Raw genomic sequence first — 72,089 nt, forward strand, 5'->3', positions numbered from 1 at the left:
TTTCTTTCGCGATCATAAGAAAAACTTTATGATTCCAAACTTTAAGTGTTGGCCCTTTTTCGTTACAATTTGTGGTAACCATTATAATCTGTATATGAGAACAATATGTGCAATAGGTAAAACAGATGTATTTGAGGTCTGTTGACCCAAACACGCTATTACACAGAGTAGTTACTAAGATTCAATGTAATGATGACTTGATGAAATCTGAAATTGTCAAAGTGTAGAAATGAAATGAAAGCACCCTTTTCACAACTATAATTTTTTTCACAAAGCTAAAGAAAAGATTAATTGATTTTGACCTGCAGTAATTACGTACAGACTTTGCTGTAGATTTTGGATAAACTTCTACAGATTCAAGAGATAAATTTGGCACCGTACAAAAAACATTAAAGCTACAACAATAGAAGTCTTATTAAACCTGCCAAAACAATAGAGACAGTCAACAACATCAGCATTTGCTATCACATCCTCCTTCAAGTCCAGATCTTGCATCATCTGACATCTATCAGTTTGGGTCGATTAGGAAGTTTCTGAGAGAAACAGACTTCAATATGGATGACGAGGTTAAGATAGCAACCTTTTAAAAAGTCGATCTAAATTTTTCTTTCCTGAAGATATTCAAAGAATCTTTAAGCTTGACCAGGAGTCAAACCTGGAGCCTCTAGCACTCAAACAAGTATCACAACCCTAGGCCATCAACCTACAAATTATGTACAAAATAGCTATCTTCTTGAGGGTGCTTATAATAAAAAAACACTTTCCATCAGTTCTTGAAATGTTATTGGGCTTGACCAAGATTTGAACCCAGGGACCTCTCGCATCCCAAGTGAGAATCATACCCCTAGACCTTCAAGCACCGAATTATGTAACAAAATAATTCAAGTTCAGGTTATGTGCAAGTACTACTGTACATGAACTTGACAAAGCTTGACAAGCTTGTCAAGTTTGTTTACAATTTTTGTAAACGAGCTTTACAAAAATTGAATTAACTAAAAAGCTATCCGTAGTAAAAAACCGAAAGAGTAAACAACTCCGATTCATACATTTTAGCCTACGTATCTTACTAAAAGTGACAACTATTAATCATTATTTGTACAGACCAAAATATTAGTTAACTTTTTACTGCTCTATGTGTGTTTAGGCAAAATTTAAGATCGACTGCTACGGAAGCATGTTTGAAAAATTTGCTGTTGTTGCGTAGTAACTGAATATTATGAATTTGTGACAACATTACCAATGATCATCAGCATTTTCAAACTGTTGAAAGTGTTATCGAATAATTCTTTAACAAATTAGCCTTCATGAGCCAAGCAAATTATAATCTTTGATCAATAAACTTCCAGTGAAAAATTTTTTTTTTCGAATCATCCAACTATTCAGTGGTAATATGGTTTCCACAAGCACCTCCAGCGTTAAAAACAGAATAGCCTTTGTTGACAACATTATAGCTGATTAAGATTTAATTAAATCTTTTGATAATGAAAGTGGCAGCACTAACTCTGATGTTCGGTGAAAGTAATAGTTTTGTAAGAACAAGGAAAATTGCAAAGAATCACAATAGCTTTGTAGCAGTCGTAGCTTCAAAGAGCTTTAACAAAGCATATAATATACAAACAAGAAGTTTTTTGGCAAATCTCTATTAAATTTTGTTAACACGGCGACATCATAAAATATTTACCAAAATGTTCCACATAGGTTTTCAAATGGAAAAAAATGTATACAACATGCAACAAAATGGGAGTTTCAGTAAAATGGCTGGCAGTAGGCCAAAAGCTAAATATGTCCATAGATGGCATTGGAATGGGTAATATATACTTGGATTCCGACTATAGAGCTGAGAGCAGAGCACTAACCTGCAGATGATAATAGCTGCCTATCATCACAGGTTTATCATGCAAGCGGTCATTCAGTCATAGCGCGTGAAACAGGAAAGTATACTGTGGCATCTATAGGATAACTGTTGAAATTCATCGTAGGCTTATGCAGGTGTGTTTATTGGCAAGGAGATATAGACACACTGGCTGGTTCAGTTCTCATTGCCTATTGAGCAGTTGAAAAGTCATAATTGCGTATGATTTTAAAGAGTCTATAACAATTGTTTCAAAACGGTAGTAACAAGGTATAATTGGTGTAATATCTGCCCGAATCGAGTTCCAGTTTACAATGAGAACATGTATAAGTTAATGTAAAAGGTTATAGTTTTAACTCAGAAGCAAAACAGTGACATCAGACAGTGGGCAAAATCAAAATAAACACGTTACATCTAACTTACATTTGAAATTTTTGAGACGCTTTTTTCGAAGGAAGTGGGTTGCGGGTTTCCTTTAAAAGTATGTGATACTGAGAAACTTGTTGACAGAGTATTTTTCACTCTGACTGGCTTCAATTCAAATCAGAAATTCAATGTGTAAATATTTTGTTTTATTAATAGAATGTTTAGTAGCTAAATAAAGATGGTTATATTGAAATGATTAACTGTTTAATGTATTGCAGCAACGAATCTTAATAAAACATAGCTAGACTGACTAGGATTTGAACCCAGGACTTTTAGCACCAAAACCGGGAATAATACCAAAGACTATCATGCCATGAATGATGTAATGAAAGTCTAGCTGACAAGGTAACAACAAAGCTCATATTAATACACCCTTTCATGTCTACCTAAAAAGGGTTTCTACTGTATCCTTGATGAGACTGACCATAGTAGTGTTTTCTGTACCATTGGAGAGATCAACCATATTAGTGCATACTGTACCATTGGTGAGACCAACTATAGGGGTGTTTACTGTATCATTGATGGAAAAACCATAAAGTCATCTACTGTATCATCGATTAGACTGGCCATGAAGGTATTTACTGTATCATTGATAAGACAAACCATTGATGCATCCGTTGTATCATTGATCAGACAAACCATAAGGTCGACTACTGTATATTTGATCGGACCAGCCATAGGAGTGTCCAGTGTATAATTGATGAGACAAAACATAGGGGTGTCTGCTAGATCATTGATGAGACCGACCATTAGGGCATCTACTGTACCATTAACCAGAATAACCATAAGGGTGTCAACTGTATTACCGAGGAAACTGATTGGAATTTGAAAATTTCCTCAGCAATTATTATTCAATAGATTTATGCTGAATAGTTTTCTTTAGCTTTTTTATACAGTTTTTCTCTTTACAGACGGTTCCCAACCTACGAACGAGTTACGTTCCGAACGATTGTTCGTAAGGTGAATTTGTTCGTAAGTTGCTTCAGTGCTATATTAGTAGGGTAACCAATAAAGTAAAGGCCGGCAAATTCCTTTACAATACGTACAGTAAAAATAAAAAAGTTCTTTGCGCACTGGTGATACGTTCACGCACTTATGCGCTGCAACGAACTGGGCAGAGAAAGGTGGTTGCTGGATTGGGCTTCTGAGTAGTGCCTATTTCCGCCGCTAATACGTCGGTAATACCGTCGGTATTAGCGGCGGACATACGCGCAGACCTGTTCGTATGTACGGGTTGTTCGTAACTCGAATGTTCGTAAGTAGGGAACCGTCTGTACTTTGTTAAACCAATATTGATTATTTCACAAATTGCGGATATTTCACAATTTAAAGAATTTGAATTTTTATATTCACACACAAAGATTAGGCTCTGAAATCAAAAGTAAACAAGACATTATGTTAGTTTATTTGAATAAAGTAATTAGGTTACACAAGCAGCAAATGTCACACAGGCAGCATATCTAGATAAATAACAATAATGGTCAAACCTTGAAAAACTCTTGGTTATAATATAATGTGCAACAAAGTTATAAAAGTGTCAAAACAGGCCCTCGTCGGCTAACAATGTCTTTCAACTCTAATACTAGCCTTGAGCAAAAGTCTAGACTAGTTTAACAACAATTGCCTAATAATGGATTAATTACTGCCAATAAATACTAGTTACTCTAGGACACTTATGTATTCACGTCATCTAACTTTCGCATTTTTGCGGTGCCATCATCTCGCGAAAACTTCATGAGCAAGACTAAACTATCATAACGAACGAGCGAAAACGCGAAGTTAACTGGCTTTGTTCATTGATATCCACAATAAAATCTTCATATTAGAAATTCTGGTAATTTTTGCCTGTGACAATGCTCAATGGGAAATTTCTGGTAAACCCATGATAGCTAATACACCGACTGAGCAGCAAGGCAAAGCAAATTAAGATGATAATATCAGTTTATTGACCGAATTTGTAACTGATGAGAATGAAAGTCTGATAGGTGAAGTCATAAAATTGAATAATAATTATTGTAGTGATGAATCTTATTACCAACCAAAATACAATATCAACCCTCATTAGGTCCAACCACATTATCTCTTTCACTGCCAATCAAATTACCGAAATTGCCGATATTGCTTGATGATATGTAAGCCCCCTATACAGTATTTGTTCAAGTGCAATCTCCATATAGAACATTTTCGTTATGTATTTTATTTTGCCAACATTTTAGCCAATATTGCTATTCAAAAACTTAAGGTATCTCTACTTGTGCGCGATGATAAAGCTATGTGAAGCTAAGATCGATCTGAAGCTAAAGCGATCTTCCGCAATGTTCCTTACTCTTACCAAACTATTACTTTCACCACTGTCAGAGACAGTGCTGCTACTTTAATTATCTGTATAATTACGAAAATCCTAATTGGCTATAATCTCATCAACAACTAATTACCTGTTTTATGACTCGCGCGCGGTAGTTAATGAACTCACAGAAAAATTTTATTTTTATATTAAAAATTCTCAAACAAAAGTTGAAAATTGCTTCGTTGTTTAGGCTGATTTTATAAAGAAATCTTCGGACAACACTGTCAATTTCAAAACTCTGAAAGATCGTGGGTTATGTGGTTAACGAATAATAAAATCAGGTTACCACGAAATTGCTGAGAAAGTTTAAAAATGCGTTTATGGCAGTGGACCCTAAAAAACGCATAAATGCGTTTATGGCAGCGAAAGGGTTATACTATTTTGGTGGTGAAGTTGGTTGTTACCTATGTATTTTCTTTTTCTTGAGACTCGAGTGTGAAAGTCACGGCGGGAGGGTTCTAGACGTCATTGATAGTCCAAGAAACAGATGGCAGCAAGTGATCAAATTGAATTATCGATCTCACCCACACAATTCAACCTGCGGTTTACAAATACGAACTAGTCCCAAATTGAATTTTTTTCTTATTAGCAAACTGGACCTGAGGAATGTAATCTGTTTTTTCCACTGCACTTATTTTCACATCACTATATTTTCGCACTCCTCAGAGCCGTAAAATTAAGTTGCAGAGAAATTTTACTCTGTGTGCTACTCACGAAATTAAATACTAACAAAATAAAAGTGTCCTAGGGTAGTGCATAAATATATATTGTAAGTAAAACCTATTTACAGTAAATTTCCTTGTCTCTTTGCCGGCCCGCTGTTCTAAATACACATCAATAAGCTCATTTTTGGCAGCCGTGAAGTTATTTCTCCAGTCACCAATTTTACCTGCAAAAATTTACTTTATTTGTATAAGCAAATTCATACACTATATCGATAATTACAAAACAATCTATGACAACCATGTTGAGATGAGAAAAAATACTGCAAAAGAAAGTAACTTCTCTAGCAAAGAGACTTTGTCTAAGCTATTTTTTAAACTTGAAGGAATCCTTGTCAGTTGTACGATAGGCTATCAAACCATCTCAGTTTTTTGTACAAAGTGAGGATACAAAATCGCCTTGAATACAGGTTATCCGAGGTGTTTTTGTATCTGATTTAAAACAATTCCTGAAAAATCTTGCTCTCATTATATTCTGCACCAAACCATCTTTTGCAGATGCAGTCGCTTCAGCTCCAACCTCTAGCCAAAGCTAATGGCTAGAGGTCGGAGCCCTGCCTCAAGTTAGGAAAACATATAATTGTGCTGGATACAAATGAGCAACATTTATCATAGAAGATTGACACTAACAATTGAACCAATCGTCGACTTCCTAGCATTCCAGAATAACTGTGTAATTATTTATTACACCTGCAGATCACACACGGCTCACTAGACTCTACGGGTACTAGTAATTATAAAACTATGGTACGAGAATGATTGGAGCAGGAAGGAGTATGATAGGTGGATATGCAAAATATTGCTGGTTTCATTTAGGGGACTGGACAAAGCAATCTGCTGCGCAACCTGTGACTTCAAAGTATGTACACAGTTCTTATTATAGTAAAGGCTAATACCCTGGCCGTCCAGTGTGCCATGAAAGATCATCAGGTGTGCTGATGAAGTCAAAAGAATAAGTATGTTATAAGTATTCCAAGACTCTGAAAAGTGAATGTTTAATCTAGATGATTGTGTGTAAACTAAATGTTGGAAGTTAAAATCTCGTGTAGTACAATCTTTTTCGCACTCTCTTTCTGTGGCTTCACACAAACAGACAGATGAAGATCTTGCTATAGTAAAAAACAGCTAAATTATGTAATATGATGATGCTAAACTTTATAACATCTGAACTGGTTAATTCAAGTAACAAGACTGGTACTTAAATATGAACTCGCACAAAATTTTAGTAAGTTTTATCACAAACTATAATTGATATTTCCATGTTAGGAGTTGTCTTCACGCTTGCACAAAGTACAGTATAGCAAGCCAAGAGCAGACAGCTGCTATTATTACCAAATGCACTTTATTTTACTGCTAACCAATTACCAACTCTGGTAAAATATTTTTGTTATAATAAGTTCATTTCAAGTTCTCTCTTCAAAACTTCTTCAAGAAATTGATTAAAATTCCTAACAAACCTTCTATAAGCTCCTCTCTGTATTCCTAATGCACCATTCCATTCAGTTTTCATCCAAGGCAGGTAATATATCACAAGTTTCCACGACAATGACATCCACAACACAGCTTGCTATTTACAATGGAAACACCCTAAAAACAAAAGAGAGCTGCTATAGGCAGGCTAGACTATGTAAAATTTCTATATGAAATAAATGCAGTTGTCTTTAATTTGCACGCTATTATTATAATTACACAAAAAAGTTACTAAAAAATTAAAGTATAAGAATTGCAAGCTTACTAATTACACGGTGATCAGGATACCTGATCACACAGTGAAAGGTTTTAGATGTCCTGGCATACCCCTGTGTACCTTAGAGAGATATATAACAGCTTACCTTATAGTACCCTATACAAAAACATTGACCACAGATCCCAGAGTTAACAGATACTATCAAAGGTTTGCCACTATAAATTTACGATATCAGGCTATCATTTTGCATGAATCACCAGCTAGTAAATTTTCTTTTCACTCATAATTCGCAAAGCAGAATCACTGTTTTATTTTCCTTTTAAGATAAATAAAAGGAAAAATTGAAAATACTGATTTAAGTATCACTGTAGGTAACAAACTAGAGATTACTGACATGGAGAAAGAGATAACCATTTGCTGTCATGACAGCGGCAAGCAAGTACTTGGGCTTTTAAGAACATGCTAGTCAGTATCATGTTTGTATTGCCAGGTACAATTAGGTACTTTAACTGGCTGCCCGTATATGAACACGTTGTTATCAGACATAGGAACTGTAACAAGGATTAAATGCAGTTTAGTGCTCAGCAGGAGAATATTTGTGATCTCATGGTCATCCGACAGAAGAATATTTTTGATCTCTTAGTCATCTAAGGACTTGCTTCTGCTTAAAAGTTTTAACGATTTTGTTTAGTTTTTTACAACCAGACCTTACTGGAAGCCTAAATACACCTACATAGATTACTCTGGAAATGTATTCTCGATATGAAGGCCTTTAGTGCTATAACCTCTTTATATGAACCACCTCAGGGTGAAAACAAGTATTTTTCTGTTGTGCTCTAAGAGGGTGCGGCCAGTAGGAAGACCCAAAGCCTACCTCTACACGAGACAAGAAAAAAGAAATACGATAGTGATCTGAAAGGTTGACTTGCAACGAAACTCACATCACCGTTATTTGATACGAAAAGATTTACCGTGTCTTACTCTGTTGTGTTGTAGGTGCAAAACATGGGAAAGGTGATTACAAGCTCTTAAAAGCTCAAAAACGAACAGAAAATCGCAGCCACATGAGACCGCCGTTGTTTGGATTCCTTTTCCAAAACGGCTCAAATGTGATGTAGTGGTGGTAGATGGTTTCCATTTACACTTTCTTGCAACCTTATTCATTGAAATATTTTCAAAAATATACTTCACGCGTTCAATAAAACTACGTCTATTGTTCTTATCATCATCGTAATGCTGTCTTTAGCAGTGATATCTTATAACTTACCGTAAAAATTTGTTTAAGCTTTTAGCCTTAGCTTGAAGGAGTACATATCATTGTCTAATAAACATGACGAGCCTGTTGGTCACTTGTGATAATAGAAAAATGCTGCAGAAATTATTTGTGAAGTATTGGGTCACATGATCAGATTACAACTTGACGATTAGACCAAACCAAAACAAAACTGTAAAGTAGCGAGCATCTTTAATTGATACGGGGTCTTCGGTGAAACCCAAAGTGTTTGTCATAAACTAGTACTACGATAAGTTTTATATTGAGCTCTGTATTGGCCTTTCAATTCACGTGAGAATATACGTGACAAGAAGATAACCAAATTTTGTTGCTACGTCAGAGAAATAAATATATTCCAATCTACGGCGGCTTTTCGTTTTTGAGCTTTTAAGAGCTTGTAACCACTTTTCCACACATTTGGCACCTACAACACAACAGAGTAAGACATGATGAATCTTTTGATAACAAATAACTGTAATGTGAATTTTGTTGCAAGTCATCCTTTAAGTTTACAAGGCGGCATTTTATTATAAGCCCAGAGTTGAAGAGCTCCTCTTTCTAATGTAATCTCTTAGTCCACTACAAATACAACACACACTAAGCTAAGGGAAATGTTCAACACCTAAATTTGGTGAAAAATCATCATGCCTGCTACAGGGTTCGCGATATCTTAGCTGACAAAATATAATTAAGTAACTCGGCACAACTCTAATCACAAAACTTAAAAACTTGTTTTCCTACCTAGAATACTTAAGCAACACTTGACAGAAATTGTGCTGTTGACTTAAACAAAATGTGAAAACCTTTAGACATTACGTAGGGCGAGTAAGGCAAAATTTCTTTAAAATTTTTCAGTTTATTCTATGAATAGTTACTCAATACTCGCATGTACATTTAAAAATCAGACTCAGTACAAACTTTGACCAATTTAATAGATTTGTATTAGAATCTATTTACCTCTCTCTGTTACCGCCCAAGGCAAAGGAAGCTGCAAAAATGACAAAGGATTTTAACATTAGATGACAACAGTTAATGTTAAAATCAGTTTAAAGTGTATCAACCAGCATTCTACATATTTGGGATGTGTGTAGTTTTGTTACGAATAATTAGTAATAAAACTACACACATCCCAAATATGTAGATTGCTGGTGTAGACTCCTTGTGAATGACTAGGGTTCTTTATGCAATTATTGTATGAAGAACCCTAGTCATTCACAAGGAGTGCCTTATGAAAGAATTCGCTAATTTTGTGAACAGTCAGAGATCTAGTGTTTGAAATGCCTTTAAAGCCTGGTTCCTATATCGATTGCAATACTATGACAGTAACTTGCCCGGCAAAACGTCCGGTACGTTAGACTCGGCGGCATATGTTCACATATAAATTATGATTACGCGATAATGTTTAGCTTCGAAACATAATCACGTAATCCAATAAAATGTTCGCGAGCCATGCCATTTCTATAATGGAGATCTTCACCCGTACTTTGCATTTCGGGAATGTTTTGCCGGCGGCCTTTTGCAAAATTTGAACAGCGCTAAACTATTGCAATGCCACTGGCAACTACCGACCACACCCTGGCGCGTAGGTTCCCATTTCACTGCTAATAGCCTGCGATGAGGTCGCCGGTGCTTTGCGACGTATATGGGAATCAGGCTTAATCTGTCCATCCAAACACAGGATGAAAGCTGAAAGCTATGCTTAATAATTTATATCCAACCAAACTTTTTATTTTGTGTAAAACCTAATTACATATCGATTGTGAGACGCTGGCAATTATGTCGCGCAGCAAAATATTTGCGACGGAAAATGTTTGGCTCGGCAGCTCCTGTTCACTTAAAGCTGCATCGCTAGTAATCGTATAAAAAGTGTTTGTTTGCCATGCCGCTTCAATAATGCTGACCTTCACCAGTACAGTGCACTTTGGGAAGGCTTTGCCTGCGGTTCTTTGCCAAACTCTGGCATTAAGCTGCTGGCTAAACTACCGACGGTACTCGGAGGGCACTCGGCGTTCACATTTCACATTCGATAGCCTGGGACGCTCTCGCCGATGCTGGCGGTGTATATCAGAACCAGGCGTTTATGAGACAAAGATTAAATGTTAATTTAATTAGTTTAATTAAAAATGGCTCTAGCACAAAATGAAAATGTAGGTAAACTTTTAGCATCACTTGCAATCATCGTGTTGTAAATGTTGATTTCCTGTTACTAACACGTGTCAGTGCATCATGCTGGGCATGAATGCTGGACATGACTGCTTTTACTGATTTAATGTCCTCAAGCAACTGTAGGGAGCGTTCACATTTTATTTATCTTTACTATCAAAAGATTTGATGAAAATAAACTGGAGACACACTTTTTTGACATACTCAGAGTCCTGCCCTCGGGCCATGTTTCACATGCCTGGTCTAGCATATGCTAAAACTGAAAGAGAAACTGCTATTCATTCAGTGATTCACCTTTGTCCTACCAGCAGTAAAACCATCTGTATTAGTAGATAAATGAGCTGATTTGAACAGATCACATCGGAGTTGTGCACTCAATGGTACCAATTAATGCCTTCAAATAAAGCAGCTGTTAACACTTGGGTGGTCATTTTTGTACAGTAATAGCTTTATAACAATCAGTTTACACTCATCACTAGGTGAGAGTGGAAATGGCTGGAGTTGGTTGGCCCTAAACCTTCACATTGAAGAAATAATGCAGGTTGTACATCGAGATTTTTTTTTCCTTTGCCATATAGATTGTACACTATGTAACCGTAGTAACGAAGATTTACAGATGTCTTTGACTTTTGCTACTGCTTAAAATCTTTGCTAAATGACTTACAATCGTGATCTGGAAATACTTTTTTGGTTTTTTAGATTTGTAGACAAGATTTAATATAGTTTTTCCATGTTTAGACTTTTGGTAACTTGTCTTAACAACAGGCTTGTGTCCATTTTAAAAATTGCACTGCACATTGCTAAGTACTGTACTTGCTGATGTTTATATGTGAAATGCATTACAGTTAGAGTAAATTGTTGCTTGGCTATCTATATAGTTACATTAGCAGTGCAGAGCAGTAGTAAGTGACTCACTTCTTTTTTGACATACTCAGAATTTTACCTCAAGCGAGATTGAATCATCACACAAGACAGGTCCTGCTTACAGGCCAAATTTCACATTTCTGGTCTAGCATATGCTGAAACGGATAGAGGAACTGTTATCCGTGCAGTGATTTACCTCTGTTCTACAAGCAGTGCAGCCATTCAATATTTTTAGATAAATGAGTTACTCCCAGTAAATCACATGGGAGTTGTGTACTCATTGTTACTTCCTGTAGCCTTCAAGTACTGTAGCTTGTTATACCTGGGTGGCTTTTTGGTCTGGTATTTGTCTGGTCCACCGGGGTGGTCTGGGCTTCTTGTGTGGCAATAGCTTTATAACTGTCAGCTTACATTCATCACTAGAGGATAGCGAAGAACAATAACATTTTTGTTATGGTGAGAATCTATGTACAAAATTTCATATGAAAAATTCATAAATGCTAAATTATTTGGTCCACTTTTTCACTGACATCTGTACAAGGCTCAGCATAGTAGTGTTTTCTATGAACACCTTTGTACTCTAACATGCTCTTTTTAAACTCATTGAACACTCTATGATTTTTTAAAATATGGCAGGAAGCTATATGACTGCAATAACTTCAAAATTATTGTTCAAAAATTATATTTAACAACAAGGATATTACTATAAAAACCTTTTTGAGCCCATGATAAAGATGAGAGATAGTTCAAAACTTCCTTGTCCAGGATTTCGCTAGTGCAGTTAGAATGAAAAATATAGATCGCATGTAAAATATTTACTTGTTGCTTAGGCATATTCAAACTTCTGGAATGTTGGAAAATGGAGAATAATATGCTATTTTATGAGTTGTGAAGCTGCAATAATAATAAATTTGATAGTAATATAAACAGTTCAACTAGTCAATAGTTCAAATATATTGAACATTGTGGATGTTTGAACTACTGAAGTAGGGATATGATATTACTGTGTTCTTAGACACCAGCATGTAAATCTTAGTTCCCATATTGACAGTGAGACCCAGTGGTAATCTAATGCAGCAAAACACTAGTGACGCTAGGCTCACACATATAACTAGCATTAGTCCTGGATTTGTTATAAAGGTTGACTTGCAACAAAATTCACATTACAGTTATTTGATACCAGAATATTCACCGTATCTTACTCTGTTGTGTTGTAGGTGCCAAATATGTAGGAATGTGATTACAAGCTCTTAAAAGCTAAAAAAAAACGAACAATTAATCGCAGCCACGCGAGACCGCCGTAGTTTGGATTCCCTTTCCAAAACGGCTCAAATGTGATGTTGTTGTTACAGGATAGTTTCTGTTTACACTTTCATACAACCCTATTCGTCGAATTATTTTCACAAATATACTTCACGCATTCAATAAAACTATGTCTATTGTTCTTACGCGTCTGTTTTATCGTCATCGTAATGCTGTCCCTTTTAGCTGTGATATCTTATAACTTTAAACTTTTTAACCTTACCTCGAAGGAGTACATATCATTGTCCGATAATCATGACGAGCCTGTTAGTTACCTGTGATAATCGAAAGTGCTGCAAAAATTATTTGCGAAGTATTGTGTCACGCGATCAGATAACGACTTGACAATTGAATAATGCCGAAACTAAACTGTAAAGTAGCGAGTATCTATATTTGATACGGGGTCTTCGGTAAAACCTGAAGTGTTTGTCATAAAGAAGTACTACGATAGGTTTTATATTGAGCTTTGTATTAGCCTTTCAATTCGCGTAAGAACATACGTGACAAGACGATAAACAAATTACGTGGTTACGTCAGAGAAATAAATAGATTCCAGTCTATGACGGCTTTTCGTTTTTGAACTTTTAAGAGCTTGTAATCACATTTCCACATATTTTGCACCTACAACACAACAGAGTAAGACATGGTGAATCTTTGATACCAAATAACTGTAATGTGAATTTTGTTGCAAGTCAACATTTAAACATTCATCAAATGTCTTTTTCATATAATAGACTCACATGATGAATTATTTAAATATTGTTTCCTGTGTACATTATTCAATATTATTACAAGGTTAACTGTTCATTGTCATTACTGGCCTGCGAACTATTCTGTAATTGGACAAGTTGCATTTGCTTCAGCCAATCAAGAGGCAGATTGTTGAATAAGGGGCGGACACATTTTCAAGCTATAAAACACATGGAGCGTCCAGCAAGCATATCACCTACAGAATACCTACAGGTAAGTATAAATTTTCTGTTATATTAGCTTCTGTTGATATTATACTTACTAGGAATAATAGAGTAAATGAGGAGAGACACTGAGTTAGTGTGATTATAATGTAACTCTGACCTCCTGAGACTAGACTATCAATCTCTACCCTGAGGAGACTCATAGAGTCTATCCTTTAGTGAAGTTAAGTTAAGGTCAGGAGGCTCTGGTCTCATTCCTCAGTCATTTTTTGTACTTGCAAACATTTCCTACTGTAAATATGTCATATTCTTCTTATGAATAGAATGAGGAGCTCTGAAACTAGGGTTTATAGCTGCTTCTCTTGTCTTTGTTCTGGTCAGAATCAGCTGCAGGCCACTGATTGTATTTACTCACCAGTTTTATAGGAAATCAGTGTTTAAAGTAGGAGACTGTATGAATCTTATTGCAGTCTCCTGCTTTGTCATTGTTAAAATTTTACTGAGTTTATTCCCATTAGTTTAACACATTGGAGAGCAAATAGCAGGAGTGTTGATGTTTGATTTCCCAGCTCTGAGTATCATATTCCTAGTCTCCTTTTTTTACTCTGTGAATATCCAGGGTTCACCTGCAGCAACTCTGTTATGGTTGGCAGCTTAATAAGTCATCAGCTCACCCAGAGTCAGCAGTTGAGTCACAATTTGTCTTCTTTTTTCTCTATCATATTTTACTGTTTGGAGTATTTTACAGGAAACAATGGAGCGGTGGATTAGAGAATATATTAGAGTTAGTGGAGCTCCTGACATTACCTCTCTTAGGGCTGCTCTAACAACCACCCCTCCTGATCAGCTACTTCAGCTTATAACAACAATCAGAGGAAGTAAGTCGAATACAGCTCTGCTAATGGCTATCTCCCGAGGCCATCCTGTAGTAGCTCATCTGTTGTTCACTCCATTGAGAGGAATAGCAAATGAGTTGCTGTTTGAGAAGGATGAGGATGGACATACAGCTCTGCACTGGGCTGTACACAAGGGAGATAGAGAGTTAGTAGAGCTTATACTTCACACTGTATCCTCTGGTAAGAAGTATGAGCTGATAGTTGTGAAGGATGGATATGGTTGGACAGCTCTAACAGAGGCTGCACGAAATGGATGTACAGAGATAGTAGATACTCTACTGATCAGCCTCTCAGTAGAGCAACGAGTCTCCCTGCTCAACATACAGGATATCATCAGCTTAGACACAGCACTGCACAGGGCAGCCTACATGGGACACACAGCAGCTCTACACACAATGCTGACCTCCATCCCTCCTGATAAAGTCCCTGCTCTCCTCAGTATTAAGAACAGAGACAGTAGAACTCCTCTTGAGGAGGCAGAGTCTAAGGTAGAGAAAGAGACAGTAGAGCTGCTTAAGAGCTGGAAGCAGCCAGTATTAGCAGGTAGGATTATTATACAGTGTGATACCAGCTACTCACTTGTACTACTCTATTGCCTAACCCTCTGCTTGTCCCCAGGGTATCTTTATAAACATACCCTGGGGAATTCCATCTACATTTTCCTTGCATAGAGACTGCAGTGGGCTGTAGCAGCAGTTCAGCTCTGTATCTGTATTAAATGCTCTCAGTTCAGCCTCTTCTCTTCAGCCAACACTCAGTCCTTGCTAATCACTCATCACCTCTGCTCGCTCTCTTGGATAATTATAGTCTGAGTAATTTAATTTCTTATTCAAAACTGATAGGATTAAAGTGATGTTAGCAGCTCAACACGTTGTGGCAGCTATTAGTCAGCACTTAGCTGAACTCTCCTGATTCATGTATATTCTTATTACTCACTACAGTTTTGAATAGAAACATGAGCTATTTACTAGAATTATAGTAGTAGTAATTCTTACAGACAGACATGTATCTTATTATAATAAAGATTTTTCCTTTTGAGCAGCTCTTGCTTTTGCTAAAGATAGAACCAAAATGTTTGAGGAAGCAAAATATGGTATAGTTTTACACAAATTTTTTTAGCAGTTCAAATGCAGGTTCTCAGTCTATTGTTACTCACTGAGGCTGCACACCTGGTTATATTGCCTTAGAGAAGATAAGTACAACATTCACTAGGAACTTATTGAGTATTTACTTCTAGTAGCAACACTAGTTGATTCTCATTCATGAGTAACTCCTACCATGAACTCTAAGCAGTATATTCTAAGGCTATATTTCAACATTTTTACCAATTGCTCTAATAATAATTATTAATTTAATCACACCGTCAGTATTACTATTGTATTCTTTTAATTTTATTAATTTTTGGTCTCGTTTCGGCTCACAATATGATAAGAATTTAAAATTAAATTTGTTTGTACATCATTCATCCTGTTGTCATAGCAACACTAGCATTTTCTCTAAGTGTACCTGAGGCTATACTGAGTGTGGTGGAGGTCTTTATATTTATAAGATATCTGCCTGTTGATTGGATTGAAGTATTTTTTTTTTTACTTTATTGTAGCCCATGCTGCTGCCAATTTCTGGAGATTTTCTGCCCTTCATGAGGCTGACAGACGCAAAACAAAAGGTAAAAATGAGATAAAATTACTTTAAAGACTAAAGTCTACGGGTCTTGAAACTTAGACTTTCTCCAACACACTGGATTGGATCAAAGTACTTTTTAATTTTGTTTTTTATTTTTTAATGTAAGACGGCAGGTGAGTTTTTAATTTCAGTAGACCTGGATTGTCATCTAGTCATGAAATATGGATGACATCTTTACACCTCATTTGTATGTAGTGCCTGATATGTATGCACTACGACTAGAGTCCAGTGTTGTTCCTGTCCAGACATGTGCAGCTAGTGCTCTATAAATTGCTTAGGATGACTCATCCCCCTATCTTTTGTGTTACTTACCAGCTGGTCAGCTGACCTTGTTCAGTGTTGAGTTGGTTAGTGTTAACTCTGGTTCAGTTGCTAATAAAACTGTCCAATTGTAATGTTACATTTGCTAATTGCTTCTTATTGTAAGATGTAACAGTACCAGTACATGAGCCCTGATTCTATTATTGTTTAGAGTTGGCCAATCAGAGGGAGGAGTTAATAGCACTAAAGGAAGCAGATAGTCAAAAGGCGGAAGGTGAGTGTCTCACTTTCAGTAAAACTGGACTCTCCCCTTGTGATTAAAACACTTATGTATCTACACCTCCTCCTCATAGGGTAACAGTACATGAGCCATGATTCTATTGTTGTTTTAGACTTGGCCAATCAGAGAGAAGAAATAGTCCAATCTCAGCGTGAAATTATAGCCATCCATGAATCAAACAATCAAATGGCGGCAGGTAAATCTTTTACACACAGTTTAACTCGTGGTTGAATTTTAACATTCACATCTTTACTGTTCATCAGTAACAACTTGTACTCATTTACCTTCATGTGTAATTTGTCTCGCTAGTTACTAACTTATAAGGTATGGATATGATGAGTCTTGTTTCATCATTGCTATTGGCTGGTCAGTAACAAATTCTATTGTTTAATGTTCAAAGGGAGACAATCACTCCAAATTGGCTGCTGTGAATACGCGAATCACAGGCTAAATTGTATTGTTGTACTCAGCAGATTAGACTACAGTAGTTACAACTCCAAACCATCTCTTGTAAACATTCCCTTAGTCTGACGGATGGTTTACACAAGGTGGTTGTGAGACGGTACAATTCTCATAATAATAATAAACACTAACAAATATCTGTTTATGTAGATATGACTGCCATGATGGAGAGACTTAACAGACTAGATGTTTATCTGCGTACTCCTACTGATACAGACGAGACAGGAGACCAGCTTCATGAGCCTCTGAGCTGATACCTTTCTCTTTGTTTAATTGAAATCACTTGTAATTCTTGTTTAATATTTATAATTAAATATAATTTTATATTTATACTTGATATATTTTCTCTTCTCTACTCATCTAGCAGTGATTTTTATGAACTCATATGTCCATCATTGAACTGCACCCATGCTATATAATGCCACCTGCATAGCTTGGCAAAACTCCAAATCTGTAGCCTGGCATAGATTAACAGATGGTATCCCTGATCAATGTGGACCCTTCAATGCTTTAGAGCTGGACTCACTGCTGCAGCTGACCACCTTTCTAATATTACATATGAACAGTTCCTTAGCAGTGATAAGGAAGGGGCTAACTGTAACAGCAATGATTATATAATGTTAAGGTAGAGCATCTAGATTGCAGTAATATTCATCTCTAATAGCCAAAGATAGTTGGCATTATTGAAGAAACCAGTTGCACCAAAGGATTTCTTATCAAGCCGAGCTTTTGGCTCCTATGTAATCATGCATTACAAAAAAATTGTCTCGTTAAAAGAAAGAGAAAATGTCTAACACGCACCAACAAATAGCATGCTTGTCTGCTGCTGCCAGGAGATGTGATACTTTAGGCCCATACTAAGGCATATGACAGATGGCTTTAGCAATCATGACAGATAGCCTTGGTATCCATGTCAAATATATGACAGAAAGCCTTTCTATTCATGCCAGATCAATCAGACTGACACATAGCCTTAATATTCATGTCTGGTATGAACATAAAGTTTTGCAACAATAGATACAGTTGTTGTGAGAAGACGACTCCGATTCTATACATTCCAATATAATATGTATAATATACATGTATGGGTCATGACCTTGGAAAGTGTTCTTAAATTTGAAACTATTATTATTTAAATAGTTGCTCAGCTAAGCAGAGAAAAATCTACAAATTTTCTTACAAAAAGGTTTTTGAAGTTAATTAAAGATTTAGCTACATCACACATTAGAGTATACAGGCAAACAGTCAAATACTTCCTGGTAGATGATAATGTCGTTTCGCTGACAAGTCCAGCATAAATCTGACATGGGTTTACAGGAGCGCACTCCAGGAAACAGCAACTTTGACAGTCGTTTAAAACTAGAGATGCTGACTTTTAAAGACTCAGCATTAGAACTTGTTTCACAATATTGGCTGTACACGAATTTTAGTCATTAGTGAAGCCAACACATCTGTAGCTTCTCTGGATATACAATTCAGTCTACCAGGTAGCACTAAACTAGGCTGCTGTAGCATATTCTTCATGGATGTTTGAGAGCATACCGACTGTTCATATGTGATTTTAGTTTTTCTTTTTTTCGTTGATTCAGCTTCCTTGGAACGATTGACTGAACTGACTTGTAGTGACTAATAATCTTGTTCAATGCGTTTACACTGGCTTACCTTGATGTTTATACTGACTTTTAGCCTTTTGTCTAAGTGGATTACTAGTCCTTTTAGTAAAAACAGTGTGCTTACTAGCATGATCCCCACATTCAATTATGGCTGAGATAGCAATATGCAACTCAGTGCTTGCTGGTTCAGAGCAAGCATATCTGTAGAGACTGATTTCATTGTTTTTAAATTGAGTAATACACTTAGAGATTCCTGGACCCAATTTACAACAAAGTATACCAAGCAGAGAGTGATTAAGAAGGTCGACCTTTTCGTCACCAGTGTGAAGTCCACCTTCATATTTGCACTTTAAATACCTTTGCAGTATAAAGCTGAATATGGGTGCCAACATTCCTAATTGTATTGGTTTACAATTGATTCATAAAACATATTTCAACCTATGTTCATTTAAACTTCATGTCTCATTGATTAAAAAGGTAACTAAATACTTGAACACAAACACATAGCACCTTTTTGACAAGTCCTGCTGGTGTCTTCGAATTTATAACTGGACATTTCAAAAACTAAAAATATCTATTGATATTGTAACAAATATTAAATGGTAGTCAAGAAATTTTGTTTAAGAAGGTGATTTGTAACTGTAAAGTTAAAACATATATGTATGCCATCAAAATTAACTCTTTGACAATAGACGTACTAAGTGGGAGGAGACAAGTCCTAAGAAATAGATTATATTACTTCATATAAAAGCTATTGTTCATGTTACTATGTGGTCTCAGAGCTTTACTGGTAAATATCATTGTGTAAGTGGATTCCGAGTAGCACCTTCTACCACATGACGAAGAAGAGGTGTCGAAATAGGCTAAATAACTGAGTTAAAATTAATTCTTCCCTTTGCTTCATGGCAGCAGTCATCATATTATCCTCTTAAAATGAATAGTAAAAATATGGAATGCCTTACTATGAAGGCTAAAATATTCTTGAGTAGGCAAAAAATTCACTTGTCACCATATAATGGTCTTTTCATGTGATGGATATAAATATATGTTCTCCCTATTGCATCATGGCAACAGCTGGCAGATCTCTGATAAGCTAATCAATGACATACATTGTATATATTAAAACTAAATGCCAGGAGGTGTGCTGTTTGAGTTGGTGATTAAATGTCTGTCGCAATGCTTGGTATTAATTTTGTCAGAGAGATGACAACTACCTGACTCTCACATGACTAGAGACCTGTGTATTTACAAAGTTTACTCTGTTAAATAAACAAACTACTTTTAGAGATCTAGAAATATTTACAGAGATCTACATAGATCTTTTGAGAATAGTGGGCAGTTGACAAAAAATAATCTAGACATATAGAAAGATTTAGATCACATCTGCAAAAAACTATTATAAGATAGCCTTCCAGATCAACGCTCATAACTTCTGCTGTACAGAAAATGCCAGTTCTGGCTGCAAACTGTAACAAACATATCAATGAGTGCCAAACGGTTTTATTCAATCTTTTTAAATATAGTTATGAAAGGAAAATTTGTCTTGAGGTTTAAAATAAAATATAGAACTTTAAAGCCCCAATAAACTGCAATGCAGGCTATTAAACTGTTGAAGGTTAATTGTAAGCAATAGATATCAACTGGTAGACATGTGTATCAGCTTCCTAGTGCATATTTATTTAGATATCTACAAGTTGGAGGTAAGCTAGCAAATTTGTTGCATCCGAAAGAGTTATTGTTGCACTGCCTGAAGAAATGTGTAAAACAGGGGTGGCATTCATTCGCCAGTGAAAGGATTAAATTTATCTTCTCAACATCTTGACAAGGTGTTTGAAAATACAGCCCTACTCTTTATTTAAACACTACCTTTAATAAAGGAACCACTCTAAGGAAAAAGTTGAAAAATATAGCATCTTGGCGTTCAAATAAAGGTTTTACAGTATTTAGCCTGTATACGTGGGAGATCAAATACCAAGTAAGTTGTTTCCAGAGTTTCATAATAACAGGCAGCATATTGGGTGTTGTGTAACTCTGATAAGATAAATTTTTAGATAAGTTGTTTACATAAGGAGCTTAAAGGTCAGAAGGTGGTCGTTTAAGATGTGATGAAATATTTGACACGCTGAATATAGCAGTGTTATCATAGATGTGACACCAGTCAGACTCTCACATGACCAAACACCTGCTTAGTTACAAAGTTCACTCTGTCAACTAAAGAATTCAGTTTAATAGCTCTATATGTAGGGCTGACATGTGATGCAGATAATCAGTTGATGCTGTAGGAGTTGTGATACCTTTGCAGTCAAAAATGCAAATATGGGTACCAACATTCTTTATTGTATTGATTTAGAATTGATCAACGAAATATATTTTATTCACTTATTCAAAAGGCAACTTAATACTCAAATATGAACACTTAGTATCTCTTTGACAAAGTGTGCAGGTATCTCCGCAGTTATCACATGGCAGGTCGAAAGCTAAACAGATCCACTATTGATGTCATAATAAGGTTTTGAATGGTAGTTAAGATATATTGTATAGGAAAGTGATTTGTAACTGTGCAGCTGACAAGTTTATGAAGACTATGAATATTAACTCTTTAACAATAGAGGTAATAAGTTCGAGGAGACAAATCTTAAAGAGAAAGAATACGTTGTTATAAAAGCAATGAGTCATGTTAATATATGCTCTCAGAGTCTTACTGGTAAATATTATTGTGTAATTCACCAGGACTTTTGATAAGTATTTGAAGTGTAAGTTTGTTACTATGATGACAATTAAACATGACTCCTGACATTACTTCACTGTTTCAATGGTTCTTAAATAGTTATATTATTCTTATCGTAGAATGAATCATAAAAACTGAACTATTTATTATACAAATTCAAAGTAGCACCTGCTACCACATGACAAGGAAGAAGAGTTGAAATAAATCCTTAAGATAACATATATTCTTCCCATTGCTTTATGGCAGCAGTCATCATATTCTTATCTTAAAATGATTAGTAAAAATATTAAATGCTTTGCTATTCAAGTCAGAAAATGCATTGTCACCATATAATGGTATTTTTAAAAGCAATGGAGATAAAAATATGTTCTTCTCACTACTTCATGGCAACAGCCGGCATGTTGAGCAGATCTATGATAAGCTAATCATTGATATAAATTGTATACATCAGAGCTAAATGCTAGGAGGTGTGTTGTTTGAGTTGGTGATTGAATATCTGTCGCAATGCTTGGTATAAATTTCATCAGAGAGATGACAACTACCAGACTCTCACATGACTAGGCACCTGTGTAGTTATAAAGTTTACTGTGTTAGATGAACAATTACTTTTAGAGATCTAGAAACACTCACAATGATCTACAGATATTTTTTTAGAGTAGTACGCAGTTGACAGAAAAAATTCTAGCAACATAGAAAAATTTGTAGAAAATCTGTAAAAAGCATGAGCTGGTAACAAAAGGAACAGATACATTAAAAGGATAGAAGGAATTGGAATATTCATAGAGAGTACAAGTATTTCTATTGATAGTTTTATTGCTCAGTCAGTTGAAATATACAATGTATAAAGTATAACCAATAAAAGGTAGAGCTAAGACATGTATTATAATAGTGCTATGAATGACTCGTATGCTAAAACTAAAATTGTGTTTTACAAGTATATACATTAAATGTTTTAATGTACATATACTATAAAACATATTGTGACACAAGGTGACAGCTCATAGAACAGCGTACTAAGGGCCATTATGGATTTACTGACTATTCATATGGATCACATGAAATACTAGGAAGTTGAGGCTTTATCTTATAGTCGTAAAATATAATAACCTTCTCTTAGGTTGCAGGTAATAATATTTATGCTAGTTGAAATACCCCAATAGACCACATGAGAACACAATGTAGAAATATATTATTGTGTCTTAGTCAGCTGTTTATATTTGACAATTTCACTGGAAAGCTAGCTCAGAAATATAGAATCTATTTCATGTAGAGGCTGAAAAGCCATGACCCTTGCATTTATGTTGTTCAGTACTACAGGCTGTGCATAAAACATCACTAAACAGTTGATATGGATGCTATGGTTGATATGTGAGCTGCACAAGCAGTGCTCACGAGGTACAAAATTGAGAATACAAAGTGTATTTGGAGTCGTCTTCAATAACCAATAGTGCCAACAACTCCAAAGATCGAAGTGTGTGTAAACACGAGTATTATTGAACTGCAGAACACCTGCTGTGGTTGCTAAAACAGCTGCAATTTTATTGATTTTGGTATCGGTCAGTTAAAATCCTCCAATTTTAATAAATTCTCACCCAGTTTCATGATATTGCCTCTGACTTATCAAGACACTTTTTGCAGCATGAGCCTCGCACTGGCACACGGTAAGTTTCTGTTGTGAGTTTTTGTGTCTGATGTAAGTTTCTAATAAACCTACATCAGACACAAAGTACTGATGTTTCTAAAAAGTATCATTTTCATTCGTAGTCGAACTGTGGCTCTCTCTACATTAACCACTACTCCTAGTGCAGCTATAGTAAGTCGGAACTGTTCATTGACTCCTTCCCCATAGAACTACAACAACTCCTCATGTGCTCATAGTACTATAGCTGTTATTATCCACTCAATCGGTTACAGCGATTTATTGCTAATTTTAAAAATATCGGTACAGATATATTTTCTGGCAAAGCTAGTGTAAAAACTTATAACAGATCAGCAGAAAATTCATTGGCTAAAAAAAGAAGCACCAGTAGACAAAATTCTACATACAAGAAGACGGCATGTATGCTAGCACAAAATTTTGCACAAAAAAATATAAATATTTTTTGTGACAGCTTTCTATTTGGTTAGTAAATTGGTTTATGATAGTCAAGGTTAGACTCAGCTCGTGGGGAACACTTTCTGGGGTGCAGTCAAAGTCTTCTCTTGATGACCACAAAATAGAACAAACCGGCAATTACAATAGCGGATGTGATATACAATAAATAGCACATCAACATCTCTGCACGACCTATGGCTGTTTTAGTGTCCCAATCTCGCAGTGAGTCCGCGTCTGGCAAGTGTTTCCACTCCGGAGCCTGAGAGAAGAGTTTAGGAAAGTTGAAGGATCTAACATCTGCATAGAGTGAATGTAGAAAATTATAAACCTGTAAGAAACAAAACAATCAAATAAATATTAGCTGATACAAGTAACTGTTGACTGGGTGTACATAACTAACAGATAGTCACTGTACTCACCAACTACACTCATAATAAATGGCCTTGACAATTCATTACCACTGCAGATAATCGTATAAGGTAAATTTTCCTGGAATAGATCGTTTACGGTGTAGGAGCGTCTACTGTATATTAACTTTACCCATCGCACCTGATACTTGCACCTGATACTTGCACCTGCTATCGGATAATACACAACCTGCTTCGAGGGTCGTATTGCCGGAGACTAAACTGGCACTACCAGCTCTAAACTGGGGTGTGTTTGGGCATGCAGTTAAAATGAAGTAAAATACCCATTTAAAGTCTGACTAGACTTCCCAGAAAGTGTGCTATGGCCACACTCAAAACAGAAAAAGATAGAGTTGATCTTAAGCTAGCCGCAACAGCAGACCAAAGATGACAGTACGTGTTGACCTGTTCTTGCTTGCTAGATTGCATCTCTGTACTGCCAAGAGAGGGATTCTAGTAAAGCAAAAACTGGTGTTTCTTTAAACCTTATACATGTAGATTTATAGAAATGATTCAAATCAATACTAATCATACCAACTTGACCATCGTCCGGCTAGAACAGGGTTCTAGCTCTGGCGCCATCACTCAGTGAAATATCAGCTAAGAAGGAAAAGAGGAGTAACAAGACCATCTTGATTTTTGCAGAAGAGATCTTGGTAGTGTGATAGCTCAAATCAATCATAATGACAAATTGCACTAGTGGCAAAAACACTTTAGATCTACCAGGTTAATATCACAGCACTCTGCGAGACCCGTCTAACACTGTCAAAAACAGAACTTTAGATATACCAGATTATTATCGCAGCACTCTGTGAGACATGTCTAACGCCATCAAAAACAGCACTTCAGATAAACCAGATTAATATTGCAGCATTCTGCGTGAGACCTGTCTAAAGGTATGGCCACACAAAACGAATTATTTGCCTAATCTGACCAAATTCATGAAATTCACAGAGTTCACAGAATTATTCGGCCAAATATAACAGAATTATCTGAGCTGTGCATGCACACCGAATTCGTCGACGAAACGCTTTTAATTGGCTATCAAGTTATTAGCGAGCATGATTTTAGTAGCTTTTGCAATTAGTATAGTCCAAGAAATGTATTACGACACACAATAAAAGTAACCGTGCAATTCGGCATATGTAGTACATACGATACATCTGCTTAGATTGCGCTATTGTTGGTTTTTATCGTTTGTACACTATGGTTACAGATCGTTTCTTTTTAATAATAACAATTTCCTTTTAGGCCGCAAAAGTTCTGTGGTAAAAACATTGCCATCTTGAGCGCAATCAAGCCAGTTTCATCACATTTACTATGACAAAGTGCCGTACTATTTTTCTTGAGTGTCGCCATATGTGCTTCGAACTACGTAAAATTTAAGAGATGTTAAAATCGTGCTCGCTAACCAACAATAGTGCAACCTAAGCAGTTTGGTAACTTTAGGCGGTTGAATTGCACTCGTACTTTTTTTCTGTGTCGCGATATCTGTCTTGGACTATACTAATTGCAAAAGCTGCTAGAATCGTGCTCGCTAATATCTTGTCTAACGAATTAAAAACGTTTCGTCAAAGAATTTGGTGTGCATGAACCGCTCAGACAATTCTGTGATATTCGACTAGATAAGTCTGTGAATTCTGTTAATTTCGAGGATTCTGTCACATTGAAAGAATCATTTGTTACGCATGGTTGTACCTTAATGATGTCAATTAAAGAATTTCAGATATACCACATTATTCTCGCAGCACTCTGTGAGACCCGTCTAACACCATCAAGGAGTTTAGTGAGCAGCGGCAACAAATTTTATTACAGTGGCAGAGAAGTGCTTAAACAAAAAAAGGCTGGAGTTGGCTTTACTACCAGAAATGACATAGCCTAGGAAATAGAGCAAGACCCAATCACAGTGATTGACAGGATAATGACTCTGCACATGCCATTACAGAGAAATATGTACTTGTCTATCATAAGCGTCTGTATTTCAACTACGAAAATTTTTGATACAAACCAAGAAAACTTTTGCAACCTGTTGAAATGTGTGTTAAAAATAAAAATCAAACCAGCAAAGATGAGTTGCTCATTGCAGGTGATGTTAATGCGAGAGTTGGATTTGATCACCAGAGATGGCAGAGTTATTGGATATCAAGGTCTAGAAAAAAATAACAGTAACGGTGAACTTCTACTTGCTTAGATAGAAACATGCATGCTTAGTGCTATGTTAGAGAGCTCAATGTTTTGATACTTTAAACCTTACCGTTTCTTCATACCACATTCCTTTGGGATTCCTGCATAAAGGACACAACTCTTTAGAAGGAAACTGAATTTTAGAATACACGGAATCCTCACTGGTCTTTCCAGCCATCCTCTTATTTGCCTGACAGTATAATAAAATGTAGATGATTACACTATTTGTGTAGATACAGAAAAATAAATACAGAGGGATCAAATCTAAACCAAAAACGCTACCTACTAATAAGTAGAAAAACAGAGGAATCCGGAAATAATTAGTATTGCCGTGAATAAAGGTTTTTTGTCAAGGTCACCAAGCTAGCCACAATGAGTAAACAAAATGTCGATAACGTCTAATAAAGAATTGTCATAGATATTTTCAGTTTATCTGTTAATACAGAAGTGATTAGCAACAGTTGATATAACAGATGAGAATATAACTAACAATAAGAGTGATGATTAAATAAACAATGTTAAGTTTAAGTTGAAATTTACAAAACAGATTATTCTCTTGCAAATACATGATTTCTTGTATTCGTTGAAAAACATGGAATTAATCCATATCATTGTTGATTTTGTCACCAAGAAAAATGCCCTTCATGTTTAAAGTTAAGAAAATGCTCTGCTTCAGCCACCTCCACTTCTATTGGCTGTAATAATCCGTTGCTAAAGTTAGACAGCCAAATAATATCCTTCATTGACGTAGTAACACTTTTTCTTTGCTTTTATCATGCACTGTTAGATGATATTTAAATATTTATTATTAAGAAAACCTGATTATTTACCAATTCACAGATTTCAATTTTTCAGGTCAGAAATTATCTTGAGATCAGTGATTGAAAATGGGATTAATTCAATTAATATTCAGTTTGATTGATGTACGAGTTTGATCACAGTATGAATTAAACTCACATCTTGAGGTTCAACTGTATTGTTTACGGAAAGAAATATTGACCCTTTCACTTTGCATATCATAAAACAAAATAACTTAATTATTGACTAAATCTTTTACCACTATTTTTGTTAGGCTAAGATTCATGAATATACTGAAATGAAGAGAGGTACAAAAGGAGTTGTTTCCTCACAATATTGTGCTGACTACTCCAAATCTAATGTGGCTAGGTCTAATAAATCACATACTTGCATTTGCAGTTAGTGTGCAAAACAGGGTTCACAAGGTACAAGGAAACCCTCTGTTTTTAGCTTGACTGCCCCTACACCGAGACTACAGAGCAATAAGAAGACTACTAGCCTGTAAATATATATTTATATGTGTAATTCTTAGAGAGCAGTTTTATTATGAAGCACTGACTAAAGTTATACTAGAAGTTCAGTGCAGAAGGACAATAACAATAAGGATCTTTACTATAATAAGAGCCGTGTCTGTCTGAAGTCATGCTCGAAGCACTAAAAAAAGAAATGCATCAAATGGGAACCTAACGCATATATTTTACTTTGAGTACCGACACTCCAACCACTGCACCACTCAGCTACCTCCTCACTTATCAGAATAATTATGCACATTGTTATTACACATAATGATCTCATGGCACACAGAACTGCCAGAACACTAGCAATAATAAAATATACTGACATTAAATAATAATAGAATAATTATGTTCATAGTTATTACACATGATGATCTCTCATGACACACAGAACTCCTGAGTACTAGTAATAATAAAACATACTGGCATTAAATAATAATAGAATAATTATGTACATAGTTATCACACATGATGATCTCTCATGACACACAGAACTCCAGAGTACTAGTAATAATAAAACATACTGGCTTTAAATAATAATAGAATAATTATGTACATAGTTATTACACATGATGATCTCTCATGACACACAGAACTCCAGAGTACCAGCAATAATAAAATATACTAGACTACCTGGGTACTAGTGATAATTATACTCCATAACTGTAGTACTTGAGCAACCTTTACGGTTAAAATTTTGAGTTAATTTCATATTCTATTAATTTTCTTTGAGCTTTCATGCACCTGCTCTGTTCTGTTTGGTTTGCTGGAATATAGTCACCGAATTATATCTTATCAAGGTCACATGTTATCTCAGAGTTCTGCTAATTTCTTACTGTATGTGCCTTCTACTGTTAAAATCATAACTGCCGCATACAACTTTTATCGTATTTTCTAGGTAAATCAGACACGCTGATTCCGATTTTGTACTCAAAATAAAAATTGGTCCACTAACCTTCAAAGTAATAGAGGCTTTTTTATAGCGTTTTAATATCGGTCTCGAAAACAACACAATTGGCACAACAAGCTCCGCAAGTCTTTCTGAAAGGTAGATAAACTATTTAAAATTGCTTGTAGCTAGTTACAGGATGTCTAATAGGCTGAACATCAAGAAAAATGGGTTCAAAAAACACGATTTTATCGTAATCTAGCGTTGTTATCACACTGTATTGAGCTTATTCTTAAATATGAAATGTTAAATAGCTCATCTACCTTTCACAAAAGACTGAAATTATTTTGAAGGCTGAATTTAAATAACAATGTGTTTTAAGACATCCATCTCTATCATTCTAAATCAGACTAAACATCCCTAATTTACGTTACTAAAAAGCTATGCTACGTCAAATATTTATGGGCAGAGCTTGTTGTGTCAATAGTGTTGTTTTCGAGACCGATATTAAAACGCTGTAAAAAGCCTTCATTACTTTAAAAGTTAGTGGGTCAATCTTAATTTTAAGTACAATAAAATCGCAATCAGCGTGTCTGTTTCACCTAGAAAATATGATAAAAGTTGTACATGGTAGTTATGATTTGAGCTATGCGGCTAGCAGGAGTAGCCAAACTTGTTTACTAAGCTATGGTATTTTGCTTTACTACAATCTCCCATTGTTCATGGAAGTGTTCTCAGCCTACAGCAAAAGGTGACAATTCCTGATATAAAATAGGAATAAAAACAATTTTATAGACAATATTTAACCTATAGAGACACTCCTCAAACTGCCATCAATTGTTCGTAGCCTCACTTCCAACTGTCTTACAAACACTTTGGATGTCATGAAAACTCTACTAGTGCTATAATAGAAGTAAGGCTGGAGGCATGAAAATAAATTTGCTTGGAAAATGTGAACTGTTGCCAGATGCCGTCACTTGATAAGATATTGATTGGTCGGAAAATGGAAAGCATGTGAGCCAGAAGCTGATAATATTATTTTATTAGGAAAGAGAGTTGATGTGACATCAATGACTGTGATCTGGTGTTTTTGTAAAAGCTGATTCAAGGATGTTGATTTTTGTTAAGCTTTACATTGAAAGCATCTCAAAGTTTTCTTATATTTGCTTATTTAAAAGATTGAACACGAACTGAAGAGAAAAAACAGGAACAATATATCAGCACATTGTTATAATTATTATTCTTATTCCCTGTTTTATTATGATAGCACTTGTTTGACATGTTTTATCATGTTTATGTTGTACTTCAAAAAGTTGGAGTGCACAACACAAAAAAGCTTAGGCTTGCTCATTATATGCTACAGAGCTCAATGTATTCATGTTTTTAAACATAAATACCATTTATTCTTACCATTTATTCATCTAACATTACGCTGTGAGTCCTGCGGAGAGGACACAACTCTCGAGAAGAAAACTCATTTTTAGCATAAACGGAGTCGTCATTTATGTTTCCAGATCAGCCTCATGTTTACCTGTCAGTATAATAACATGTATATGAATAGACCTGGTAAGTACAATAACAAAATGTAGCAAATGGATGGAACAGGAAATAACTTGTACACTGTCTGATTATTCATGCCAACTTCACTATAAATTTTCTGTAATTATCAAGTCAAGTTACAGAGGTTTGGAGTTGTCTATTCTACAACCTCTAATACGTAATACAGAGAGCTGGAATAGAATACTGGAAGAGTATGGTGAATTATAGAGAAGTATATCTCACACCTGAAGATGGTCAGAGTGGTTAGTTTATTTGGCATGGCGATGGATAAATATTATTAGTTGTTGTATCCCTTCAGATATTTTCTGATTGTTTTCTTGGAAGAGCTAAAAGAAACGCATTGATTTCACAAAATGTGTTCTATGATAAAGATACCTCGATAGGAGAATGTAAAATATACGAATACATATAATTATATGGAGGAGTTTATGTAAAAACAACACCTGACTGAATACCTATTAAATGTCAACAGTTGGGTAGAATATATTATATAATTATATAATGGATTCTGTGTGAGAAGCACTCAAATGTGTACCTATTAAGTGTAAGTCAACAATTACAATATATAGTACCACCTCTGTCCCTAGTAAGATATTATTATGGAATATATGCATACATGCGCATTGGAGTCATAAACTAGCATATAAATACACTCATTGTATTATACGATAATTTATCTATTATTATACAGATCTCGAAGTTTGTGTGGTAGTACTTCAATTTGTCCTGCTATAGCTATTGATATCCTGAAATTAAAAGCTTGCAATCTGCTGGATTTGATCTGGGAGCCTTCCATCACCAGGCAAATATCTTACCAATTATTCTACGCAAGATTGGTGAATTCATTTGGCGGGATATGTCGTTATGTGGGTAAAAATAAGCTACCGCTCTCCGTTACGGCGCATCGTCATTTTGTACTTGCTTTCATGAGTCTCATTAATAAGAGCCGTAGATAACTGGCTTATCAAAATAGCCATTTGCAATGTGCCAGGCTAACGGCAAACAGCAAGCAACTACAATACTTGTCACTGCTCTTAGTAAAATGTTATTATAAAATACATGCACACTCATGTGCATTAGAGTCATAAACAAGCACACACAATATATGCATTGTATTATACTACATTACAGACTATTGTTAAAGATACATATAACAAGAACTCACCATGTATATAGTATACAGATACTTGGAAAGGGTATGCCTAGCTTCTTCAGAAGTGACCAGTTGACCTCCGATCTCCTTGACCATAGAGTTAGCGTAAGGCATAGACTAAGTCCTTATAGAAAAGAGTAGATGTGCTGAAACATCAAAGAGTTTCACATAAAGAATGATATTTTAGCATCCCTAGTTAGAATCATTATACAGTTTATATGGTTTATACAGTCATCACCTGTACACTTTATACAGTCATCACCTGTACATTTTATACGGTTATAACCTGTACACTTTATACAGTCATCACCTGTATACTTTATACAGTCATCACCTGTGCCCTGTGACCAGTCATCCCCTGTACACTTTATACAGTCATCACCTGTACACTTTATACAGTCATCACCTGTACTCTTTATACAGTCATCACCCGTACACTTTATACAGTCATCACCCGCACACTTTATACAGTCATCACCCATACACTTTATACAGTCATCACATCTACACTTTATAGAGTCATCACCTGTACACTTTATACAGTTATCAACCGTACACATTATACCGTCATCACATGTACACTTTATATACACATTAAATACTAACCGAAATACAGTATGTATGAACATAACAACAATCGAACAAATTGGGACTCACCTCCTGTCAGTGACTAGCGTGTCCATGAACAGTGTGGTTATGTCTTCATCCCTTTCTGGTATTGGCGTGTACGGCCTGCAAGAATACATTTCTAATAAAACATACAGTTGAACATGAATAACTCAACCTTAAAGGGACTGAGTGAAAGTGTTTGGGCTATCAGAGCATACAGGTTATTCACACACTGTCATGAGTGCATGTATTTACCTTATGATACATGTAAATACACCGACAATATATAAGTATAGAATCACGTTATTTGTGGTAAACTAAGATGATTGCAACAATTGAGTTTAGGACCTGCAAGAATAAATTCATGGCCAAACATATTTGCCTTTAAAATAAAACTGATAGAATGTTCTAGAGCGACAGAATTGACACCTAGAGTAAAGCAATATTTGTTTTACTGCGCTGCAAAGAAACCAACGACTAAAAATTATGAAAAGATTGATAAGATTATGTGCACTGCATCATAAGGATATACAAGTAATTTCACTATTAAAATGGCACACTAGTAACTCTAGTCCTGTAATAGAAAACTAGTAAGTCTGCTGCCATCACGGTACACTAATAACTGCACCACCATAATTGTATGCTTATAGCTCTACTACTGTAACGGTACACTAATAAATATATTACTATAATGTTACACTAGTAAATCTACTACTATTACAGTACTAATAGATGTGTATTTAGTGTAGCTTCAATCAAAACTGGCAAAGCATATGGTGATGATGAATTATCAGAGAAGAAAAGGGTAAAATATGCTGAGTCTTTCCCCCAAACTATGAAAAATCTCTGCTCATACAACATGAAGACTTTACAAAAACCTTAACCTTTAGTGTGACTAGTTACTCTCCATGATAGATTTAGATAAGAGAAGATGCAAAAACTGATAATTAACACAATAAAATAGAAGACGTTGAAATTTGTTTTCATCAGAACCACCATCTGAACAATAATCAATACAAAGTTGATCATCTAGTCAGTCAGGAAATCAAAGAATATATTTAGGAAATAAAGCAGTTCGTAAGCCACTATGATGTTTTAACATACGAAGTACATCTTCAAACTACTTAATTTTAGATTAAGAGGTCTGGTCACACTAGACCTCTTAATACAAAATAACAAACCTCTTAAAACCAATTGATTCCTAGTTATTTGTATAATACACAAATGACCATAAATCAATTATTTAACCATGATATATAGAAGTTGAGCTGCATTTAATATAGTTAAATCTGAATTAAAAGGACTCCATATTTGTAAAACTTCTTCGAGCGCCATAAACTAGTACAAAAGTTACCCCACTTATCTTGTTTTTGCTATTCTTCTGATCTTTTTTCAATTAAATCTAATTATGGTCTGCTCCCACAAGGATGATGAGGTGATTACTTTCCTGGACTTTGTTATCGATACCAACACTTTTCGAAAAATAGGTGGCAAGCCTTAAAGGTTGACTTGCAACAAAATTCACACTACAGTTTTTTGGTATCAAAAGATTCACCATGTCTTACTCTGTTGTGTTGTAGGTGCCAAATATGCGGAAATGTGATTACAAACTCTTAAAAAATCTCAAAAAAAATTCGCCGTAGTTTGGAATCTCTTTATTTTTCTGACGTAGTCATGGCAGTTTGGTTATTGTCATAGATATAGTAAACCCTAGATTGGCGAATAGCTATCCTTACGATGGAGCAAAAGTGAGGCCTATAATTGGCTGTTGTTTTCACGACGTTACATCGCAGTGATGTGCATCACAGCATCAGAGCCTTCTATTGAGCAATGAGTTTAGCAGTGAAAGCATGCTTGTCACACTAGTTTTTAAGTCATAAACGTAACAGTAAGACCATATTCTTAGTTAAATGTCACCAGATGTGACTACAACACTCCAGGTATATCATGAATTGTCCATAACAAGACAGAACTTCATCTCAAAACAAGAAGTTCTCAACAATACCATAAGCTATCTATGCTAATTAAAGACACCAAGCTGAAAGCTGCTAGTGGAAAATAATAGGAAAACCTTCATCAGTTTTGAGTCAGCAGCCAAATCTGTACATAGCATAGCTCAATATCTTTTCAGCAACTACCCTTACATCAACTACTTCCTAACCTTTAAGATCAACCAAGATCACATTGAGACTCTGTATTCCACTATACGATCTATCATGGGAAAAGTAGGGTGGCTATGACAATAACCTGGATGTGCAGTGCTTTAGATCTGCACTTCGAGCACTGCTCATAAAGGCAGATATCACACCAAGTCCTAATGCTAACAGTATTAATCTGGATGTGAACAGGGCTGAAAAACCTGGCCAACTCATACTACATTCTCTGGTTAGAAAGGAGAAGGAAGAGACAAAAGCTGATAAAGGTGAAGATGAGGAGTTCAGTGATCAGGAAACTTTTCTAACTCTAATGTGATGACTGTAGCAAGTTCTTGACCAATGTAAAAATAGTGGGAAGTAGAAGTAGTGATGAAATAACTCTAATCTCAGTTAAAAACAGAGGAGGCTTTGTGACACCATTGATATGTCAGGCCGAATATGTATTGCTGCAGAAAAGTGCTTACGTTCACACATGGAGAGCTATGGTATCACACAGAGAGCTTTTAAACAAGTAACATCACAGACAATAACATATATGTCTTATTACATAACCTCAAACCGGGTTTTACATGCACAGTGCAGGCCAACAGTCTACTCAAAACTATAGTAAATCGTTATACATGTAATAAAATCATAATACACTATGCCGCTTCAAAGCAGGATTTTAGTTCAACCAACCTTAGACAAAAGCTACCTCATCCAGTTATTTTCAGTCATGTCTAATGGGTGTTTAATACTGTGTTCCAACTTAACTGCTTCTAAATCTCATTTGATTCATTAGTTTGTTATTAGTTTAATTTCTATTTGATCACTCTTTGTATTATCAATGATATAGAAGCTGTGCATATAGTTATTACACATGATAATCTTTCACAGCACGCAGAACTCCAGAGTACCAGTCATAATAAAATATACTGGCATTAAATAATAATAGAATAATTGTGGACATAGTTATTACACATGACAATCTCTCATGGCACACAGAACTCCAGAGTACTAGTAATAATATAATATACTGGCATTAAATAATAATAGAATAATTGTGCACATAGTTATTACAAATGATAATCTCTCATGGCACACTGAACTCCAGAGTACTAGCCATAATAAAATATACTGGCATTAAATAATAATAGAATAATTGTGCACATAGTTATTACACATGACAATCTCTCATGGCACACAGAACTCCAGAGTACTAGTAATAATATAATATACTGGCATTAAATAATAATAGAATAAGTGTGCATAGTTATTACACATGAAAATATCTCATGGCATACGGGACTATATGACTGGGCGCTCATGGCACCCAGTCATTGCTATTGGTATTATCCATTACTATTAGAGAACTATTGGTATTATCCATTACCATGTGTGTAAGATTCTTGCCTTTTTCATCCAAAGTCAGTTTTATATATTTTCAACAAAATATGCAGCCTTAGATGCACAAGCTATAGGAAAATTGTGCAGTTTTTAGTGCTAAGTCAATAGGAATTCATAGATCAGCTGATTCACTTTACACATCATCATGGCGTTGCGTCATGTTAATTATAGGCCTCACTTGTTTTGATTATTCGCATATCTAGGGTTTACTATATCTATGGTTTGGGCTATCGGAGCAATCAAGTTATCCACACACTGTCATGAGTGCATGTATTTACATGATGATACATGTATATACACTAACAACTTATAAGTACAAAAGCGATATATTTGTGGTAATGTAAGAGGATTGCAACAATCGAGTTTAGTACCTGCAAGAACAAATTTATGGTCTAACATATTTGCCTTTAAAATAAAACTAATAGAATGTTCTAGAGCGACAGAATTAACACTTGAAGTAAAGCAAGATTTGTTTTACTGCTCTGCGAGAAAAACCACCTACTAAAAATTATGAAAGGATTGAAAAGATTATGTGCACTGCATTGTAAAGATATACAAGAAACTTCCCTATTAAAATGGCACACTAGTAACTCTAGTACTGTAATGGAAAACTAGTAAGTCTACTGATATCACGGTACACTAATAACTGCACCACCATAATTGTATGCTAAGAGCTCTACTACTATAAATGTGCACTAATAACTCTATTGATATAATGGTACACTAATAACTCTACTACTATAATGGTACACTAGTAACTCTACTACTATAATGGTACACTAATAACTCTACTACTATAATGGTACACTAATAACTCTACTACTATAATGGTACAGTAGTAACTCCACTACTATAATAGTGGTACACTAATAACTAGAGCTGCACAATGATCGCACTAATTAAATGATTAATGGCGACTAATACAAATAAACGATTAACTGAGTTGAGCAAATTAATCTTCAATTATAATGCATGTCATGATTTTGATGTCGTTCCTTTCCTTTGTACTGTTTAGTAATACTAACGTAGCAGGTTACTACCATTTAATTTACTAACAAATAAATATTATGACAAGTAATACTTTCTTACCAATAAATTAAACCACAATTATTTTGCACTCAACTATGAAAACACAGTGAGTCGCTAACATTAAACTTGTTTATACAACACATTGCACAAGCGCCGTGCCGATCTAGCTGTAAGCAGCCATGTTGTTAGTTGTTTGAACATGTTTCTAGGTAATAGCAGTAAAAGTGATTTCAGTATTATTTAATATCTTACAGTTTATTTTTGTTTATTTTTAAAAAACTTTTTAAAGTAAATTATACGTGTATTTTCATTTTTCGAAAAAATCGCAACCATATTTCAGCTTCAGAATATTAGTAATATAAGATTGACACTTTATTGGAACATGAAAGCAGAAAAATGTCTTCCACCCTAGGTAGCGCATTTCTGTAAGTTGTTGGAACCGTAAACAAGAAAGCGAAAAGCAGTATACGCCAGAAAGAATTTGCTCACCACCACAGCACATCATCATTAAGATATATTTTAAATAATTTTCATCCTACCGCGCAGAAATTATGACCAGCTGTCACAAACAATAACTAATAGGCTACTAGTGACTACCGGCACTGCTGTCCCCTATGAGCATACCTGCCAACTCTCACGCATTTGGCGTGAGGCTTGGCAGGTAATCACCCCAGAGAGAAAATAGAAATGCGTGCGATTTTTGCCCAATTTCCACAATTTCATATATACTATCATTGATACATCAATTGCCCCAAAACCAAATCTCACGCATTGCCCCACTCTTGGGTTGGCAGGTCTGCCTGTGAGCAGCCATTCTCTAAAGCTGGCAATGTTGTATGTAGGAAGAGTGCATCTCTTTATTCAGATAATGTAAATAAACTGTGCTGCCTCAACTCTTGGCTGCTTAATTATAGAGTTTCATTGACAGTTTTCATACTCATAATAATTATTACATTGTAACTTATGTACATTGTACATAACATGTATTACTGCTAATATTGTTTAAAATATAATAAATCTATATGTAGCTGTATTATTTGTTTTTGAATATGCAGGTTTTTGCTAGATCAATTCTAAGATTAATCGAAGATTAACTGGTTCAGGCCAGTTATTAATCGCGATCAATTTTTATAATCGTTGTGCAGCTCTACTAATAACTATACTACTATAATGGTACACTAATAACTCTACTACTATTACAGTACTTATAGACGAGTAAAATGTAGCTTCGATTAAAACTGACAAATCATATGGTGTTGAGGAATTATGGGAGTACAAGGAAAGTAGAATATGCTGAACCTTTCCCCCAAACTATGAAATATCTCTGCTCATACAACATGAAGATGTTACAAAAACCATCACCTTTAGTGTGACTAGAATTAGTGTAAAATAGAAAACGTTGAAAGTTTTTTCATCAGAACCACCATCTGAACAATACTCAATACAAAGTTGATCATCTAGTCAGTCAGGAAATCAAAAATATATTTAGGAAATAAAGCAGTTCGTAAGGCACTCTGATGTTTTAACATACAAAGTACATCTTCAAACTACTTAATTTCAGATTAAGAGGTCTGGTCACGCTAGACCTCTTAATACAAAATACTAAACCTCTTAAAACCAATTGATTCCTAGTTATTTGTATAATACACAAATAACTATAATTCAGTGATTTAACCATGATATACAGATGTTCCGCTGTATTGAATCTCGTTAAATCTGAATTAGAATGAGTCCACCTTTGTAAAACTTGAGAAAGATGAGTCAAAGGCAAAAAGTACCAAAGATGAAATCCCCTGAGGCAAACTCCACAAAATACACCAAAGTCTAATATTATGAGCTTTATTTATCGCTATGAACTGATCAATCTAAACATTTTTTGTGGTAAAATACTTGCCAATCCAAAAACATCAGGACGAATAGTCTGGTAGGAAGGAATAGAGAATGGTAGAACTGGATAATCCCAAAAAAGGTTTTTGCACTGCGCAACCAACAAGAGTTTATGAAAATAGGTTGGAGCTCCGAGGCTACTACAGTTACACTGCGTGTAACCACACAAGCTGCTCAATTACTTCATTCAAGGACGGATGATTACGGAAGCATCAATGGCCTCAGCGAGCAAACGCATGCTAGCTCTGCAAAATCCATTGAATTCCGTTACAATTATATTAATCTTAGTTGTTGTTACAACTTCTTACAACGTTTATTCATCTGTTATTCATCTGTTTATCAAACTGCTAAGCTAAGAATGCAAAACATTGTAGATGACAGCTAGGAATGCATCAGCGTTGGAAGCATTGCTTTGACAGACCACGTAGGAAACATTGGAAACTAAAAAGCTGAGAGAAATAGCGATCCCACCCGCTGCTACAAAGAGTGTAGTACATGATGTATTACTCCCATGCTCCTATGTATCAAGCAAAGGAGCCATCTAACCATTACAGCTGATGATAAATATTAATAAGCTTGGTAGATGTATGACCATATATGTAGTCAACACTACCCATGAAGGAGATGTATGACCATATGGTAACCAATTATGATTGTCACTACTACATATGGAGGAGAACAATACATCACAAGAATTACCGAAGGTCATTCTACAGAGCAAACAACTTCGCAGAGTGACAACACACAAGCAAGCACATATATATACAGTGAAACTCGGATAACTCAAACATCAAGGAGCTGAGCAAAAGCGTTCGAGTTATTAGAGCATTCAAGTTATAAGTCATAAGGAGGACAGTCATAAGTGCACGTATTAGATCCATCAGTAGATACATGCACATATACAAACTATATACAAATCAAAAGCATAGATTGCTTGTTGCAAGTTAAAGGGTCTCTCGTGTGAAGTTTTAAATATTTTTAATCAGAAAGTATAGATATTTTTCTATCACTTGAGATTTGTTTGTTGTTTTAGGTGATGTGACTGCCAGGATGTTCCCAGACTAAAATTGGCAAAACTTGATCGCGGTTAAAACGCTCAGAAAAACTACATACGTATTTTTCTACCAAGCGTTTTAACCAAGATCAATTTTGCAGTAAGTCAGTTATTACAAAACTGCTTTACTATTAAAAGCCCATTATCAATTTTGCCGATGTTACTTTAAATTTATCCGAATTTTACCTCGCTTTTCTCGCTTTCGGAGGGTTATCGCTAAGCGGATGTTTGGTAAAATTTGATTTTTCCAAACCTTTAGAAAAGTCATTAATGAAAATATTTTGTCGATGTTGGTAATAACGAGGCCTAAGAACTACTAAAAGTCAATGTTTACCTCTATAGCTTGGAATAAAGTGATATTCTAAAGCGATAGTAACAACCGTCTCGGTAGCCGTTTGACAAAAAACTGTTCGAGTTAACAGTTTCGGTCGAGTTTTCTAAAGCCATTTATCATTGCGTGGGAACGGACCAAACAAATACGTTGAGTTAACCGTGTTTTCGAATTATCCGAAGGTGAGTTATCCGAGTTTCACTGTATATCGAACACTCAACCAGTCATAATCAAATCAAATATTTACAGCACTTTTATAGATACAGCTTTTAGCTTCATTTATTATAAATATTATGACTTTGTAAAATCGTAATATAATATGTTTGGGTTTTGATGTTTTAAAAACAAAAAAAAGATTGACGTAATGGCTCTAGGATGCATGGCAAGAAATATGAATAATATTTTGCCTTATGTAAGATAGATCATTAGAACTGTCTCAGGATGAGGATTAAAGCAAAATCCATTTTTACAAATCAGTGGTTGATGATGGTTTGCAGGTTATGGCCAATCTTGTACAAATTATTGGCATAAATCAAGTATAATTACTCTGGCGCACCCCGACGTCATGAAATCTCATAAGATACCAGATGTCATGACGTCAGATATCACATGTCAGAAAAGAATGCTGACTAATATCACAGACACTAAAAATAGGCATTACAAGAATAGTGTAAGATTCGCAAGAATGAGCTAAGGCAACCGATGACACTTGGCAATCATCTGAGAATGAGTATATAAGAAACTGGCATCAAGCAAAAGCAGCGATGAACTGGTGGCAAGCTAGAGAGCGATAAGCTGGCAGCGAACCAAGCAACAAAAGAAGGGTGCAGCAAGAAAGGAGCCAAGACATAGAGAGGCTAACATAATCCAAAGAAGCCTGCAGAAAATGGCCTGCAGAGGATCAACCCATCGAGAAGAAAACACACAGCTGACACAATTTACTCAAAAAGGTGGAAAACCAGGAAACTATAAAGCCCCGAGAGGAGAGGGTTTATTTAGCCTCCCTGTCAACAGAAAGAGTCATCATGACACGCCTAGTAAACATGTATTTATTAAAAGATCATAACTAATAGAACTAAGTATAAAGGCATACTGTTCTTTTTGTTTTGACTAGGGAGTATTGACAGAATAATTGTCATTTTTGACCTTTTGAAGAAAATAGAGTTCCCATATACTTAGAAACAAACCACTGGCGTGTTATTGTTGATTACAAAATAATTGCTTATAGAGAGTCGTGCGCCTCGCATCTCAATACTACATGTGAACATTGATATTTACGCTCATTATTGCAACAGCGTGTTACTGTCACAACAAATTTCAAAAGAAACTATAGTAGTGCTCGCCGCCATTGATTGATTTGTTGTTTCAAATTTGTTTTATAGCAACAGTCAGATTTTTGTGTGGTAGAAGTGCAACTTTGTTTGCGGTAAAAATTTGTCTTGAATGAATTTGAATTCAAGGTCCAGAGGCTAACCATTACACATAGAATCATAGTATTTCACTCAAAAGAGACACAAAAAAACATTACCTCTCACATTAATATCATCACTACAAAACTTTAAAAAAATCCAAATTATAATCCTTAATATCTTATTTGATATCTAAGTAATAGTATATTATTACTTAAACATCAAGTAATTATTATTATAAAAAAAAAATAAAATAATTATAACAAAATATTTCTCCCATGGAAGTATTGTTAAGGATTTGCCAAACTTAGCTATTTCTAATAGTCACATGATATCAAGCTATCCTGGGATAAGCGTAGTAATATGCAAGCCAGCTTGCATAGAAAGCCAATGGAACACTATATAAGGATATGTAAGCCAGTGTAGAACAGGATGGGTAAGAATAAGTAACGAAGGAAGATACCCTAGTGAGACAGAAGAACAAAGAGCACAAGATACTATCGACAAGCGACAAAACTATATATGGACATTTGTGGATAATATGAACTTTAACTCTATCTGTGGAGCTTTAGCTATTATTATTATATTTTCCCACTTAGACCGCACAGCAGGTGCGTAAGGGGCGTGGAAACACGATGTGTTTACACTAATAAGTGGTTTCAAAATAAGAATTTTTTTAAAAGTTATATTGTGTTTTTCTCATCTTATCATCATCTTAACTCTCTTAGTGTACGGGGCCAAAAGAACTGATAGAATACATTAGTTCTTATATATGGAGTATAGGTGTTTGATTTTTGGCGGGTATTGTATCCTATGTTTTCGCCTTTGAATGGTGGTTCTATGCCCTCGGCAGCACATCTTCAACACAGTTTATGCCTACCCTCTCTTCTTCTCCCCTGTAAGGACTCAACACTTGTATCTTCTCGTAATTTTGTAAAACTTATCCGGCCCCTAATGTTAAAAATAAATCGTAGTGCTTTATTTTGAAACTTTCCAAGCTGTTTGACATGTTTATTTTGATAGGGATACCAAATTTGTGAGGCGTATTCTAGTGTTGGCCTTACTCAAGAAAAACGGGCAATCTTTTTTGTAGGGGTATCTGCAGCTCGCGTAATAAAGAGCCATACGCATTATTCCAGTCATCTTGCTTGCAACAATTATAGTTGTGCATGACAGCTAATATTATTTCAGTATAAGACAACTTGTAACGACAACCCACTAAGTAGTGATTGTAAGTGCCGTAAGTCGCTATGTTAGCGAGAGGCGAGCGCAAAAATTCACTACAGTATGACTAAAGTGTTAACGATACTAATTCTATTAACAAGATTGGCTAGCATGATAAACGTCTACCGATGATTAGCTGATTAATTCTTTAAGTAGGCTACATGAACTCTCACGTACACATTTGATTGTCGCTATACATAGTAAGCATTAGGCTATCGCCAATTAAATCCTCGATATGCCAAGTCACGACCAGCCGCAAAGCTCATTTCAGTCTCACCATGACATAGAGCAAGTTTCAACAACGCAAGATCTAGCTGCTCTGACTTTTGAGATTACTCAACGGTTAGTAAGACGTCAACATGTTAGGTCGTGAGTTACGGTTGGCCGAGCACAGTTTTGTCTTTTTCACCGCATAAATTCTACCTATTCAAATCCGCCTTTTTGCCCGTTTGTGCGCGCATGCGCGTACATTTACTACTTGTAAGTAATAATAATATTAGTAATCTGATTAGACAAGCAATAGCATTTAATAAAAATTATAGTTGCACAAAGCATAATGTACTAAATTATTTATAAACTCGATAATTGCATTGAGACTCAAAAATATAGCAGGCCTACACCCAACGGCTGCACGGCCTGCACTCATTCAGATAAATGAGATTATATTTCAAACAGATAATTGTTCTCGAGTTCGCTGATTTAGATGGCCCACAAACATTTACTAGAATTTTGAGGAGATGCTAGGCTCAAATAACACTCTTCCAGAGTGCAATTATCCAAGCTTGACAGTTAATTGCAAGGCGTTCAGTAGGCCCGATATCATATATGTTCATTTAAGTGTTAGTTAATTGTTGCTAAAGTGTTGGAACGCAGGAATCTATGCCAATAGTGTTTTTTTTGTTTATATAGTATAACAATTAGTGTCGTAGAGAACATCAGTTGTAATTCTTTTTATCTCAAGCATCATAAATAAGCCAAAGAGTAGGTACTGCGAAACGACCCAAAGATGTACTAGTGATCTAAATAAATGTACTTAACATTACTAAGTATTAGCCAATAATAACAGTACTAATTACTTCATATAACTTGATGGCTTAAACTAAATCATGCAAACAATAACAATTTAATATTACAAATTCATACATATTATTTAAGGAAGGGCCATGCTGTAGTTCACACAATGCAGTATGTTTGACTAACTTTATATAGCCTTGGAACTAAAACATAATTAAATAGACAAACAATGAGTGAGTAGACAACTGCTCTTTATTCTAATATTATCAACAAAGTTATTATTCAGGCTAAATCAATCGCTAAATATCCATCCTGTATGATTAGGTGACAATCGAATAAAGCACGAACAGTGTGAGCGAGTAATACAATCAGTTAGCAGAAATTAATCGAACAAACAAACTTCAAATAAAATGAATTTAATAATGAATAGCTTCCACAAACGTTGCGCTATTGGTAGCTCTTAACGACGAAATGAGACATGTCTAAATAGCTTCTGATGTAACTCGCACAAGTGAATTTACAAAGGAAATCACTGTTTTTATTCCCATTTTTTATGTTTACATTTCTCAGCTATTAATTTTTATGAATGCAGTTTAATAGAAAACTAGTACTTAGGTTACATAATTCTTGGCTCTTATTAATAAGTATTCCACAGTTGCTCTGATGACTAGTGGTATACAGACAACGAATATCGCCTTAGCGCTCGGACGTGTTTTTCTTTGCACTGCAAGTTACTTACTATTTGTATGTTATTACTATTAGTTAATTACTGCTAGTAGTACACTAGTATATCATATTAATTATTAGTTATTATTAGATTATATAGTGTAGTTAGTTTAAATAGAGTAATAGGATATTTATCAGCGGGTCGGCCGTTTTGGCCCCACCCTTTGTTTGAATCTTGATTATAGTTTTCCTAGTTCAGGAGGTTGTGGAGGGTTGGTTTTGCACAGATCTAGTGTGTATATTTTACAGAGGAAGTGTGCCCTTCATACTTTTTGAGTTTATTTTCTTTTCATGGCCTAAACACTTAACTTTTCATTTGTTTTTCCACTTTTGGTGAAAGGCATTTGTTATGATGAGTGGAAAGGGTTATATTACTCCAGTGAGCAAAGGCAGTGCCAGTCTGGCTAGTGCAGTTGTATCTAACACTGGCAACACAGGGTCATGTTCTACATGTTCAAAAACTTACCAAATCTAACAGTATTTTTTGCAGCAGTTGTTCTGGTCAGTTTCATGCACCTTGTCTTGAGTGGTCAAATCCAGAGCTGCTTGTGCTTAGTAGACCTGGTATTCGATGATATTGTACAGAATGCAGTGACAAAATACCAGACTATGTCTATGTGCCAAATCTGATGACTAATCTAGAATTTGTAGATCTAAAAATGGACTCCATGTCCGGTTCTTTGAAAGCATTGATTGAAAACAATGATTCAATTAGAGAGGTTTTAACCCAAAATCAAGAACTACAGTTAAAGATTGACTCGGTATCTAGCTCTTTGAAAACACTGAGTGAGAACAGTGAGTCATTTAGAGAGGTTGTAACCCAAAATAATGAGCTAAAAGAAAAGACTGATATAGTTGATAACACCACTCGCGCACTACTTGTGTCTATGGAGACTTTAAAAAACAACCACAGCTTTGCTGATGTGGTAAAACAAAATAGTGAGATTACTCAGATTGCTAAAAGGGTTGAAACAGGTATTTATAAACAAGCTACTATCATAGAAAAGGAGTCTAAGAAATTCAATGCAAAAGTTCACAACCTTGATGAGATTAGCTCTAGACCACATAATGATGAAATTCATAACATTCTTACAAACATTTCTTTTAATGGCAGAGACCTTAAATATAGTAGAAGGCTAGGTTAACCAGGTGGTAGCAAACCAAGACCCAATAAATTCGAGTTTTTTACTGAATTTGATAAGTGGGAGTTTCTTAGTAGATACAATAGACAAGACAACAACGATAAGTGATAGCATAACGATTAAAACAACAATATAATAAAAAGGACAAGACATACAATAAATAAGAAATGCAGTGTCATGGCCCGGCGTCTACCAAAGTATTATCTCCATTTTATTTAAAAAAAATTTCCGTACAAACCAATACAGGTTACTTATACAAGCCTTAAACATACTTATATAAACCTTCAATATACTTATATAGGCCTTACACATAAATTATAATACAAAATATAGCACTGAAGCAACTTACGAACAAATTCACCTTACGAACAATCATTCGGGACGTAACTGGTTCGTAGGTTGGGAACCATCTGTATGCCAAAAAATGACCATTGGCAACACAAAGCTGCTATTTAAGTACATTGAAATTAGACGGAAGATGCACAACACTATTAAAAGCGTTGAGAACAGTACAGATAACTCACCCTTGCAAATCACAAATACCTTTGCTGTTGCGTTCGCTTCAGTGTTTGCTGAAAATAATGGCCAGTTCAGTCACTGTCTGCCTAAATATAATGTTCAGGATGCTAATGATTCCATTCAGTTTAATCCACACGGTGTTCATAAAATGTTAATCAAATTAGATGCTAGAAAGGGTTCAGGGCCTGACGGCTTATCTGCTGCAGTGCTCAAGTTTTCTGCAGGTGGAATATATCAAGTTTTGACAATAATTATGCAACACTCCTATGACTGGCGAAATGACAGTTTTCTTTGACTGGCGAAATGCTCGGGTTGTGCCTATTTTTAAAAATAAAGGTAGTAGGGAGTGTCCATTAAATTACAGACCCATTTCTTTGACCTCAATAACCTAAAATTAATAGAACACGTAATAGCACATGACATTCATACATATCTAGAGTCCAATAAAATTTTGTCAGAAAGACAACATGGATTTAGCCCAAAACACAGATGCGGCTCGCAGCTCCTTATAACAAAATCTGAATTGGTCAACAACTATAACAACAATGAACAAACAGACTTGATAGTGCTAGACTTTTAAAAGGCGTTCGATGTTGTTCCTTTTGCTAAATTGCTTTACAAACTAAAATAGTAGGAATTCATGACAAGACTCTCCATTGGATAGCAAACTGGCTTTATGATTGGCATATGTCTGTGGTTGTTGAGGGTGTTGACTCAGACCCATGCTTTGTAACATCAGGAGTTCCTCAGGGTTCTGTGTTGGGGCCTCATTTCTTTCATATATACATTAATGACATGCTTAATGTAATCAAATATGCCCAACTTAGATTGTTTGCTGACAACTCATTACTTTATCACAAAATTAAAAGTAAGTGAGATCAGTTACATCTTCAAGAAGATTTAAAAAACTTGGGGAAATGGTCAAAAGACTGGCAGATGAAATTTAATGTCAGTAAATGTGAGCACTTGTCCATAGCAAGAACTAAACCCATTGTTGCAGTCTATTCATTAAATGGGAAAGACGTACAACAAGTAACATCAATAGGATGTAGAAAGCAACTAAGAAAGCAACCTCTACTTTATATATGTTAAACCATAACTATCACGAACAACTTTTATCATATTTACTAGGTAATGAAGGCTTTTTAAAGCGTTTCAATATCGTTCTCAAAAACAACACGATCAGCATAACAAGCTCCGCCCATAAATATGTGACGAAACCTAGCTTTTTAGGAACAGAAGTTACGTAGGGATGTTTAGACCGATTTAGAATAATAGAGATGGGCGTTTTAAAATCCATTAATATCTAAATCCAGCCTTAAAAATAATATCAGTTTTTTCAGAAAGGTAGATAAGCTATTTAGCATTGCATATTTAAAAAAGCGCGATAACAACGCTAGCTTGTGATTAAACCGCGCTTTTTGAGCTCATTTTTCTCGGTGTTAAGCCCATTTAAACGTCATGTAACAAGCTACGAGCAATTTTAAATAGTTTGTATACCTTTCATAAAAAACTGGAATTATTTTACAGGCTGGATTTAAATAAAAATGGGTTTTAAGACACCCATCTCTATTATTCTAAATCGGACTAAACATTCCTAACTTCCGTTCCTGAAAACGCTAGGTTTCGTCACATATTTATGGGCAGAGTTTGTAATGCCGATTGTGTTGTTTTCGAAACGGATATTGAAACGCTTTAGAAAAGCCTAAATAACTTTGAAGGTTAGTGGACTAATCTTTATTTTGAGTACTAAATATGAATCAGCGTGTCTGATTTACCTAGTAAATATGATAAAAATTGTTCGTGACAGTTATGGTTTAATGCAGGCACTAAACAGAGCATCTAGCAGAACAAGGTCACAAGCTTTTAAATCTATCTGTAGGCCCATAGTAGAATATGCTTCATGCGCATGATCTCCTCATCAAGCAAGGCATATTCAACAATTGGAGAGCATTAATATAAAATCTTTCCGATGGGCATATAAGATCAAATGGAAAGACTCAATTTGATTGAAAATGAAAGTTTTAAACTGGCATACTTTAGAAGACCGAAGATCAGAAATAGATAGAAATATGCTCAATAGAATTTTTAGTGATAACATAGCCATTGATATAAAGGACCATGTACTATATAGCAAAATGAGTGGAACTCGAAGAGGGGTAATTAGAAAAGCAATATCTTGTGATGTGGCCAAATATTGGTACTTTAATCGTATTTTGGCCTTGATTGGATCTGAGCCCAATGCCTTGTCAGCAAGCACAGTCTCAAAGTAAAACTCTGATGACAATATTCTATTTACTATTTATTTGTTGGTTCTCTTGTCGCCTTGTAGAATTTGGTCGTCTTGTCATGATATCAATAGCGTAGCAATAATAACAATAACATAGGTATTTGTAAATAAATCAAAAAATTAAAAAAGACAGCATTGACATGTACTTTATTCATTTTGTTTTTACTCCTTTGATCCTAATTTTAACATCCATAATATAACAATTAACTGAAAAAAATGAACGAGTGGATTCTAACTATTATCAAAGGAATCACAAGCTCGTAAACCAGTCAATTTCAAAATTCTGGTATTTTGAAGAGTTGTCCATCATTTAACATTATACTTTTTATATGAAACTGTAGACAAAATGGTAGCTCTATATCAAAAGTGCTAATAGATCAATAATATTTAGACAAAGACTAACAGTTTTGACTTCTAAATCTTAATTTTCATTAGTAGAAATCTAATGTTTTCTTTCAAGACTACTACATGCATATACACCTGTCACAAGTTTGTATTCGTATTTTAGCATACAAAATAGGAGAAAGTATTGTTAATGTTTTATAAGTGGAAGATTCAATAACAAAAGAGTTGCAAAGACACATTCACTATGTTTCCATGATGCGCAGTGCTTCGGAGCTGCGCTATCTCCGAAACATGGAAACAGCGTCTTCGCACTGAAATCACTGCGCACTGATCAGTGCGAAGCCAGTGCAAATTCGCAGCAAGGAAACAGCGACTGCGCAGTGGCTGCGCATAGCTCTCATGTCGCGGAGACAGATTCTTCGAGGGCCATGAACTAGTACAAAGGTTGTCCTGCTAATCTTGTTTTTTTACTATTCTTTTGATCTTATTTCACCTATATTTAATTATGATCTGCATTCACGAGGATGATGAGGTGATTACTTTCCTGGGCTTTGTTATCGATGCCAACACTTTTCGAAAACTAGGTGGCAAGTCCTAAATTAACGTTTAAATAATATATTACTTAAAAATACTTATTAAAAATATAATACTATGTAAAAAGTGTGTTAAGATTTGTAAAACCTTGTGAATGTGTATTGTAAATAAAAGTATAATGACCACAGAATCATAAAAAGACCGTTTATGACGTTTGGTATCCGTGATCATTTCTATTTCTCCATCAGGCGATTCGATTTATACAATTTATCTTCTCTGGCTAATTTGCGGTATTTGCTGAAAACCACTGCGCAGCATGGAAACGTACAATCCCCTCGACTTCGGAGGGGGCTGCTTCGCAGTACTGCGCACCATGGAAACATAGTGATTGTGTACTCTGTAATGTAGCGCTGAGTGCTGAATCCATAAAATAATCTAAACTAAAACACACCTTTGAGGCAAATCACTCTCAACTTTTTAGCAATGCTATCACATTTTTCTAGCTATATGAAAAATGATGTAAAACCACAACGGTTTGGTTATGCCTAAACTGAATTCTTTAAGCAGAATTCTGGGATAAGGCAATCAGCATATATATGGTCCTGTTCATAGCCTATCAATATAAGGCTCATAGCATCAGAAGAACACTCTTGCAATCTTGCATAAGACCAAATCTTGCACATAAAAATTAAAAAAACAGTGTATTGAAATACAGTTAAAATAGTGTTATCAATATCATCATCGAATAACACTGAAAAAGCTACTAGAAGAAATGTCTTTAGATGTAAATGATCAAGCAGTGGAAAAATTGAAATAACTGAATTGCTTACAGCTTACTGAAATACATAATGTATTTCACCGTCTGTTTCCAATTTGTATTTACTTAATTTGGACCAAGGGGAGGTGACTAGGAGAGTTGATGTCATTGGGTTGGATCTATAACAACATGTTTCATTGTCCTTCACGATGCGCCTCACAAAAGTGACATACAATGCTTTGTAACCAAGCTATGTCTACAGCAAACTCTGGGTAGATAGGTAAGCTAAGTTACATTTGGATTTCCTAGGTGTAATTAGTATGCTTCTATAGTAATCACCCATGTAATATTCGTATAAGGGTTACAATAGTTTGTGTGATTATGAAACATAATGGTATTTTAAAAAGAGACGGTAGAAGCCTCTAAATGGTGGATTTGTGTGCATCATATTATTTACAAACTATAGCCTGAGGTCTTTGTCATAATTTATTATTAATAGATCAGGGTAGCTGACCACCCGCTGTATAGCATGTGTATTTCGTGAATGCTGCAAATATTGTCATTAGATTAACTCGCTAATTATCCTCCAACTTATAGAGTGATTTAATTACCTGGCTGATGGCTAATCATTTAACGTGTTGTGTAGAAGATAACTCCAAGTTTAGGAGTTTGCATTAAGCTATATGATATATGTGACTTATGCCCTAGCTGGTACTCCTTTGGAACCCAAAAACAATTTTAATTGGATATAAAAAAGTGAGCTGTATTGCTTGACCTTAACTTTCTACTCAGTCTTGACAAGGTATCAAGGTAGATGAGTCATTTTACAGGGATAGTAGGATACTAGGATTACTAATACTAGGAATTACTAGGAAATACTAGGATTAGTTTGACGATGCCCATAATTTCTTTCATATTCAGAACAAATCCATAAACATGTTCATTGAGAACAATTGGATCTAGACAAAGCTCTCTTCTGGGCGGTTTAATCGTGATCTAGTTTTTCCGGTTTTATTCTTGTAATATTCTGGCTGTCAAATCACCTTAAAGATGAGAAACAGTTTCAAATGATAATAAAATACCGATTTTTCCTAGTAACTCTATTAAAATTTTGCGAAGGTTGATTTTAATGCTCGTGAAGGAGGATTTTTGAGTTTCTAATCAGACAGACAGCACATTTATACCATATTTGGTCAATTGATCCAGACATAGCCTTCTCACTCTATATAAGCCATAGTGAGTCAGTTCTTATCATACTGTCACATGGGAATTGGTTACCGTCACGGAACATCGTGCTTGTTATACTAAAGACGGCTGAGTCGTAGAATGGTGTACAGGGTTGCAAGGTTTTTCTAATGTCAGTAAATACCATTGAGAGAAATATGGTTTTTATGTAAAAAAGTGCTAATGCCGTACTACTAAGCTGAATGTTAAAGACTTGATCTTCCTGTTGCGCAACAGTTCTGAAGGGCTTCAATTATCGCCATTCATTCAAGATTTCATGGTTAGAGTTTTATAATATTATGAATATTATAGATAAACAGACGAGGCAGTGTTTTATAATTTGTAGATTTCAATATCCCACTCTGACCTAACATGATCACAGTTTATTTTTGAAGATTCTATAGTGCAGTATTTTGAGTCATTTCCACATTTAATGGTTACTTTATTCATAGCACCATAACCAAAAATACAATCAATCATTTACAAGCTACAGGCTCCACCAGTCATTCAAACAGGGCATCTCAGAGTTCCTCATAATCATAGGGTGGACCAACCACCCAACCAACCTGTCATCACTCAAACAGTCCCTGCTAAGGATTGGTAACCTTGCTGGCGGGCACATACCGTACTGTTTCTCTTGCTTTAATGAACTCCATAATTAACTAACAAGTATATCTGTTCCTTGTAAATGTAAATTGTTCATTGCACTGCAGCTTCATGATCGTGAAAAACTCGTGGCACACAGTCTTTAGATACGTTTAACTCATTCGCACCCATACTCGAGTCAACTCGCTATTTATAACGTTGCTATGCACCCAACGTGAGATGTCTCGCCTCTGAATTTTACCTACTCACTGTATCGCTATTTTTAAACTATAAAAACAAATATTTGATTAGTTAGAAAGAAAAAGCTCAGGCCAATCAGACAACCGTACAAATATGTCTCAATGATGTCTCTGGCAAAAGTTATGGCCAAAGTAGTACACTCATAACTACATCTACCTTAACCGGAAATCGTCATGGCGACTTTAAATGTTATCATTCGCGATAATTTTTTATCAATTTCAGACGTAAATATGCAGATTTAGAAGTGGTAAGAAAATGAAAGACTGCATAAATCAAAGCAAAACATTGTTTTTAATCTTTCAGTTTTTATTGACTTTTCATTTTGCCAATTTGAATCGTTAGGCTCGAATAAAAAAGCACTTTTTAGGCTGTCAGTCGTAGTCCGCCTAAAGTTTGCATTCGCTTTTGATTACATCATATTGATTCTTATAGCTGTATATGCAGGCTGAAAAGACAAGAACGGGGTTATCGAACATTTTTTTATTACTTGAAACATTTTTATGACAGTTTATTCGAGTTGATATGTAGGTTAGCTATGTTTTGGCTTGAAGGATGATACTCGGAAGGAAAAGTTCAAAAATGGAGAAATCGGAAATTTTCTGAAACTACTGTCTTTGTAACACAGATCTACATGAAAGGGATATGAGATGAGTTGTCTATATGAATGTAATATCATTTGAAAGAGGAGACTCGGCTGGTTCTTGTACAACTCTAATGAGTGAATTATCTCAAGTCTATCACTTTTAATATTCATTTGAATTATGACAACTTTCTGAAAAATAACTGGTATTTGAGGTTAATCACCTTGAAATTAGTCGGGTGCGAATGAGTTAAATCAGACATGTCCAAAGTCCAGCTCGCGGGTAAAATGCGGCCTGTGCTCAATTTTCATGCGGCCCGCAGCCTCCGTCACAAAAAATCAATAACGTCTGGCCACCCGTAGAATTAACCTTTAGCCTTTGAATTAGCCTTTGCACACTAACGGCCAGTTTTGGCATTGCGTAGGGCGTGTCAGAATCCCTAAAGGCCAGAATTCTGCAATCACATGGTTTCGTTTACAAAAGATATTTCTACGTTACAACATGAACCAATCAAATTAATTTTTGCACAGCATTTTTGACCAAAAATTTCACTTCTATTTGTAACATTTTTTAAATATCTTTACCTATTTCCTCCGTTTTAATAACAAATTTTATTAGAAATATATCACGAAATTTTTTTTGTTTTGCATCAAAGGTTTTTGGCTTTCTTTACTCATATGAAGTAGGCCTATCTGTCTGGTTTCCAATTGCACTTATCGTGTCATACACTTATCGTGTCATGCCCTTCTCATGTCATGCTCTTGTCATTTCCTGCACATTCACACCAGGTAATGCATATGCTCCCTCTTTCACCACTCAGCCCATCAGGTATGATGTTACTGATAGTACAGTACCTGCTCCTACAACATAAATAATCTGCCATAGTAGCGTTTACATTACTGTACATTATGTAAGTTTACATTACTGGTACATATAATTATGTTGTATCAGTTGTACTGAATTTAATGTATAATGCATAATGCCCAGTAGTAACAGTACACAAAACAGTATACTGCATGGTTGTGGCACGTTTAATACTGTTCTGCACTGCTAATGCAACTACAGAAATATTCAGGTAAAAATTCACTGCAACTGTAATGCATTTCACATATGGACATCAGTGAGTACTTATCAAGGCACAGTTGTGATTGTTGTCATGGTCAATTATGAATTTTTTATAAATTTTTAAAATGAATTTTTGTATAATTCTTTTATACTGCAGTACCTAATTGACCTTTTCAATTCATCTCATACATGTAATCTACCTTTGTAATTAAATAGTCATCATAGTACCAAGATATACTAACAAGGCTGATGTCTGTTAGGAGTCGGTGTATTTAATACTGACTCTGACTACATATTTGTTCTGATGGTAATAAGTTCTCATCAGGTAAATAAGTATACAGACTCAGTACCACTAACACACTTTCATTCTCAGAATACAGACCCTTTCACCAACCTGTAGAAGTACTCTTAGGCTATTATTCCTTCAATTGACTTGCTGAGTGTTTTGCACCATTTTTGTTCGTGCAATAATGCTTCATTGATGAAAGCTGGAGTTGTCTTCCTGTGTTATGATAAGTTATGTCTCTTATCAGATTTGACACATGCAATACTTCTGCGTTGCCCTGTATTAGAAAGTCTCTGCTTTCAACCCTTTTTGTCTAACAACGTCATTCAGACTCATTTGAGATTTGCCTTTAACAGAAGCCCATAACAGTTGTCTAGACTCTCCATATGATTGTTCTGGATGGCTGCAGATCAAGTATACTTGGATTATGACTCTTTGACTGTTAAATGCTTTCAAAGACCATAACATAAGGTGTATAAGATTTGAAGGTGTATTCATACTTTTATTTGTATATTGTTGTACTTGCTCTGAACATCAAATAGTATGAGTTTTAATCAGATGCATACAAAGGCTTATGTAGACACTAGGGTTGCACGATAGGTCGATAGTCAAATTTGAGAGTTGATAGTAGTTTTCTTGATATGAATATGTTGATTATTTTTGGCCTAACGAAACATCCGTAAATTATTTATCATCAACAAATAATAAAAAAGAGTAAACCCCGATAGTTTTGCAGATAGTTTTTGTTGTTTTTCTTCAGACTTTTTTCTGCAGCTTTTCCTTTTCCCGTCCCCAGAGCCATATAGTTTTGCAGATTCCCGTGACCAACAGAAGCGTATATGGGAGCTCGTTCGATTACAAACAAACAGGCCACGCCTACTAATTTTATATAAGTTATAATGGTGAGACCGCAAATTATCCGACCAAAAATTAGTCCCCATTGACAGTCGCTTTAAAATTGATTGTTGTATCATACACCATTTAAAAGAAGACAAATTTCCTACAAAAAGCTACTAATAACCATTTTGTAAAAACGTAAAGTAAATGCAAAAATTAGCGGTATTGAGAGCGAGGTATGAATATTCCATTTGAGATCAGTATGTCGATCTGGTTTGTTTAGAATCAAGCGTTTATGTTTCCTTTTTTTGATACGGGACTCTGTGAAACTATACGGCTCTGCCCATCCCTTCTCACAATCCTTTATCTTTTCAGACACATTTGGTCATCTGGCTAGTAAAGTTGTACGAAAGTATGGCATTAAATTGTCTTGTGAATTTGGAGTTATGTTCTCGATAATACGATAGTTTTACCAGCTGCCAGGTCATACGATAACCTTCGGTAAACTCTGTCTGTTCATTGATAATTTGATACTCATTGATAATTCACATTACCATACTCTTCATCAATTACTATCACTTCCTGTACCCAAACATCTAACTTCTGATGGTCAAAATCCTATAATTTTGCTACACCTGTGCTGTGGAATAAGCTGCCGACTGTTTTAAGATAAATAAAATCTCTAAAAAATTTAAGGTGAAGCTGAGGTTGTATCTTCACTCTATCGGGTGATCGTTGTTATCTTGCTTGCTGCTGCTGACTCGGGCTCGCGTACTGCTGGCTTTGCCATTTCGCAATGGACCCCATCATCATCTCGTCGAGTTATTTCTTTTTCCACACCCGACTATATGTTTTCTGCTCTTTATTATTATAACTTTAATCTGTGTATATTTTTTGTTTGCTTGTTGATGAAATAAACACACGCCCACACGCACACTATCGGTATCGGTCACTGTCGATGGGACAACTCCAACGATAGTCGATAACACCTTTTCAAACAATAAATGCCATCCCTAGTAGACACTCCATAGTCAGACGATAGAAGTCTCTCTAGGCACTGTCAGCGATTAGAGATGCTTTGTAATGTTTACATTTAAAGTTCCTATTCTATATTCATGTAATTTGAGTGACTGACAGTCATGTTCATAGTCTATTTGATTGTATCCATAAGCCGGTCTGTGTCGGACAGGAAGTAGAGTAGCACATGCATCATGCATGTAGATATTCTTGTTAGCTTGTTTCTTGTGCATATTGTTATCATTATTTGTATTTTGCCCATTAAGAATTAGTAACAAAATAATATAATAATAAATAAATAAATAAAATGGGGGGGGGGTGGGCGATTTGAGCTTTCGACATGACTGCATAAAAACTGCAATAACTTTCATCACAGTTGTGGTAATTACATCAAATATTATGCATAAGAAAGCTGAGAAATCTCTCTACAAGCTGATATTTTCTCTATGCAGATAGCTTGCAAATGCTTACCAGCAAAAATCTCAGATTTTTGAGGCAATGATTTTTTTATTGTCATGTTTCATTTTCTATTGCATTTTTCTAATTGTTAAATGTAAATGACAATATTGTATAAATACTGATTGCAAGGATTCATAGGTTCACAAAAATCTGCAAAAGAAAGTGGTCGTTGGAGAGCCTTGAAAGTGTGAAAGTGGAGTTATGAGCTCCGAAGTATTACAGAAAGGCCATGCGAAATTATCAGCGACCAACCCAAAAGACCAGCAGAAAATTGAGGCCTGACATGGTCGCCCAAGCTTTGCTATAACTTACATGCAAATTGGTATGAAACTGCAAATGAATATGCATCTGAAAGCTGAGATATATACCTACAGACTGAGATCTTTCCCTCCAAGTAGCTTGCAAGTCTTTTCATTTCGAAATCTTTTTATTCGCAGTTATGATTTTCTGCAGTCAGATGTATATGTATTTATTGAAACTATAGATATATGTACCAATATCAATTTTGCATATAAACTAATTGCACAGATTAATGTGTGCTGCAGAAAAAGATTAGCTGTTTGTGTGCGAGAAAAATTGAGTGGGGAGCCTGTATTCACACATTTGGTGAAGCAACAAAAGACAGGAAGCAACATTTATTATAAGCAGAAACAGCAAATCATGGACTGCTACATTGCAAACAATATAAGAACTGAACTCTCTGATTAGGTGAGTGCCCTGAGGAGAGCAACAAACCACAAATACAACATACTAATGCACAACAAATACAATAGATTATGACATTTCAGCGAATGCAATGATGTACAAGCTAGCAATACGAAGCAATGAAGCATTTGTAGAAACTAAACAATACACAATTTGTAAATAAATCTAGTTAGCATGACAAGGATCAAAACATGACTCACACAAACATACTCCACAAGTGACTCCACTGCGCCTTCAGCTTGCTCTCGCTCCTCACCGATGTATACAGACAACTTGTGCACATAGCGAGAGACAGCATCGCAGAGTGCAATTAACTTTACTCCAAATCTAGATCTGTTAGATGGAATATACTGCCTGAAGCTGAGCCATCCTTTCCATATGCCAGCTGTCATCTATAGATATAAATTTACCAGACAGCAAAACAGAATATAACCGGTGGTATATTATGGCAAAACATCTTCCAACTTGAACAATTTATTGCCAGCAGGCTGTTCAAAATAGTCAGCAAAAAGAAAACCTGTTTCTATTTTGTTGCTATTTTTAATTTCTATTAAAAATCAGCGTAGATAATAAAGGATTGTGGAGCAGTAAGACAACAGAATAGGCTTTTCGAGAATATACATGCATAGCTAAACCAACAACTCGCCAGATGTATTTACCATCAACAGGCTCCGAAGCATCGCAATGTTTTTGAAAGCCACATTTATTCGTTTCGTTAATTATAACATTTACAATGGCCGATGTTATAAAAAGCTTTAAATGATAAAAAAACTTACCTGTTTAAAAATTCAAACTTTTACTCCTGCCAAGCTGTCAGCCAAACGTAATTATTTTGGTTTTAAGTCAGCTCCTCTTGGAAATCCGTAAATACTCCTGGTTTCATCGCCGGCCGTTTCACTGTCACTTTCGCAATCCAATTCACCCTGTTGATCTTCTTTTTTAATTCCATGGTCATCTCCACATTTTTCTGACCTAGTATCTTGTTCTTCACTTCCAACCCAGCCGATGTCTTCCTCTAAACAAACCTTTTAGCAGAGCTTGAACAATCGCGTGCGTACATGATGAATAACTTTTCAAAAAGGAAGATCAAAACTTTTACAACGTGTTTTGCTTGCACATGCGTATTAGTGATTATTTATAGCCTCAAACAAGCAGTATAAAGCCCACCGAATTTGATGGAACTATTAATTTAAATTTTTAACAATTTTTTTTTAAAGATTAAAATATTTTTAAAAAGGCCTATCGTAGACTGAATTTTAACGTGATTTCACGGGGTTCGGCCTCTGAGACATTGCCCGTTTGACGGGCTTTCACGGGCTTCGTCCTTAAAGAGTTAACACCTTGCTTGGCTGACCTCAATTTGACCTTTGATTCTCATGAACTATGCAAAAAAGGATGAGTAGAAAGTCCACTACCAAATACTAATACTAGTACTGATGAGTTTGATACTAATGATTATCAGATGATTAGCTAATCTGAGCAGATCATTTATATCTACAAAATTTGTATATTGTTAGCCCAAATCAACTCCATCTTTATGAGCAAGGTTGTGGAATGCAGTTTTGCAATTAACGAGAATCTCATTGAACAGTCAAATTCCAGTTTATTCATTTCTAGTGATTGCACTGCTTTGGTAGCTCACTTTGAATTTCTTGTGATTCTTTGACCTTCACTCGTCCCTACCAACACTGACCATGAGTAAATGTTTGCTTGATATTTGTCAATCTCTGTCTCCTAAGTACAATTAGAGGGTTTCTGCATGCTTGGTTCTCTTCTCTACTATCGGTAATTACCAGTGTCTGGACCAGTTGTGATGTCATACACTTGAACCTATGTATATATGTCTATACATTAAGTGCACATTGCAGTGACCTTGCTAGGAGGTACCAGCAAGTAAAAGAGATGCTACGAAGAATAATTGTAGAACTCTACAAATCAGCAGAAACTGCAGGAACTCGAGTCGACTTTAAATTCTCACCATAAGGTCAGTAGCAGCACTCTCACTCCTCATATCAAAGGTGTCAGGTTCAATGTACATGTCTTTATCGATGAGTGAGTCAACACAAGTCATGGTATGCATCCTATCCATGGTGCACTTAGACACACATTCCTTTTTGATAGAGGTTACTTGGGTCTTCTGTTCTCTAGCTGCATCCACCTCAAGTTCTGATATCATCTGTCTCCTGAGTATATTGTTACTCTGTACAAGTTGTTAAGCAGTCAGAGGCAATTCAGGACAAGTTCCATCCACAGATGCTACCCAACTTCTTAAGTTTGATTATGAGCGTCGCTCCAGTAGCTTCATGAAATCAGACCGAGTCCATTTAATCCTTTTAACCAGTAGCCCATTTATTACTGCCTTGTCCTGGTTCAGCTACCGGGTAGCCAGGAAAGGGAGCAGTGGTAGCTGGAATCCCATGGTCACCAACAGACACCCTACGAACTGAGCTATACTTTCTATATAAATATTCACAAAAATAAAATTATATTAGATATTTTATGTCTGTCGATAGTGGCATCCTTGCAGTTACTCACTGAGATCAACTCGTACTCCTTGTGCTCTGTAGAAAAGCAGAAGGTCACAAATTATTAATCAAAATACTTAAGGGTTGAACTTCGTTGTAGAGTTTTGCTTACACTTATTAACTCAGTTTATTTTTGTATAAAATTGTGTGAATACATGAATGTTGTGGCTGTGTATTTTTATTTGCGAAAGAAAACTTAATTTCATGTTGGTTCAACTCAAGTCCTCAATACATTTACTTAAGCATAATAGAGTGGACCACTCCATCAACTACACCCATCACTCGCTACATCAACAAATGTATCTTGTATCAACTAATCATTTCAAACCTCAACCTGAGTTATTGACTGTAATCAGTTGACCAATCAGAGTTTAAAATCATTCTCATCAGTTGACTATCTACATTCATCTCTCTTTGTTTCTGATAGGTTACATCTATGTTTGCGACGCTCTTCATTCATCTCTATCTGTTTCTGATAGGTTATATCTAAGTTTACGACTATCTACATTCATCTCTCTTTGTTTCTGAGGGTTACATCTATGTTTACAACTATCTTTATCAATCTCTATTTGGGTCTGATAGGTTACATCTATGTTTATGACTATCTTTCTTCATATAAAAATTGGTTTTTGATAGTTTTACATCTATATTTACAACTATATTCATTGATCTCTATTTTTTGATAAGATACATCTATGTTTATGAATATCTTTATTCATATCTATTGGTTTTTGATATGTTAAATCTATGTTTACAACCCTTTTCATTCATTTCTATTTGTTATTGAATGGCAACATCTATATTATGACTGCCCTGTTACATGTGTCATTACAGTGTAGCATGGTGCAATTTTGAAGAGCATTACAACTTCTACTTACAACTTTTACTGCACAGTGCCCACTGCCATCTGCCATGACACATGATCTGAAACCAGCCATTCATGCATACAGTGAATGCTCATTCTTTCAGCAACCACACATTAGTGTGAAGCTCATACTACAGATCAACAGCCTCTGCTGGCTTTCTAAAGCCTGGTTCCCTTACCTTTCGCAAAGCACCGGCGACAGCACCGCAAGCTGTTAGCGATGTAACGGGAACCTACGCATCGAGTACCACCGAGGACCTCCGGTAGTTGCCGGCGGCAACGCAAGAGTTTACCGCTGTTCAAACCTTGCGAAGAGCCACAAGCAAAACCTTCCCGAAATGCATTGTACAGGTGAAGGTCCACATTAATGAAACGGGATGGCGAGCGAACATTTTTATGTCGTTATTAGGGATGCAGCTATATGTGAAAATAAGCCGCCGAGCCTAGCGTTGCTAGCGTTTTGCTGCACAATTTTACCGCCGGAGTCTTGCGATCGATATGGGAGCCAGACTTAAGCATCTCCTCTGTAATTTTATTGTTACTGAACATTTCCCAATGTTCTCACCACAGTTGATTCTGTTTAAAAGTTGAAAAAGCAACTGGATTAGGTAGACACCTTCAGGTAGGATTGCCTCCAGTAATTATCATCAACCAATCAAATTTATGCTTTAACATTCATATCATCGGAATATAGAGATTCATGCATTATCGTCTGACTCCTTAATTCATTGGGATGAAATTTGGGTCTTTATGTTGTACTCTGATGGACGTTGTATATTAAAAGGATAATAGATTTTTATTCAACTCTACACAATGTGTTCATTGTGATTAATTTGTTTGTCCACTCACGCTCAAATTTAACCAGAATTCACATCTAGCAATTGGATTGTGGTTACACCAATGTCAACTCAATACTTGATTTTGTGATGAGTTTTCACAAACATTTATTGCGCATATATGTACAGTGTAACGCCAAAGTTCTTACAACATAGTACACTGCAAAATCTGCACTAGCAACACACCCACTCCATCCAGCACTACATATTGTACTGTAGATAATACCACCACTATAACAATACTGCTTCATAAGCATTAGCAAATAATGTAGTTGTAGTGCATTTATAGTGCATACCATGGAGTAGTAAAACTACGCAAAGCTATAATACTGCTTGGTTGTGGAACGCTTACTACTGTTCTGCACTGCTAATGCACCTACATAGATATCCATGCAAATATATTCTGCAAATGTAATGCATTTTACATATAAACATCAGTGAGTACTTATCATGCGCAGTTATGATTTTTATAATAGTCAGATATTATTTTTTATAAATTTTCCAAATAGATTTTTGTATAGTTTGTTTATAACTGCAGCACCTAATCTACCTTTTTAATACAGCATCTACGTGTAATGTACCTTTGTAATAAACTGGGTCATCTTAGTATCCGGATATACTAACATGGCTGATGTCTGCTAGGAGTCAGTGTGTTTAATTCTGTCTCTGGCTACATGTTTGTTCTGATGGTAGTAAGTTCTCATAAGGTAAATAAATATACAGACTCAGCACAACTAACACATCTTCAAACTCAAAATACAGACCCGTCCCTCAACATGTATAGTGCTCTTAAACTATTTTTGATTTGTTTTCACCAGAAGCCAGTAACATTGCTCTTGTTGCCCTCAGAGCAAGTAGACTTGAGCTATGGTTCTTGGACTTTCAGGTGCTTATAAATACCATACCATGAAGTACATAAGATTAGAAGGTGTATTCATACTTTTTCTGGTATATTGTTGTACTTGCTCTGAACATCAAATAGTATGAAGTGTAATCAGATGCATACAAAGGCTTAGGTAGACACCCCAAATTCCGACGATAGAAATCTCTAGTAGTAATATAGTAGTATATAGATATAGTAATACTGATAGCAATGTATAAACTACAGTAATTTAATAATTATCAAATAAATAGAAGAGTTTTTCAATATCTGTTCATGCGCAACACATGCATTGAGATGTTGAATCTCACCATATGAAATTGAGTCACTGACAGAGTCATATTCAGTGCTCATTTGAATATGTCTTGTTAGCAGGTCAGTTAGAAAGGAATTCAATTAGTGTCACGTCTCATCAGCTCATCAGGTTTTGTCTGTAATCATCTTATTATTCATTTATTTTGTTAATTGTTGTTCTCTTTTAGTCTGATAATATCAACTTTCTAGATTATTTGGTACCTCTTATATTTTATTTATGGGCAGGTCATGCACCACTGTCACAGTTTTTATGTTAAAGTTAGGAATCAGGAAGATCTCAAGCTACACATTGAGGATCTCTCCACGCCACCCTGCCCTAGATCACTTAAGCTATAGACACCTCACACTAATCCCTGACTCACAGTCTACAGTCATCTCAACTTCTTTGAATTCCTCTGCTTCCTCTCCTGCAGCTTCAAAGTGTAAGTTTTAACTTCATTTTCCACCTCCTCACAATACCTACTATGTTCATCCTAGTACCTCCTTCCCCTCAAGTGAGAGGTATGTGACTTATACTCTTCTCCTTGTTGTATCTCTGTCTTGCTTTCTTCCAACGTCAGCCTTTTTCTCTCTCCTGTCTATGAGTAACCATGAATAAGATTTTTCTCTTCTCAGGTGATAGGCTGATGTAGAATGGGTTATTCTCCTCTAAGGAATGTTTGTATAGTGGGAGTTGTGACACTACTTAAAAAGGTAAGACAACCTTTTCTCAGTGATATACAACCCTAGCAATAGACATTTTTCACTACTACTCTTTGCTGCTTGCATTGTTTTATCAAACACTTCTAATATCAACCAAATATTTTTAATTTACACAATTTTATTTTCTTTCCTACTGCTAACTTTTCTCTCTTCTCACTTTCTTACAACTCACTGCTTTTTGGCAAACTCAGAGTCCTGTCCACGGGCCATATGATAGTCTATAGATATGTTTCACATGTATGTGGACCATATGACCCACAAGCCATGTTTCACTTACCTGGTCTAGCATATGCTGAAACTGAAAGAAGAATTGTTATCCATTCAGTGACTCACCTTTGTCCTACAAGCAATAAAACCATTCAGTATTTGTAGATAAATGAGCTACTCCCAGTAGATCACATTGAAGTTGTGTACTCATTGTTACTTCCTGAAGCCTTCTAGTACAGTGGCTTGTTATACCTGGGTGGTCCTCTTGTGTGTGGTAATAGCTTTACAACTGCCAGTTTACATTCACACTAGAGGAGAGTGGAGAGAGCTTGAGTTGGATGCAGAGAGCTGGGATCTACTTTAGTTATGGTGAGAATCTATGTACAACATTTCATATGAACAATTTATATTATGGTGGAACTAGAACATATTTGTCACTGGAGAAGAGTGGAAAGGGTTTGAGTTGGGCGACTTGAAATTGTCACACAAAAAGATAATCCAGTTTTTAAATTTATCATATAAAGAGTACACTTAGTAACCATAATAGCATCGATTCATAATAGTCCTTGACCTTTTCTATGGCTCCAAAGTTTGCTAAATGATGTTAAATTGTGATCTAAAAAAAATGTTCTGCATGTTTGAAATTTGTCTGCTTGAAACCATTTGATCACTTTTTTAAGGCGCATGCACTGTGCAGTCATCAAATCTCTTTTAAAAGAGATGAGATACCGTAATAAACTTTTCAAGATTTTATACAGGAGCTAATAACTTCTCCACATTTGCACTTTGGGTTAAAACCGAGATTGTTAACATTATAAAATCACACTGCATGTTGATAAGTACTCACTGATGTCTATATGTAAAATGCATTGCAGTTGCAGTATACTTTATGTATGAATATCTATTATTTTGTACATTCATGCGCAGCACATTTTCATAAAATTTTGTAACATAATCAAGTATTGAGTGGAATCTGCTGCAACTAATTCACTAGTGTAAGAAGTAAATGTTGCTCAAACTAGAGCTTGGGTGGGCAAAGAACTTTTTAATCTGTATAAGCGCTTTTAAACTTCAAACTTTTTAAAAGTTTTAATTTAATTGAAAGCCTCCGTACCGTTTAAACTCCTTCAATAGCCATTCCAACACTAGTTTTTTAGCCGTGTCAAGTTCAGGAACTTAGGCTCATCAATCAACAAATGATGATAATATCTGACACTTTATTTTAAAGTGATATGGGAGTTAGCATATGAGTTCATATGCTTGTTGAGTACAGCATCTGACAATTTCATACGATGCAGTGCAGATGCTTAGAAATCCAGCTGTTTTAAGTGATTCACCGTATCCACTTCATATCAATGCGCAGTTGCAGTACATATGCAGTTTCAATTTATACAGAATGCACAGTTGCAGTACACGTGAATTGCTGGTTTGTAGGTAATGCTTCATACAAGTAGATTGCAGTCAGCAATTTGCAGGAGTGAATTTGAAGTAGCAGTAATTGTTTACCACCCACTAAAAGTGGTAATGTACTGCAAAATTACTGCACTGCAATGACAGAGTGCAGCTCTATTGCATCACAACCCTGGTTAAAACCAAGTCTAGATTGACTTTTGTATGTGATGCGCTGTTGAAACGCCAACAACTCATTTTTAGGAAGTGGAAATATTACTAATTGTTCTCTGAAGAAACTTCTCCTGATTACACGAAAAATATCTGGTTGCTTTTATCAATAGACAGTGGCAAACAATAGGCCTAAATTCCTTAGCAATACTTAGCTGAATAGTAAGTTGGAATCACGACCTACCCACCCATAATTATATTAGTAATAATATATGTTTTTGCTACGAATGTTAAGCTTTTTTAAATAAAGCCTTTCAACATCTTTGGTCAACAGCAAATGGCACAACAACATTGTGTTGCCCTGTCCATTGAATTTGAGTTAGTCAAGTAGATAATTGGCTAAATGACTATAACAGCTCAACTTAATATTTTTCCTTGACCTGTGTTATTGATGACTGGAAACTTGTAGGAAACTACTTTCTATTAATATATAGTTGTTTATAGACTGTTTACTTTGGAGTTGTCACACCTCCTTAACTACAGGACTAGAATTATATTTATGTAGCTATTTGTTATTTGGTGAGCACAGGTGGTGAACTGTAGTTGAGTCAGGGTCAATGGTTTACAGGGTCAACCAGGTCTACAGGTTGAGTCGAGTCAATGTAGGTAGGGTCATTGTGAACACTTACAAACTTGTTTTTCTGTTATGTTTAGGTTTTAGTCTTGGGGTAGTCCTTTTCCGAGGGTTGGAATAAATTAATTTGCATATAGTATTTTTACATGGGGAAATTTGATTTGACACAAAAGAGAATTGACATCCTCACTTTGTCCTGGAACCTATTAAGCTTGTATGTTAAGGTATGACAGTTTATGCCTATGGTTGTTGGTTGTTACACCAGTTCCATTATAACCACCATAACTGGTATCTTCCTCACTGCTATTATATTGTTGATAGACACGATTGAGGTCACCTGCTCCCACCTGTCAGAAGTCTACTAGGTAATCATCTTGGCTGTGATTGAACATCACTCTAGTAATATTCTCTACTTGACTACTAGCTCTGAGGTGAGAGGGTTGAGAGAATTCACTGTGGTAAGTACAACTATTCTTTGGTATTCAGTTATAATCAAAGCAAGATATATAGTATAGACACTATTGTTTATATGGTTCAAATTCAATACAGTAGACGCTCCTATAACTTATACCTCATATAACCTTAATTCCAGATAACGTAAATAATTTATGTAAAGTTTTTGCTTCGAATAACGTAAAAATTCCATATAACTAAAAGCGTCAAGTCAAGCTGGTTCACAAATTCTATTTGAATGTTAATCTAACTCGCTGCATTTGTGAAATAAAAAATTATGATTTTATAGTAATATATATCTATTATATATACAGCTTACATCACATTTTAGTTTGTCGTGATAGACCGTCACATGTGTCGCCAACACAGAGAGTAGGATAGCTGTGCAATTATTCATAAGTACAAAGGCGATCGGTGCAGGTGTTACAGCGTCGGTCCATCAATCTTAATGTCATGAGTTGGTTTTTTGTCAAAAGTTCTTTTTTTATTTCAACCTTGACCCCTGAAAGCAGATAGATGACAAACAGGTAATACTGTGCTTTTATAATAAAAAATAATAAAAATACTTTGTTGTTTTGCTTAATTGTAAACATATAAAATATGTGTTATTAGTTTTACTTTGCAGAATACACTTTGCTGTTTAGAAGAAAATGAGAAATTTTTTTTGTAAATAAATATTGAAGATAATTGCTCCTTATAAACCCATTGCTGAAGTACTACAATAATGGCCTATGAAACCATTGAGATTGATCAGAGACAAGAGAAAAATTGTCGATGCAAACCAATCCAATAATACCGCAGTCACACTACAGCCTATAATTAATAATGTTAATTCTAGTTTTTTCCTTTTTGTATGGCCAATGGGGCAAGTTTGGCAAGATCTTGGAATGGATTAGACAATTTATTTGTATTTTATTGTTCTTATAATGTAAAATCCCAATAATGTAAACGTTCCTGGAACAGATTATTCATGCTGTAGGAGTGCCTATTGTAGTTTTATCTTCATGAGTTACATAATTAGCAGATAGATGATAGGTTATTATCACTGCGTTTCCATGACCCGCATAATTCACAAATTAGAGCCAATCCGCAAGTTATATGCGTCATGGAAACGGCATAAATTCGCAAGCTATCCGCATAAATTCGCAAGCTAAGCGAGTTTTGCGATCCGCAAAACTTTATCGAATCCATCGTGCTTGCGAATCATGGAAACGGTACTAGCGAATAATGCGCATTTGATTATCGTTGGCTATTAAAAACATTTTCACGCTTCAGTCGTTTTTATTTCGATTTCAGCAGTCTCAATACGCCAACGTTCGCTGCTAAGCTAAGCGTGACAAGACTGCTTAGCTATTTATAGAGTCATTAATTAGGCTAATACTTGACCTATGGGGTCAAGTACTGGTGTTAAATCTGCATCAGCAGGTGTTCATTGAAACGCTCGCTTGCTAAGTAACTCAACTTGCAGATCGTTCGAATTATGTGAAACATGCGGATTATGCGAGTCATGGAAACATAGTGAGTATATTACACACAGACTTTCTATGTAGTATTCTCTAGCAAAGGAGACAACCTCAAAGCTACCATAGCTGCTCCAACTTGTACAGTATATCCATAAGACAACCCTTATCTCTAGCATCAGTCACTAGAATGTAATTGATGGAAGTATTGTCAAATTACTGGTATTGCTAGGGCCTCTGAAGCATGGAGTTTACCATTATCAATCAGTCAGTTTTTACACAAATTGCAACGTGGTGATCATAGCTTAACAAAACAGTTCAATAGCAGTGGGTGGTCTATAGTTTACTTCTATATGGAACACCCTGTTTGTAGCTCTTCAACTATAGCTTTGTTCCTTTCAAATTAGCACCAGCATCAAGTAGTGAAAACAGCATAGCCAGATGTGTTATAATCTATTTGTTTACTTTAGGCTACCTAATTTAAAATGAAAAAAGTCTTGGCATACAACTGAATTGCATCTTCAGTTTTACGGTTACCTATTTAACCCTAAGGCAGATCTGGAGGAAGCAAGGCTGACGGGAGCTGTAAAAATAGTGCATCCCTTACTGTCATACCGCTTTGGAATGAATAGAAAATAAAAAATAATTTGCTGAAGCTAAGGATATACTCTAAAATATTAACAGTTTTTATATTAGAACCAGATTGTTTTGCTTTTTATATAAAAGAAAAAAATCTGGTTTTTAATGTTGGCTATTCATGAGTGTAAACAAGTTTCATATAATCTGCCCCTTTTTTCTCTCGCTCACTACACTCATGTAGTCCATCTGCTACTGCCTGTTTCTTTAACATGGCATCTTATTACCTTCACAAGTATGTCACTATTAGGTGTGATATCCTGAGTAGCAGCACATTCAACAATGTCATTCATGTGTTTATTTGTTAATCTTGATCACTACTTTGTTTCTTTATTGTTGGACATGGAGACCACCTGTTGAAAAATATCAGTAGGCTTCAGTGAGATCAGCAGAGCGGTTCAAACCGGTTTGAACCGACTCAGCGAGTCATTAGAAATAAAGTCTTTTGCACATATTCACTGAAATGCTAGAAACAATGCATGCATTCATTTTTCTGTCACATAGAATATGCATTAAAGGAAGGTGACATGTGATCACGAAGCTAATACTGTGATTACTAGCGAAAGCGTAAAATGAACACCTAAATCTCTTACACATTCTAAAAATGTGTGATATATTTTTCTTCTGACCGAATAGTATAACAAGAGTCCAAAAATAATGCATTGTTTTTGTCCGTATGCGACTTTCATAGTGGATCAGAATATCTGAAGGGTTATAGTATGCAACTATAAAACTATATTGTTGTATACTATAAAACTATAGTTGTATCTATAGTTTTATATATAATTTTTATAGTGGCTAACTCGTGTCAGTGCATCATGCTGGGTATGAACGCTTTTACAGGTTTAATGTCCTCAAGCAGCTGTAGGGAGCATTTGGATTGAGTTTATCTTTGAAGATCACAAATTTTAATGGAAACTGGAGACTCGCTTGTTTTTTGACATACTCATAGTCCTGCCCTCGGGCCATGTTTCACATGCCTGGTCTAGCAAATGCTGAAACTGAAAGAGAAAGTGCTATCCACTTAGTGACTCAACTTTGTCCTACAAGCAGTAAAACCATTCTGTATTTGTAGATGAGTTGATCTGAGCAGATCACATCGGAATTGTGCACTCAATGGTACTGCTTAATGCCTTCAAATAAAGCAGCTTTTAACACTTGGGTGGTCCTTTTTGTGTGCTAATAGCTTTATAGCAATCAGTTTACACTCATCACCAGCGGAGAGCGGAAATGGCTTGAGTTGGACGGCCCTAAACCTTCACATTGAAGAAATAATACAGGTTGTACATCGAGTATCTTTTTTCCTTTGCCATATAGATTGTACACTATGTAACCGTAGTAACGATGATTCACAGTTGTCCTTGACTTTTGCTACTGCTCAAAAACTATGCTAAATGACCTTCAATCGTTATCTGAAAATATTTTTCTTGCTTAAACAAAATTTGTCAGCTTGAAACCATTAGATGAATTTATAAGGAGCGTGTACTGTGCAGCTGTTAAATCTCTTTTTAATAGAGACACAACACTTTTCAAGATTTCGTACAGCCTAACTTCTCTATATTTAGACTTGTACACAAGATTTAATATAGTTTTTCCATGTTTAGATTTTTGTTAACTTGTCTTAACAACAAATTACTCATTCATTATAAAAATGCACTGCACATTGATGAGTACTCACTGATGTTTATAAGTGAAATGCATTAGGTTGCAGTAAATTTTTGCTTGGATATTTATGTAGTTACATTAACAGTGCAGAGCAGTAGTGAGTGACTCACTTCTTTTTTGACATACTCAGAATTTTATCTCAAGCCAGATTTAATCATCCAACAGGGCAGGTCCTGCTGACAGGCCATATTTCACAAGCCTGGTCTAGCATATGCTGAAACTGAGAGAGGAATTGTTATCCATGCAGTGATTAACCTTTGTCTTACAAGCAGTGCAACCATTCAATATTTGTAGATAGATGAGCTACTCCCAGTAGATCACATTGGAGTTGTGTACTCATTGTTACTTCCTGTAGCCTTCAAGTACAGTGGCTTGTTACAGTTGGGTGGTCTGCTTGTGTGTGGTAATAGCTTTATAACTGTCAGCTTACATTCATCACTAGAGGAGAGCGGAGACAGCTTGAATTTGATGCAGAGAGCTGGAGATCTAATTCTGTTATGGTGAGAATCTATGTACAACATTTCATATGAACAATTCATAAATCCTGATGCATTTGATGCAAAAACTTCAAAGTTATTGTTCAAAAATTATATTTAATGACAACGATATTACTATAAAAACCTTTTTGATAAAGATTAGAAATTGTTCAAAATTTCCTAGTACAGGATTTTGCTAGTGCAGTTAGAATGAAAAATATAGATCGCATGTAAAACTTTTACTTGTCGCTTAGGCATATTCAAACTTCTAAAATGCTGGAAAATGAAGAATATTATGCTGTTTTATGAGTTGTGAAGCTGATATAATAATATAGTTGATAGCAATATAGACATTTCAACTAGTCAATAGTTTAAACTATATTGAACATTGCGAATGTATGAACTACTGTAGTAGGGATATAATGTTACTGTATTGTTACTCAGCAGCATGTAAATCATGGTTCCTTTTTCTACTGTGAGACCCTTGCAGTAATCTCATGGAGGAAAACACTAGTGCTGCTAGACTCACACATATAACTAGCATTAGTCCTGGGTTTGCTTTAAATATTCATCAAATGTCTTTTTCATATAATAGGCTCACTTGATGAATTATTTAAATATTGTTTCCTGTGTACATTATTCAATATTATTACAATGTTAACTGTTCATTGTCATTTCTTCCCGGCAAATACCGTACAGGATGAATTTATTCGCGGAGTTATATTTCGCGAAAATTGTCTTTTCATGCATATTCGCGGATGAATTTATTCGCGGCTGAAAACTGCCACTCTCTAGGAAAAGTTAACTCTATTACATCTAGCAATAGAGTTAACCTTACGCATGCGCGGCTGCGCGCATTGCGCGTTTCGTTTTCTATTTAGCTTACAACTACGGGTGGATCATACTAAGCTATAAATTCTTTGTTGCGTTCAGAGGTTTTCACGAATATTCACAGATTTGAAGCCCTTTGATGAACCAACAATTTGTAGTAAGTAATGAGTTTTTCGCATTTACTAAATTAGTTGAATCTTACTTTGGTTCTTCGGTAAAACGCAATATTCATGTTTTCCATCCCTACCAATTCATTATTTGTTTTAGTGTGAGAGAGAGATTTTTCATCATACACGGAAGAACAATGATTGCAAGGGTGGTGTATGTCATTTTTAGAAGATCACGAACCATTCAGGGAAGTCTGGAAATTTAGATGGAAGTGACCGCAGCTACTTAAGAGGAGAATATATCTGATTTTTTAAAAAAGAGCAAAACGCCAGCCGGCCTTTGGCCAGCCGGCAGAACTTTGCAATAGTAAGCTACGAGGAGAGTTCTGATGATAACTTCCTTACCAGCCATGTAGTAGCAAGAGAATCGCCTTTAACATCTACCCAAGACAGTGAAAGCGATGTAGAGCTGCTATTACCAAAATAACTAGTCAGAGAGAGTCATTACACGCTAGTATTCACTTATCAAGAGTATCAGTTTAATTTTATTGCTCTAGACAACCGCAATATAGACTAAACTGTTTATATTTACTCCATTCATCGTTTGTAAAATTTTATTTGTACACTCAAGTTTGTAATAAATTATAATGTATCTATACATGAAATAAAATATATAATTTAATCATGTTTGCTGCAGCGATATCAAGGAGTTGTTGTCAATGAAGGGGTCTAGGTTGACTGGTTGCTTCTCTGCCAATATTCCTGCCTTGATGAATATTACTACTTGTCTCTAGTTTTCGTAATCGGAGTAGGTTGTTTTATTCTCGATCTGCAGTAAACACAAAAGAGAAAAAATCTTAACAAGTGTCAAGGAAGTAAAAAAACAATAGCTGAAGTATTTAATGAAAGCGATCAGTTTTTAAACAAAAGAATTAACTAATGCAGTTAATAATGGAAAAACGTATCTGCACATCAAATACATACCATAATGTCCAGATCAGAATCATGATCGTCCTCAACTTCGGTATTCGAGATTGATGGAGTTGATTTCAATGTATAAAGACTAGGAGAGCTTTTTTGCGATGATGAAGCCATGCCGAACTACTTGTAAAAAACCTTGAATAATTTTGTAAAGTTTGCTGCAATGGCAATAAAACTCGAACCCCGGCGATGATTTTAAAGAAGTTTTGGAACTCGGCTACGTTTAGTACTTCTGCCTAGTGGCTATTTTCGCTATGACGCCATTCTGCCTATCTTGTGATAACCTTGAATAATTTTGTAAATAAATGTGATGCATTGGCAATGGTGTTAGCTCAAAGCCTAGGCAATGATTTTAAAAATGTTTTGGAACTCACCTACGTTTAGTAGTTATATTAAAAACTAGCCTAGCGACTAGTTTTCAATTTGATGCAGTAGTTATTCTCCCTTGTG

General features: G+C 35.5%; 1 long non-coding RNA gene across 1 annotated transcript; it reads right to left on the reverse strand.

Annotated features, from left to right (window-relative positions):
• Positions 1 to 26,230: 26,230 nt before the first annotated feature.
• Positions 26,231 to 30,248, reverse strand: LOC137398924 (uncharacterized). Its single transcript, XR_010979062.1, has 4 exons — positions 30,146 to 30,248; positions 29,772 to 29,892; positions 27,345 to 27,456; positions 26,231 to 26,349 (listed from the first exon to the last, which is right to left on the reverse strand). It is a non-coding gene; the product is annotated as an uncharacterized lncRNA (long non-coding RNA).
• Between the last annotated feature and the right edge of the window lie 41,841 nt (positions 30,249 to 72,089).

Source organism: Watersipora subatra, chromosome 6, assembly GCF_963576615.1.
Source record: "Watersipora subatra chromosome 6, tzWatSuba1.1, whole genome shotgun sequence".
Taxonomy (NCBI): domain Eukaryota; kingdom Metazoa; phylum Bryozoa; class Gymnolaemata; order Cheilostomatida; family Watersiporidae; genus Watersipora; species Watersipora subatra.